The sequence below is a fragment of the Carassius carassius genome, chromosome 35 (genome assembly GCF_963082965.1).
Source record: "Carassius carassius chromosome 35, fCarCar2.1, whole genome shotgun sequence".
Classification (NCBI taxonomy): domain Eukaryota; kingdom Metazoa; phylum Chordata; class Actinopteri; order Cypriniformes; family Cyprinidae; genus Carassius; species Carassius carassius.
Window position 1 is genome coordinate 3,766,750 of NC_081789.1, and position 72,089 is coordinate 3,838,838.

The window sequence follows — 72,089 nt, forward strand, 5'->3', positions numbered from 1 at the left end:
GCTGCATGTAATTGCTTCCACTTTAGGATCTGTCAGCTACACGGAATAATGAGCGACTTCTCGCCGCAGCTCAGTGTTGTAGCATTAACATCAGCATAGCACTGAGAAACATGGAAAACTACTGCTGCATTATCAGAGGCGTAGCTGTAATTGAGTTATGCAATTCAACAAGTTTCCCACGATTTTCACCTTTAGTGAACTAGCATGTTATGAAACTTCTCCCTTAATAAAAAATGTGTCTAGATAGAATGACAGATAGAGTAGAGTCCAAAGTCCACAATAAAAACAGAGATTTAATTTCTCCATTTAAAACTGGAAATAATAATTATAATAAAAATCTAAACATATATTAAGATTCTGCACTATTTCTAGGTCACTGAGCAACTAAATTGGTTTGTCTGAACATGTGAACTCGTGTGAACTTTGCACAGACGGCCATATTTACTACCTGCATCGAAACCAAGATGCTCTTTGGATAAGATCATGCTGGATAACAATTATCAATTTTGGACATATCAAAGTAATGAATATTCATTTATCCATATGAATATTTCAGTTATACTATGTATCAATATTATTTTTGAATTAAAAAAAGCTAAATGTATATATATACAGTACAGACCAAAAGTCTGGACACACCTTCTCATTCAAAGAGTTTTCTTTATTTTCATGACTATGAAAATTGTAGAGTCACACTGAAGGCATCAAGGGCTATTTGACCAAGAAGGAGAGTGATGGGGTGCTGCGCCAGATGACCTGGCCTCCACAGTCACCGGACCTGAACCCAATCGAGATGGTTTAGGGGTGAGCTGGACCGCAGACAGAAGCCAAAGGGCCAACAAGTGCTAAGCATCTCTCGGGGAACTCCTTCAAGACTGTTGGAAGACCATTTCAGGTGACTACCTCTTGAAGCTCATCAAGAGAATGCCAAGAGTGTGCAAAGCAGTAATCAAAGCAAAAGGTGGCAACTTTGAAGAACCTACAATATGACATATTTTCAGTTGTTTCACACTTTTTTGTTATGTATATAATTCCATATATAATTCCACATGTGTTAATTCATTGTTTTAATGCCTTCAGTGTGAATCTACAATTTTCATAGTCATGAAAATAAAGAAAACTCTCTGAATGAGAAGGTGTGTACAAACTTTTGGTCTGTACTGTATATATATATATATATATATATATATATATATTTTTTTTTTTTTTAATAAAAAAATTGATCCATTTAAATCACAGATTATTGATGGAATACATCTTCATGATGCAGAGAAGTAAACAGATGAGTGGCCATTTTTAAAGGTTTAGAAAAGCCAACAAATCTTTGGCAACATATTTCAGCGCTGCACCTGCCAGGAAACAACTCAGGCATGTTTCCCCCTTCAGCAATTCACAAAGGCGGTAATTTGCAATGCTTTTCAGTGGGAACACATTCGTCTAGTTTGACAAGCCTGTGGAACATCCCCTCCAGTGGGTGTTGAGACCAACTTTTGCACAACATATAATGAGAGCGAGAAATGTATGAACATGAGTTTTTCATCACTAATGCATATAATTGTAATTCATCTGCATATCCTCCGCTCTGGTGAGATCTCAGGTAGAGTTTACATAGGATCCATCTTTTGAAAGCACTTTGTTTTTAGATTATATTAAAGACTTCTGGGGAAGTGGTGCTTGTCTGCATGAACATTACTGCCATTATGAAATGGCATAGCTAGGTGGCTGCAAGGTGTTCTGTGTGTTTTAGTGCACTTGCTAAACTGTTCTTAGTGGTTCCTAACTGGTTCAATAAAGTCAGAAGACCTTTATGTCTATTTTGGACACATGGCTCAGGTTCCTTTGTGATTTTCACTCATTTTATTCACCAACTGAATTGCAGGGCTGTTCATAATAGCTCAATTTGACATATCTTGTCTGGGTCCCAAAGTTTAACACTTATAGTAGGTTTAGTAGTTTTGTTCAACTTCGCTAACCACCACTGAAAATATTGTAATATTGACCCATATTTTTACTCTTAAATGCCTAAAATCTAAGACTAGTGAAATAAAGTGAAGCAAAACAACAAATCAAACTTGTCTGATAAGAATTTCTTATTATTCCAATAAAAAATACATTCATACAGAAATATAACAACTTTGCAAAACAATTTCAAATAAAATTCATATAAAGCAAAAAAAAAAAAAAAACTACAACAAAAAGAATATAAAATTAAAATCTTAGAAAAGTTTTTTTATTTTTTCATCCTAACTTTTGTGTTCTTATTCTTTTGTACAAATATTCTTTAGACAAGAGGGATTCATGAGAGAAAAGAGAAGTGATAGAAAGTGTTGGTTGAAGCAAGAAAATGGAAAACTTGATTAAGGCTCCATTACCACTCGACTAATATTGGCCACTGTTGGAAAGACACAATGTTCTTTGCCCAAAAAACCCAGGCTGGTCTGATTTAATGGCAGCACAAGCTGCTTCAAGTTACTTTTCTCTCAATGAAACAATGCGTAGCTGCTCGACATGCAACAGTGTCAAACCTCCATCGCTCAACAAACCAGAGCAATCAAACTCAAATAATTCAAGCATATAACTATGTACAATAAATTTAATCGATCGTTTGGTCCCTGAAAAAATTAGAGTTTAAATTTCAGATCGCAAATGAAACGCACACACCCAGCTGAGAGGCTTCCTCCATGCGGCGTTCGACCCCACGTCAGTAAATTTCCATTGTAAATGTTGAAAAGCGGGGTGATATATCTTTATCTTTCTGGATGGCTGTGCACGGTTTCCACAATACTGCCGCTGGACTAAAACAACGGCATCCAGACAGGTCAATATCGAACTGGCCGAGTCAGCAGTCTGCAGCAGGCAGGGCCTTCAGCAATTCATTACAGAGAGCCAGTACAAGGCAAGGCCTGTCCGACTGCAGCTTGTTAATTACAATAAATCTTTAGGTGTTTTTTCTCCTTTATTCTTGGTTACAGGGGACGGGGGGGTTGGCATTCCACAAACATTCAGCCTTGTGTTATACAACAACCGGTTTTCGCATTTTAAGAGCTTTTTGTCTTGCACACACCTCCACAGACCGAGATCTTGTGTCTAAAGCATATTCAAAACGTTTAGTCGATACCAAACCCATACTTTAAGTGCTTGCAGATCTAGAAACGTGAGGGCAAGTATAATAATGAAATCGCATGCTCAAGAATAACAATACATTATGTATCTACAAGGGCTTGGCTACAGTGGCCTCAGAAATAGGAAAGGTGCATGTTCAGGTGAAACAGAGCCTTAATAAAGCTTTTTCAATCACTTATACAATACATTTTGTGACCCCCCAATGGGAAAGGCCACTTGCATAAGGCACCATTAAGGCCAACAGTGCATTAACAACAGGTAAAATGGAGATAGAAAGAGAGCGTTTAGTCTTCAAGATGACAAAACGAGTCTTGTATGAAATAGTCGATGATCGATAGGATCCTTCCCTCCACCAGAGAGAAAAAAGGGAATTTAGAGTGAAGAATGATCAATGTGTTTATGTACAATATTGTAACATTTAACCCAATTGTATTTAGCTGCGCTTTATTGGAATCTATTTGCAGTCCCAATTACAAAAAAAAATAAAAAATAATAATAATAATAATAATAATAATAATATGTACAAACCCCAATACCATGCAACACCTGTTTATGATAGTGAAGTTATAATTGTGTTACATCTCTAAGCACACAGCTTATACAACGGACTACAAATCAGCTTTTGTAGCCTGTCAAATAACAAGCTACCGAACACATTGCACATTTAGTAGCTGCACCGAACACCAAAAAAGCCACTTTCATTCAGGGCCGAGTTTCCGCCCCCTTTTTGATGGGGGCAGGGGGTGAAACCCTGGCCGCTACGCCCCCTGCAATCTCAGAGCCCGGGGGCGTCAGGCAGGAGCTCTCAGTCTCACGGCTTCACTCACGGTTCTCGCATACCGCATGGAAACAAATACAGAACTTGTTCCCCGACACCATTCAGCCCACAGCGATACACTGGTACCCCCCTCCCACCCTTCTTCACACACGGGACATTCATCTGCTCACTTCAAAAAGGCTTTCTTTAGGATTTGTTTTAAAGTACCAGTGTATAGTCCAGGAGTTGTCCCGAAACATCATGCACCATACAACACACCAATCATTCGCTCTTTTTTTTTTGCTTTTTTTTTTTGTTTGTTTTGTTGTACTTTTTCTTTTTTTTTTTATAAATCATCCTCGGTTCTTCATACGTGATTTGTCCCTTCCTTTTTTTCCGTTTCAACAACCAGTCAGTCCGCCTTTATCCCGGGACTCACGGAGGCACAGGATATGGTGCAAAATGGCATGCTTTGGCTGGAACACACTCCCCCCATTTCTTGCAGGGCCGGGTCAACCAGGAAGCTGGTCAGGACACAACATATCCCCACCGCTCAAAGGTGCCTCTTCATGTGCAGGGCCAGGTGGTCCGACCTGGAGAAACACCTGGAGAAAGAAACAGCGAGAGGAAAGGTGAAAAACAAGGTCAGGCAGGGGCCACTGAAGCCGTAAAGCATGATCAAAGACCGAGATCTGTGCATTGCATCACTGATGAGGCCCCTAGTGGCCCTCGAGGTGAATCTGTCAAACAGAAATAGGTGCTATGAAGGCTAGTGAAAGGAAAGAGAGAATGTGTATTTTCTGTGCAGAATTAGTATAGAACATAAGCAGTTTTATACTTATAATGAGAAATCTGTGAACATATGCAGAAGAGATTTAAACTGGTTGTAAACCGGTGAAATGGGTTTTAAATTTTAGACATAATGCACCAGACACCATGTGCCATCTTTTTTTTTTGAAGTGGACGTTTATAGCAGTCACAGAATTTTGCTTATATATATATATATATATATATATATATATATATATATATATATATATATATATATATATATATATATATATATATATATATATATATATATACACATCAAGCCTGCATTTATTTGATCAAAAATACAGAAAAAAATGTAATATTGTGATATATTATTACAATTTAAAATAATTGTTTTAAAATGTATTATACTTTAAATTATCATTTATTTCTGTGATGCAAAGCTGAATTTTTAGGACATTATCACATGATCCTTTAGAAATTATTCTAATATAATGATTCATTATCAAAGTTGGAAACAGTTCTGCTGCTTAATATTTTTTCAGAACATGTGATATTTTTTTAGGATAAATGGATGAATAAAAAGTTATAAAAAAAAAAAAAAAAAAAAAAAGAAGCTATGTTTTTAAAATATAAATATTTAGTAATAATATACACTACTTGTCAGTAATTTGGGGTCAGTATTTTTTTTTTTCTTTTATATAGAATCAATACTTTTATTCAGCAAGGATGTGTTAAATTGATAAAAAGTGATAGTAAAGAAAATATATTATTAGAATATATATTATTAGAATTTTTTTATTATTTTGAATAAATGCAGTTCTTTTTAACCTTTTATTGATCAAATACGTTAGACAGCAGAACTGTTTCCAACACTCATAATAAATCAGAATATTAGAATGATTTCTAAATGATCATGTGATAGACTGGATGTTACATGTGACTCTGAAGGCTGGAGTAATGATGCTGAAAATTCAGCTTTGCATCACAGGAATAAATTATTTTTTTTTAAGTATATTCAAATAGAAAACTATTATTTTAAGTTGTAATAATATTTCACAATATTACTGTTTTTTCTGTATTTTTGATCAAATAAATGCAGGCTTGATGAGCAGAAGAAACTTCTTTCAAAAACATTAAAAATAGTAATGTTTCCAAAACTTTTGGTCTGTACTGTATATACATATATGGTAATGAATAATAAAGGTTTGTTTTTTTGTTTAGTTTTTAGGAAAATATTATAAAGTTTAACATTTAAATAATAAAATACAACAAAATAAAAACTACATGATCTCAAGGTTATAATAATCTGAGCACCAGCCCCAAACCTTATCGTCAAGTCTCAAGCTGAGAATAGTACACTTTTGTTGCTGTCTGAAAGTATTAAACGCATTAAATTATCCATAAGTTTGCTGAACTTTATGAATGCTTGGTGTTCTGATTCTGCAAAAATAGAACTGCTGGCACAGATTCTGTGTGGGTCTGAATATGAGGAAAGGCTTGATCAAATGTCTTGTTTTAAAGGAGAACTATGAAATGTTTCGCATCCAGTAACCACGGAAACACAACACCAAAAAGGGAAGTTGAGCAAACAATGGTGTTCAAAGCGCAAAGCTCCCAGGGAGGAAATGATTAACAGAGGAAGTGATGACAAACAGGAGAGGCGCGTTTGGTCATAAAACACACAATATCAATAAAGTATTGCGACAGTGAGACTATTGCGCTTTCAAGCATTTAATGCGATTAGGTAATTAAGTGCTAAAATCCAAACATAATGGGGCGACTCCCATCGATGAAACAATAAAATGGAATCGATGCGGAATGCAGAATCCGTCGCGTTTCACTGACGCACGCATCAAAGCATCAGGCACGCGGTGAGAGAGAGAGAGAGAGAGAGAGACAGACGGCCTTTGATGACTGTTACAGGGACAGATAGTGAGACAGAACTAAGCGTACCTGTCACAATGACTGCATTTAAATGGCTTTGCACCGGTGTGCTTCCTGAAGTGTCGGGTTAGCTCGTCACTCCTCGCAAAGCGCCACTCGCAGCCTTCCCATGAACACCTGTAAGGCTTCTCACCTGTAAACAAGAACACAAACACCTTTCAGCCGGCAGGTTTCGGCTGGGAAACATTCACAAATCTGAAAGGAATGTGGAACAGCGAGCTCACTAATGCTCTCAAAAATGCATCTGTAAACAGGATGCATGTTTAGGCATTAGGTCACGCAGTCTACGAGACGAGTCTTAACTTTAATAAGATCCCTCAAGCTCTCAAGGATTACGGGAATGCACGAATTCCAACAGTCTGCCTCTATGCTGTGTGCGCATAAACAGTGCACCGAACAATACGCGTCACACAGAACCTGTTTTGAATGCAAAGGGGCCCTTTAAAAAAAGGGGCCGCTCAGATCCCCATTCAAAAGCCTGGTTCTTTCCCATGACGGAAACCAAAACTGTTTGGAAGAGCAGGTTGTTTTCCCCCTAGCTGGCTTTCGTTCCCTTCTCCCATCCGTTCCCCCCTCCTTCCTGGCCACGGACGCATTCCAAACAGATTAGGTCACCGTTTAGGCGTGCAGTCATGCGAGGCAGATATTCACAGAGTGACATTAGCCTTGCAGCTGAGGACAGCCTGTGTTATTCAATTTCGCAGGAGTCGTGAAACCTCAGTGAAGTGCGCGAGGTTCCGCTTCCTGTTTGCTAGAGACAATGTGTAGCAACATCATAGCTAACATTAAAGGATCTTACCTGTGTGAGTCCGCTGATGTGCTTTTAAGTGAGAACTCTTCGTGTAAACCTTCCGGCAGCCGTTGAAGTGACACCTGTGTACTCTCCTCCTGCCGTCCGGAGAGGCGTCCCCTCCTGCGGAAGCCTTATCCGAGGCCTTCCCCAGTCCGTTTTGCCGGATCTTCACCGGCACGTGCAAGTCAGTCTGCGTGGAGCCCCACACCTGCGGGACGCTGGGCTCCTGGGGCGTCTCTGGCGAGGACGGAGGCGTGCTGATGATGGAGGAACTCAAGTGATGCGCTGACTCCGTCAGAACCGAGCCCAGCGGGTTGGAGGTAAAGATGTGAGTGGGCGAGAGCTCCTCCGAACTGTCAGACGCCTCGCTGCTGGCATCCGAATTCATGCTGTTGGTTTCTAATATTTGGCAGTCCTGATTGTCGTCCTCCTTGACGCTGGGAAGGTTGCCGTTCCCATCTCCCTTATCTCCACAAGCCAAGATGAGCTTGCTCCAAAGATCCTCCTGGCCCTCAAACTTGAGGTCAGACGCAGACACGTACGGCTCGCTCTGCAAATATCTCTCCAGCTCCAAACAGGTCTGAATCAAAACAGAAAACACAATGTCAGAATGCGCATGAACGACTGAATGAGTTTCCTTTTACTTTCACAGCTGACTACCAAGGGTTAGTTTGGGTTAGCCATCTCTGCACTTTTACACATTTCCTACTGAAACATTATGGAGTAAGAGCAATAAAAATCAGTATGTTAGGTATACATATGGCTTTGATGGCTGTATATTGTCTTTCTGTTACTGTTATCCCTTGTGAATCATCCAGACATTTCGGAGTCCTTTTAAGGAAGCCACTGAACTTCCCCGCTCGAGTTTCCTCGTTCACGCAGACTCGCGTCCGCTCAGCGTACATCTGGACGCGTTTAAACTGATTTTAATGCGTACTGAGTGTGAACGTATTACATTTGAGAGCATAAATTCTTACGTGAACACTTCTATCTGTGTTTTTCCGCTCAATGTGAGCATTTAGTTGTGCGGTTTAGCTCTGCACATCCTCGATAACCACGATGATGTTTACCGCGCAGAATATGGCTCGAAGAATCCCATGTTACGGAGTCAACAGACTCTCCATCAGGTAAAATGTTTTTTTTTCCCTGAAAGCGATAGTTCAGACTTCTGTCGTTAAGTCAACATTATTCAATTTCAATGTTAAGCTGACTCACAGTGTAAGTCACCATTCACTTGCGTTGTATGGACAAATATGCAATGCAAGTGAATGGTGACTGAGGCCGTCAGTCGCTAACATCCTGCCTAACATATTTTTATTTTATTTTTTTTCACTAAATAAATGGGTTTGAAACGGCATAATAGCGAGTAAATGGTGACAGATTTTCATTTTGGATGAACTCTCTCTTTAACAGTCTATGCTGGGAATCATTAAGTAACTAGATGCAAACGCATGTTTAAATGCCAAGAGATAAATTCATATGGCACCATGCCAGAATCCCCAAAAGCCTTAGTGAAACTACCTGGATCAATTTCAGCAGAACCATAAAAACTATCGTGCTTAGAGTATGACTGCAACAGTTCAATCACATGAATATCAGTATCAAGCAGCAGAACCTGCTATGACAGTTAATAAGCACCTCCTATAAACCCCGTTATGTGACAGAACATGTGCAGCAGACTGTCAAATCAACCAGTCTATGTTTGAGTAGGAAAAGCACAAGAAAAAAGTGATCCAACCACAAATATTTTCCTCACTATATTGTGCTTTTTACGGTTTGCAACGCAACACAGACCTGGCTCGCCAGTCCTGGCTCTTCAAAAACTAATAAAATACTCTGTATGCCAAAACAAGTTTGTTTTATAATGTAGACACACAAACACATTCTACACACGCTGACTGACAGCATTTACCGCGCGACCATGTAACCGAATCAAATACGTCATTTAGAGTGTTACACTGTTTCATTCAGCGCGTCACGGATTGTAAATAACGCTCCGTTTTCGGTTTAAAGACAGCGAAGTCGAACCACAAGTTCTCCGTTCGCCAATCGAAGCGGAAGTTCTCCATTTTTAAAAATTGTTACCTGTTGCCAGTATTCTTCAAGAGATGGCAATGCAGAGAAATAGCCAGTGTCATGAACGATCTGAAGTTCCTGAAATATGCTGCACATTGGTAGAACATCCATTGCAATCCCAAGTATCAGGCGATAAATGTATATAAATATTTATCTTGATGAATCAAAGATAAGATGTGGCAAGCAAGCGTCCTCTTCGTGCAATAGCAACGCAGTGCAGCCGTCGCTTTGCTCGGAGTCCGCTAGTCCGTCTGTTGAGATCACTCTGTATTTGCAAACACTGAACTCACGCAAAGCGCTGTGCTCTGTCAACTTCCCCTATTCAAACCTTGTAGCCTGCCTACTCCCTCGTGATAGCGTGACGTTCCCTCACAGGGCGTCCAATCAGATGCGCACAGGTTGCGCGGGCGCAAATGATATCACATTAAGCCAATCGCAGCGGCGTGCGGAACTAAGTCCTGCCTCCTGGCGCTATTCAACTGAACGGCCCCTCGCGCTGATTGGACAATATTTTTAGAAGCGTATATAAAGGCCCTGCGCTCAAACCACCTATTTCTGTTTCTTGACGACGGAGTGTCAGACACGTCTCGGTTTGGCCAGAGTGAGCGCTGTGTGCAATCGGTTGCTTCTCCTGGAGAACTTTAGTGTGTTGCAATAAGTCCGTTTTCTGTTTTACTTGCTTTTAGCTCCCTTGTGTAACTCCTACAATCAAAAGCAAGGCTTTGGAGAAGTTCCAAGCATTTTTCGAATGCCACAAATCAAATGTCCCTAATACTTCACAGATAATCAGTGAGGCGAGTATCTCATACTGCAATAAAATTGCCCTGAAGGCCTTGTAAACATTGAAAAAAGAATCTCTGAACAGTACACAACTTTATTAAGCAATCAGAAAATGTAGCCAATAAGATGTCATCATGTTGGCTCACATATTGTTTCTTTGTCTTCTTAAAAGGGAAATTAATATTTATAGCTGTTTGTGTCTTTGGTGATTGATTTGTCAGATGTTTCTGGTGTCATGACAGACAAGTATCATATATATTAAATGTACTCTAATTAGAAATGGTAGAAAATTGAGTTGCCGTGTATTCTTAATCATAAAAATATGTTAATTAATGTCTTTTAAATTGCATATCACATTATGGCCCTCTTCTGAGTGTGCCAGCCAAGCAGCTGCCTTTGAAATTAATAGTAATCCTAACAGATAGCTTTTCCAGACATTATAGACTTCACATTAAGGTTACATTTACTTGCACTCCATTTGAAGTAAGAGAATACTGTACATTCAAAGTCTTCAAAAATCAGAGAAACTAACTTTTTTCTCATAGAAACCACTGTAGCTGCAGATAAAAGAGTGCAATTTGGCCAGAGCACATTGTGCATGACTCAGACATGAAGGATGTGGTCACTCTGGTAAATGAACACAGCCTAGTGAGCACAGCACTGCCAAGTTGACTTGTGTCCACTCTTTAAATAGCCACTTGTTTGGGGCCTGTCTGGACTAAGTAAGAGGTATGATGAACCTATTCTGTCTGTTTGGTTACTCGGGCTGAATTTCAGTTTTAGTAGGACAAATCTGGCAATGGATTCAAGTTTAAATATAGTTAATTGAGATAAACAGTGCTTTGATATTTAGTACAGGATACACTGAATAAAAACTTGAGGGCTACGTTCAATCAATGTATTTCATACTGCACAGTAAAAAAAAAAATACAAATAATAATAAAATAATAATAATAATAATCCACAGTGCCGTATGCTTCATTTTTGTCACATGAACTCATTACCCAATTTTGTATAAAATACATGCCATTACATTCAAATGATGAGTCAAGATGGAGATAAATTGTGACTGATTTGTTTTCTGGTTCATTTATGGAAATAAACGGTGAAGTGAAGAGTATTGTGGGAGCCTTGTGAGATACAATATTCTCTGCAGTGGCCTCAAAAATGCACATTGTGTGAAATACAGTAGGTAATTTGGGTATTTTAAGCATAGAGCTTGTACTGCACACTGAATACTCCTGTAGCAATAAGAGTATTATAGTATGAGACTTTTGTAGGAATCATTAATTTTACCTTGGTTTGAATAAAGAGACTTTTTACAGAGTGAATCATTGGCTTTCAAATATCAATGTGTAGTTCAGTGTAAAGCAAATCAAAAAGAATAACTATCATGCACAGATTTCACTCTAGCATTCTTTATTTAGTGAGATTTTACATTTTTCTTGCTCAAAATGAACTGTGAATAGACAAAAAAAATACATATATTTGAATATAGTATATGTTTAATGGATGATTGATTTGATTTTTAAACAACTGATTTAGCCTGTACTGAGTCTATAGTTTTTTTTTTTAACACTAGTGATTCAAAAAGTAATCACTTAAACTTCTGGAATGGCTCAGAAATTGAGAGATACCGCTTTTATCGCTTGGATAAGACATGCCGGTAAAGTTAATTTACACGCCGATCCGACCTTCTGTCCTCTGAATTCAGAAGAGATGTTACAAACAACATTTCCTGAACAGAGTGCCATTGTCCAGCGCCACAGTATAGTCTGGTGCTAACCTCTAGAGAACTGAGTCCCCATTGTAGCTCTCAGCTGGGGCCATATTTGTAACTCGTAGCATCTGATTCAGTCATATGGTGGTGTGTTTGGAGCTGCAGCGCCTGGCCATGATAGTCATTCGGAGGAATTTTTGAGCTGCTCATCATAGGGGAAGTGGTGCAACTGTTAATCATTGGCAAAGGTCAGACATTCCGGACAATGGCTTTGTCCAGCCTGCTTTTGAACTGAAAGAGTGCCATTGAGGACAGTCTGTCACTCTGGACCTCAACGTCTGTCCTTTTAAACCCATTGAAATTGAACTGCAACAATGAGTTGCAGTTTAACAGTGTGTCTTAATGTCACGCTTTACACCGCGTCGCGTTAAGCTGATCTGAGTGTTCAAGCTGTCATAACTGAGCGAGGGTCATGTGACCCTGTACCCAATGTGGATTGAAAGAGAACACGTGGCAATCGACTAACGAACAAAACGACAGTAAGGTGGCAATGTTGTGCGACAACAAAGCAATCCACAATGGAAAGTTGCCACTTGACGCCCTTTTCATCCCCATTCATATCCCCCGAGTGCATTATCCAGCGGGATGTTTCATTAAGGAAGTGTCCAGAAAATGCTCTGCGGTGGGCCCTGGCAGCCTTTATCTCTTTTAGCAAGGTTCTAAACTCTATCATCATCATGCAACCCTCCCTGCACAGTAGCCACAGGAAAGAGCAATTACGCACAGGGTCCATTTTAATACATCAGTGTCACTACAATCAGTAAGTTGTTGCAGGTTGTTCTTTTTGCCTTCTAAACGATGCACCATATAGAGGGCCATTTATCCCGCGAGTACCCATCCCGTGATGCGTGCAAAAACAATTACTGGCCGTTCTTTTCAGGAAAAGTTGATCCTGCGAGCAGTGCGCACATGGGTCAGTGGGCAGGGAATAGCCGGAAACTAGTCGCTATGCAAATAGACTGAGACACTAATTAGCCTTAATACAGCACAGACATGGAACAGGCCAAGCATTTCCAATTGGATTTGCTGAAGCGAGGAAATGCACACCAATAGCTGTGTTTTATTAAAACTGGAAACTGGAACCCCAAAGTGACAGCAATACCATCAATGCCTGTTTTGTATATGTTTTCAAACAAAAGACATTGCGTGTCTGTGTTTGTTCTCACCTTGGCTGTATGAAAGCTCACTTATATGTAATTCATTTGGTGTTCATGTTCCTCAATTATTAATTTAATGCATTTTGTGTAGCAATTACCAATTTGAGTGTCCAATATATCGGGGAACTTGCGAAAAGCCAACTGTAATTCAGCAAATCATCCCTAAACAATTTGTTTTACCAGGTGCATGTAATTGAGATGCACTGCTTTTCATAAGGACACTGAGCAATTGCTGAGACATTAATAAAATGAGAATAAATTGATTGATTGGGAATCGATGCAGTGACATCAATCTTTGCCGGTAAAAGAGCAGGAGAGAGAGACAAAAGGAGAAATCAATATTCTTTCTAATGCACCATGTCATAAATCAGAATCGTCTTACGGTATGGGGTACCTGGAGATGCAAAAGTGATCATTGGCTTCATTAGTCTTTACACATGGTCTGTCTCTGTTTGCTCAGTCTTGCAGATGTTTCACAGAAATTCAGCCAAGAGTAGCATTAAACGATCGGTGTGTGTCTCTCTTCAGCTCTGTGTGTATTGATGGGCAGACAAGTCGGCCACCTTACAGAGGGCACTGAAGCCTTCTTTTATAAAAAATAAATAAATAAATACATTATATACACACACACACATAGATAATATACACACACACACGCACACACACATTGTGAATATTGTTATGATTTTAATTACATTTTTTTTTTCTAAAGACTTCTTTCTAAATTCCAAATAGTCATGATCCATGAGTATTTTAATAGTATTTCTGATTTAATCCTTATTAATATGCTGCTAGAGTTGAGAGGTTTGATTAATTTCCATAATTCCAGTCTTTCTTTCTTTTTCTATTTCAATAACATGGATTAACAATTTGTTTTCAGTACCCCTTATACAAATGTTTACAGAAATCTCCATATTTTTAGGTTAATCATGACACTCATTTTTACCCTTGTCCAGATCTATTAATGTATTTAAAAGGTACACTATAATGCATACTATTTTAATATTTTCCCGATGTTTTATTATTTATTAATGTTACCCACAATGTCAAAGTCATGTAGTGTTTTCAGTATGTGAAAAACAATGTGAAAGCTGTGTGAAATTATATTAGTATTTATTTATTTATTTTTATCTTTTTATAGCAAGGAAAGATTAGTTTAGATTGCCTAAAGCCATGTAAGTGCAACTCCCCCCAATATTTTCACATTATTAATTTATGATTTTATATATAAAAGATTAATAATTAAAAAAAAATTTTTTTAGGTAAAAATAATTGGGTTACACGGGAAGTTTTATTTGCAACTACATACTGTCCTCATAAATAGAGAACTAAATTTAGTGTTGCACCTTTTCCCTTTAAACCCCATTAACAACAAACAATCCAGTAGTTCTCAGATTCACTTTCTGTTATTTCTGAGATCAGACACTTACTGCACAAGTGTTTGGCATTGCACCATAAATTAAGGAAATAACTGGCATGTAAATACAGGGTATCTAAAAACCGCATCAAATGTGCCCAAGCAGTATATTGATGGGGGTGGCATTCGCGTAATTGAAACTCTGTAGGAAGATCTTAAATGTGCTGGAAAATTTAAAGGCCAGCTGAATGGTCATTGTTTCACAGTGTGAAGCATTCTGTGGTCGAGGGTTGTTTTCCCCTGTGATTTGATACGCTAAAGGCTGCTACCATTAATTATTCCACGACAAGGAATGTTAAGTATTTTAAGTGTTTTTTTTTTTTTTTTTTTTTTACTGGAACTCTGTGGGAAAATTGCCTCTCAGTTTTGTTTTTGTTTTTTTTTTCAGAAGGGGGCTGGGCGTTTATCTGGAAAAAAAAGTGTAAACAGAAGCCCAACCCTCTGATTACAGGCTTGGGTGAATGAATACATGATGCTTTTAGAGAGTTGAGCGTGTAGACCCTCTATCAGGTTACCTTGACCATTAATGACGGATAGACCCTGTGAATCAGTTCTGAACTTTTCACAAGCTCAGTGTGAAAGTGGGAGGCAGAAACCTTTTTTTTTTTTTTTCACACTCGATATTTAACCATGCTAAGCCAGCATTCAGTAGTGTTTGTGCTATGAACGTAAATGATTCCTTATATTATGCACAATTTTCTATGTCATCATGCTTACATTTTCATCTGGTGTACTATAAAATGAACATTAAAATCCCATAACCGTGCATTGAAGGAGCCATATCTACAGAGCAGAATATTATGGAGCTTTTTTATCAGGCAACCAACCAGAAACCCCTATCGACTGCATCTAGAACACCTTATCAACTGCATGAGGAATCCATGGCATCGTAGCATCAAATTTCTTACAGAACTTATATTTTTAAATTCTACTTCACTATTTATCCATAGTTTTTCTATGTAAACACATGCGAGATGGATATTTTTGATTGTTGCGTTTGCATCTTGCATCTTTTGCAACATTACTTTAAAAATCTTCTCAAGAAAACGTAACTATTTTATGAGGAATTTCTCATTAATTCATATGATTTTAATTGTACGAAAATGTACAGTTTTTTAGGTTGTACAGAATCATACTGAGATTATACTATATGGGGAAGTGTGGGGAAGTCTTGGCCTAATGGTTAGAGTGTTGGCCTTGCAATCCAAGGGTTGTGAGTTCGAGTCTCGGCCAGCCAGGAATTGTAGGTGGGGGAAGTGAATGTACAGGGCTCTCTCCACCCTCAATACCATGACTTAGGTGCCCTTGAGCAAGTCACCGAACTCTCAACTGCTCCCTGGGCGCCGCAGCATAAATGGCTGCCCACTGCTCTTTGGATGGGTTAAACGCAGAGCATGAATTCTGAGTATGGGTCAACATACTTGGCTGTATGTCACATCACTTTACCAAACCAACCACATAATGCCAAAAGCAAAGCTTAAAATAGTTATGAACTGCCATGCATTTTTTTCCCCACATTCCACTATTCACATCTTGCGTTATTTACTTTAAAAACGAACTGAAGCTCAAAGAAACTCTGAGCAATTGAGAGACATTTGCTAGGTATCCATGGCTTGACTCACTACATGACTTTAGCTGTGTTCAAGCTGTGTATTCTGTGCACATCAACAGTGGGTCACCCTACTGTCCTACTGACTGGGGCAAATAAATGTACATTTATTTTGTCCTTCTCTAAAATCTGATACTGAGCCAAGCCTCACAAGGTGGAGTGGACGTCAGCCGTCCTCCCCCATCATCTCTTCCAGTCTGTCCAGCCCATCGGGACGCTGATCTCGGGCATACAGGTCAGTGCCCAGGAGGTCCACGTTCCTCTTTCTGCAACACAATGCGTCTTATCTCTTATCTCAGCTCCACAACTAATGTATATCACTGAGTTTCAGTGTAACAGACCCCACACATGCTTGCTGGTAAAAGAAAGACCAGAGAAAAGAAAGAGAAAGCAACTATCATTTTCTTGAAAGATATGCCAAATGGAGCAGGGGTAATTTTATTTTATTTTATTTTATTTTATCAGTAGTTCTCTCTCTGGCCCCACTTCAATCAAGAAATGTTTATTTGTTAATTCTAAGTAAAAGTATTTACATTTGATTTATAATTGTCAAATATAAATAGCAAAATATAATTCTTTCAAAAGAATCATGTGACACTGATTGTTAATGGACGATGAAAATTCAGCTTTGCCATAGCAGGAATAAATCGAATCTTAAAATATATTAGAAAAAGAAAAACAGTTATTTAAATTGTAATTATAATATTTCACACTATTATTACCTTGTTATTTACATTTACTGTTTTTTTCTATATATAAGATGTGAGTTGCCCATGCAACTTGAAAACATTGGAGGTCATTCTTTTTACTATAATTTGTTGTGCTGGAAGTGGCGTAGAAATTAAACATTTCACCTTTATATTGAGTAATTAAATTTTCTTCTGAAACTACAGATCTGTGAATAATGTACCATATTATTGCACACGTGCTCATTATAATGTAGTTCAGGATGTGTGCGCAAAATCCAACAACCCGTGAAGAAACATGTCAGAGAGAAAAGACTAAATAGACTCATAATCTACATTCACACTCTTTTTGCCTCATTAGTAGACCACTTTTTATTAGCACATTATCACATTTCGTAGATGCATCGCAATAACACATATTCATCTTATCTGTTCAATGTACTGCTCATGTGCATTCACTCAGTTTTGGATGGGCGAAAACAGGCAAACTAATAATTCCGTCACCATGGCAACGTGGCTTCCGAATCCACGGAGTGAGGCAGAATTAGGAATAATGACAGGAAACAGAATGAAAATGAGATTTTGGAGCAAGTTGGATTTGTATTAACATGGCCAGTAATTTAACCAATCGTGATAAGACATTCAAAAGGGATTTTGAGGTCCTTTGTCATGGTAACAATCGCAACAGTGAGTACACACAGAGCGGTTGAAAAAGTTAATATTAAGTGACTAACTCCACGCCTGAACTCTCATGAGGCTTTCTAGTAAAGGAAAGTTTCTTTTTTGTTACTGTCAGTATGACTAGCACAGCTTGTCTCGCCCTGTTAGGAGAGTATGACATATCGAACGGTGCTTTCCATTAAAAAATATAAGAATGACATTCAGGCTTCTTCTTGTTTTAGGCTGGATCTGAAAGTATCCACAGCAATCTCACTGGAATAAAAAACATATCAATTACAATGAATGGAACAGAATCTTTAAAACTTAAAAAAAGCACAAAAGCACACTAAATTATTAATAAATATACTTCACCTGTTTTACACTGCATGTCTTTTGAAGTCACCAAATCTGAATCTGAAATTAAAAACTCAAAACCCAGATCAGTCTTATTCATTAGCAAATCTTTCAAATTGGTTTTCTGAACAGAATCAAAACTTATTGATTCTCGTATATGTGTAACCTAAAAGTGTTTCCTATGTAAGTGTGATAAAAAGATGGCACGTTTGGTTTCAGCCAATCATATGAAGCTGCTGACATGAGGTCTGTGGTTGTCATGTACGTCATGATTGAAGGTTACCTCAGATTGTAAGCGTGTGTTTACTGTGTTTTGTATTTGTGTTTGTACATTCAAAACCACACAGATGATATCATCCTCTTATGGACTTTAGACTATGATATCATATGTTTGAGCAGTGTCATCGACAGTTTCCTGCACTGCTCCCATCTTCCCATCACACTGGTTATGTCATTTTCCCATGACTAAGGCATTCTCTGACCGGATTGTTTTACCTTGGCCGGGTCAGCACACTCAGAGACGGATCAGAGTTGTTTTGCAAACACCTGTGCACGATCCTATTGGCTGGGGATTCAGGTGTGACTGTTGACTCACCAGAGACTGCATGAGTTGGTGTCCATTTAATAGAAACATGTTTAACAGTGCGGTTTATAGAGGGTTGGCAAAGACATAGCTAGTAAAATATTATATAGCTTTAGTAGAAACCATGAGGCTATTGCTGCAAGAGTGTGTAAAACAGCAAAAGTAGACTGTATATCATAATTCATTGCTCTAGAATCCCTCAAATGAGGAATTTCATTGTGGTCCCATAATTGTCTTCACAATTGTAACCTAATAAAATTGCATTATTTAAAAGCATTCCACCTCACAAAGTAAAGCACAATTTGTACTAGTATTGTAAAAGTGCTTGTTGTGTTAAACGTTTGGTAAGCCCAGTTAGATTCTCACATTCCCCATTGAAATGTCAGTAGCATTAGATCCCCTCTCTTTCTCTATTTCTCTGTGTAAACACCTGCGAATGACTAACCCATATCTCATGACCGGCCTGCAGTGCTGCGAGCCCTGTGTCCTGCATTCTCCAGGAAATGAGGCATGATGCGTGCCATCACCCAGACACAACCCCTCAGGAACCAGGAGCACAGATATAAAACAGACTGTTAGCTTAACACACAGCATAGCTGGGTCACAAGGAAAGGGTCAGCTTTCATATGATCTTAAGCGAAATTGACTTCATGTTGAGGATCCATCGCTTTGTTGTTCCCCTTGTTTAGTTGAATAGTTAGTTTGTTTACACTTATATAATATGCAATCATTGTTTGCAGTAATGCTTAATAAATATGAGAGTGTGCTCATATGTGGTTGCTAGGGTGTGTGTGTGTGTGTGTGTGTTCTGAGTGAAAAGAGACTACCTCCAAGTATCTGATATTCTGGTGCCTAGAAATTATTTTGTTCCCCTTTAAAGTAAACTATGAAAATTATTACAGTTATTAGCTGTTAGCCACCAGAACAAAATCATAAGCAAGATAACATTTGGGTAGCACAAGCAGAAAAAAAAAAAAAAAAAAAAAAAAAAAAAAATATATATATATATATATATATATATATATATATATATATATATATATATATATATATATACCTAGACACCGAAAGCCTACAGGGCAGTGCATCAACATATAATGCTGTTGTGTTGCGGACGTCCCGAGTTCGAATCCCAGCTTGAAGACATTCATTAAAGAAGCAAAAAGTAAGCTAACATCTAAGGGATGCTACATCGGTACCAATCATAGGGGTCACACGTAAGTTTATGATAAATACATCTTGACGGCACATTGACCGACATTGAGCGTAAAACCTATTTTCATTCTGGAGACACTTTACCAGTCCTCATAGTTCATGGTACTGACAGCTTACTGTGACAGAGCTCTAGCCATGATGAGTGGCAGACATGAGACTGCTGGAGACTATCGCCTATGCCCCAGAGAGCTGCCAGACACGGCTTCCTATCAAGCAGGCCGGAAGGAAGCCGAGTGTGTCAACACAGCACCGCACACCTCACTCATCCAATCGCTAATGGGTGAAGACGCCGCAGCTGTCCTCAGAGAGGGAAAAAGAGGAAAACATAGTGAACATGAAACTCCGTTTCCCAGAAGGCCTAGTTTTTTTCTGCTCCAAAACAACAACAAGTCGACAACAACACAAATCACTACTGACAGACAGATACCCAGGTGAGTTCTAATAGGAATCAATCACTTGTTTTTAACCTCTACAGTCACCTGAAATGACTTTGGGGTGTGGACAACATCTGAAGGATTTTAGGATAGTGTTCCGGTTGAATAGATGCCACAGTTTCCTCAAAGTAGGTAAGTGTTTCTGAGGTGATTCCAGTTAGAGCTTGTGCAACTTTCAATAGTTAACCGATAAGCATTACAGATGCTGAAAATTTTGGCCCTTCTCTCACTTTCCAGATGATGTCATTGCTGAACGGTGCTAGCAATACTTTTAAACATCAGACAGACTACAGAAATGGAAGGATAGAGAATCCAATAATCAAGTGTCAGGGTGATCAGTAAATCAAGCTTTACACCAAAAGAACCAGCATGAAATTTTCTGACAAAGACTTGACGGCTTTGGATTGGCTTCCCTTGTGTGACTTAATTAGCGGCTCAGGCCAAGCTCAATGAAGCAGCTCTCTGGGACTTTCTGAGTGGAGGTGTGAAAATCTGGGTCAGTAGGGCTGAGAGAACATTGAGGTTTCCGTGCCATGGGTCTGAGCTTTCTCTCACACTATCAACCACTGACAAACTCCACGATAAGACAGGGACAAACCTTGGCACTGGTTACAGCAGCTGGCCAGCTCAGCATTCCCATCAATTCCCTCTAATCCTGGTATTTAACTATGTCCCCTGCCCTACCAAACCAGAGACCAGCCACATTCCTCTGCTGGTACACCAGGGCACTATATTTGAAAAGCGAGCAACTCTCACAATGGCTTAGCAACAATTTGCACACTTGCATCGGCACGACCAAAGTTCCATCCTTCTGACAAGGCCATGCAAAGGAATGGCGCTAATTACATATCGTCACTTGTTCTTTTTTGGGCCACCTCTTGTTCATTCCGTCACTCCACCATTCACAGTTTATCTTTACCCTTTTAGTTTTCCACGTAAATTGGGGTTTGCTCAGATTAACTGCCTCCTGCTTCAATTATGCTGCAGCCTTCCCTCAGAAAACCTCATCATGTGTACCACAGGTTACAACCTGAAAGAGATCCATCACCTGCTGATCCGATACGTTTCGGCAGCAAGGGCCATTTCTGACAAGGCAGTTATTAGCGACACAGTCGACGCAAAGTAATTAACCACAATACAGCGTCGAAACATTTGTTCCGAATGGTTCCCCATCACCGGAGAAGCCATTTTCTCTCATTCCCAAGGTCAGATGGATGAGATAGCCCACCGTGCCACTGGAACCTGACAACAGGGTGCTGCAATCACCGCTGTCTTTGATATTTAATGGGGAATGAGTGCAGTAACCTTTAGTGTTTGCCTGTGAGACCTCCCCCTTCTCGCCCGCTTCCCCCTCCTCTGACTCCCTCTCTCCTCCGTGGGGCAGTCAGAAAACAGAAGGAACACTTTGGAAAGACATGTGAAGTGTGTTTGCGTGCCAGGCGGTGCCGTGGGAGCAAGGGTGTGTGTATGCACACACACATACACTCGCAGACACTGCCAAATGGTGGATGCATGTCAGTGCTGTTTGGGTTGACAAGGGAGACCATGGGTTGACTTGTGGGCCAGAGGGCAGAAAGAAGTGCAAAAGTAAAAATAGTCACTCTCCTCTGCTAGCTTTGCACTAGTGATGCAAAGAATTTGACACAATTTTCATCAAATTGTGAAAAGTCTTTAGCTTAACTAGTAAGGTCAGTGTACATCCCAGTGTACTAGAAACTCGAATTGCACCTGAGACAAAGTGCCATAGGGTTACCATGGTCTTGTGGACACTACTACTGGTATTATGAAGATATTATTTAAAGTACCTTACCTTGAAATACAGGGGCATATATTAAACCGTATTAGAACATGAATATTAATTACTGTAGGTGATGTAACAATATGTAACAGCAGTAGTCCTAACTGTTTTGCTGAGGGGCAGGTAAGTGGGTGCTAGCTATAACAGAATTACTATTTACCAATTGCACACTTGCTCAGGGTCTTCTGCTTGGATTTGTCATTTCATATGATTGCATACTATTTAAAATCTAATGTTTCTCTAATGGGTTGCTATAATGCATCATTACACACAGAGTACCATTAGTACTGCAGTTTCTGTAAGGGTAGTTACCTGATTTTGTTTCTACATAAATCACTAATGTTGACTATGATATTGTGTTTCTGTAAGCTAATACATTTAAATTCAAAGAGTTAATTATACAATTTGGGAATCTGACAAGCACATATGCATACAATATAATGCACTTTGTGTTTTTGAAGCTGATTATAACACAGCTAACAGCTAATTAACGTTCATGAACCCAATCAGAAGTGATTGTGTTGCACACTGCCAGTTTTTAGGCAAAGTAATGACAATGACAAATGACAATTTTCTCAACTCCGTAGGTGAAGGAGAAAAACTCCACACCATCTTCAATCTAAACATCTTCAGAGTTTATACTGACGGACAAATGCATGGAAAATCGAAAATCGACTTGTCTGTCGTCACTGCTCTCAGTCAAACGGACACCATGTACAGTAAGAATATTACAGAAAATGTTCTCCATGTAAGTTGCTTTTCTCCTGCGCTGAATTCTAAGTTGGAACCGAGCCACAGTATGCAACTTGTTTGACTGCTTTAAAGATGCATCCCTCATTTTTTTACCTCTCCAGAGTGCTCTGCCAAAGACAGGTAAGAAAAACTCCCTTGACATCCTGCAGAAATGAGAAGTGCCTTATGTAACAATGGCTTACCTTCTCTCATCACCATTTGCTGACAGTGTTTACTTTAGCATGTTTTCTCTGAATCAACAGGCATGAACATATGAAGATAGAGAATGATGATCAATGTTCCCAACATTCCTGGTCATCATTGTCTTCATGCTCCACTGTGAACATACAGCCATGCAATTAATAATGTCAAATATGTATGTCTTTCTCACGCCATGAGTCAGTCAGGTAGTCATCACAAGGAGTAATGTTTTATGATGGGGCCTCTGTTTGATGTAGATCACATGTCCAGGACTGGATGAAATGTGCTTAATAGAAGTTGTGTTGAAGCAAGCCTATGGTCACAAAGTTGTTTTCACACTGCAACCATGTGAATGTGTGTCCCGAAATATCAATAAATAGATAAATAAATAAGCAAACCTATAAGCAAAACCTTAAAAAAAAAAAAAATATGTATGTTTAAAAAAAATGTGGTTTAGACTTTTTTTCTTCGGACCTTTTTCTGCTTGTCTGAACAAAGCCATGTGGATTCTTTAGCAGATAAGGGAATTATATCACACAATTTTGTTAAAAAAAAAATTATAATAAAACATTAATAATCATGTGAAATGGTAAAACCGCATGTGAAGTGAAATGAAATCAGTGACTTCTTATCCATTTTATTATCTCTTGGTATTCTGCTCACTTCTTTTGTTTTGAACACCAGTGCAGAATCTATTGAAAATTACACTGAAATCCTGATTTTGAACAATGATTAAGGCTGACCATATTGTTTATGCTCTATCTACATCTTCAGCCATTGTCCACTGAGGTCTTGGTCCTTGACTGCGACTTCTGATTCTCTGTGATAAACTTTTGACCTCAGCATGTTTTTACTGAAAAGCTGCTTGGCCTCTGAGTGTCTAAGAAACAGAAGATTGAAAGAGGTTTGGCAGCAGAAACATCAGGTGTTGCAATCTGATTTCTGCAAAAACTATCTTAAATAACTGTTATATCTAAATCCGGGATTAGTTTTCAGGACAAATGTCTGTAAAGTAATTGTTACTGTGGACATGTAATGTTTATCATCAGTTTCACCAGATAAGCAATGCCTGTAGAGCACACTGAAATGGATGTCTACTACAATTACACACTGAGGTCACATATATCTGGTCCGTCGCAAAATATGAAATGCAAGGAAATGTGACTGCACAAAAAAATGCTTCATAAATTCATATGCTACAGAAAAGTCCCTCTTTGAAGTGCATCTTTTTTTGTAATTTTCTTTTTTAGTCAGTGTCCACTTGGAGTGCTTGATGTACGCCGGTTACATGTCTACAGTCTTGACGTGGCCACAGAGAGTAGATTCACAAGCTTTTAACAAGATTTGTCAATTTGCACTAGCTTGCCTTATTTCTTCAGAACATGATATTGAATTTAATATTTACTGGCACAGGAAAAAAATACTGACACGGCCAATTTGGTCGGGATTAAAATCACAGAGAAGCTTCAGTAATTATTACATTACCATCATCATATAATAGGATAGAACAGGGCTTAAGAAACTATTTTCGTAGTAAACAACAAAACTGAGGGAACAAATTACTGTAGTATTTTGCAATCAAGACAACTTTGCATCGCTGACTTAGTGAAGGACTATGGAATCAGACACTGGCATTTAGAGGGGAATGTGTAATCTGTCAGTATCCATAAAGGGCTAATGTGTACCATCACTAGGAGAGGGCCGGCTCAGACATGTTTCTAGAATATTGCAACAAACATGTCGCTGCATTCGCAGCAATGTCAGATTGAGTGTCTGCTGGCTGATTTGTAATTCATGGTATCTGGGACCAGAAATACCTCAACTGACACTATTTCCTGACATGCCATCACCCTTTGAAGAAAACACCATTATCCTGAGCTATTTTCAGGAATTTCCATGATGTGTATGTGTCAGGCTCACATCAAGTCCTCTGGAGAGCAGAGAGACTGGTGATATTTTGCACGCAGAGCTTCGTTATCGGCTCATTGGTGATTCTTGCTGCAGGCAGACACCATGCGTGTTCATAAGCGTGGATCTTACTCGGGCTTTGATGAGAGATCATTAGCACCAGGTCATGACTGATGCTTCAACAGTCTCCCTGCTCTCTTGAATATGTTTTTGCTTTATCTGTTTTTCCCTGATAAAAAAGCGGCGTAGTATCACATGAGATAGCAAGAGGTGCACAGAAAAGATGAGGTGATTGCTAGTTGCCAATTCACTCAACAGCTTTTTAATTTTCAGTGTCGCCTGGGGGACAGAAACAGAAAAGAAAACATTGTCTCGCAAATGACTTCGGTGAAGGAGCCGGAAATGCGCAAGTAAAGGAGATTCGCTGACAGATCACCTGTATAGAAGGCATCTTAGTCCCTAATGGAAATCCATATTCATCTTGGTCCTGATTCATCCCACGAGGCCTCAGATCTGGTTCATTCCACATGGTCTTATCAATTTTCCCATCCTCTCTCTCTCTCTCTCATCAGTCGTTCTATTCTGTTTCCTGGCCGCGAGGACGCCGCTGCATCATATTGCATTGCCATGGAGACATCCAGAGCCACGTTATGCGATTATTAATGACAAGACATGAAGTGCCCGTAAGAATATGCAGATAAGCCTGGTGCATATGGTTTTCATATGAACTGGATTGATTCCAATCTCTGACGTCTAGTTTGACTGATGGTGCCGTCAGGCTTATTTAATATGCCTGAAGTCTGTTCCTCTCTGTAATAATGTTTGAGCGCAAACAAAGTCATCTGCTTTGACTCTAATTATTAGTAGGCAATCCATGTTTCTCCAGTGACATTCATTGAAACGACTCCTCTGTATTATAAAAACCCCACCAACAAAACGCCCAGCATGCCCTACTTTCCGCAGCAAGTTTGTGAGTGTTTACTTGGTTCTTCTGTCCTTCTCTAAAGGTCACCTTCACTTGTGATGCAGTGAGAGAACATGGAAACATACACATGCGATGGCGTATGCGATAGGAGAAATGAAATATTACAGTGGGAAAGATCATATTTATTAAATCCCCTTGGCCAGGGCTGGACCCAAGCCAACTGTTGCTGTTCGCTTCCTATCACCCATAACGAGTCTGCGGCGGATGAATGAGTGTGTGAGACGTTTGTAAAGATAAAACCAGATTGCATATTAAGAGAGCATAAAAGACATCATATTAAAAACAGAAGCAATCTCAGTATCATCTAAAACATTGGGAACTTCCCCCACCCTCCTGTCATGGATTTTAGTGTGCGTGCTCGCTTGAACATACTTGAATTGTTCCTTAAGGTCACCTAAAGGGGAATGAAAACTCTTTCTTTGATTACACAACCGAGATTCATAGACTGTTTTCTTTTATTCGGAGCCACAATGCCATTTTGTAGGAGCAACTTAGTAAATGTAACAATGCTGCTACCAACCAACTACATTTTAAAGGTCATTTTTTGACTGTGCTGAAGCATACAAATACTGTATATTAATATTTTTGCAGATATTTAGGAAACATGCTAAATTCACTTACTTGTTTCTCCAAAAAGACAACACTACAGCCAGTTATTGTGTTCAGTCTCAAAATGTTTTTGTTTGGATCTGTTTGACTCCGCCCACTTCCAATTTACCCAATTGTAATTTCAACTCTCTGGGTTGCCAGATGGAAAAACACAGCATATTGCAGACATGGTTCAGAGGTCACAGATGTCCCCCCACCTAACTTGGCATCCATTTATAAAGCTGTGACCAGAGGAATATTTAAACGCCAATAATTCAGCCCAATAACTTACAGTGTAAAGCTTGTCGCATTCCGTTTGCAGTTTCACTTGTTCATTGTTCTTGTGTGGAAGGTGTTGTTTCTTGCATGGTAATAGCTTGCATCTTGTGAGAGATATATATGTGCTAATTTGCAATGAATTTCTCAAAAGCATTTCTTACCAACTAAGATGGGAAGTTCTGCCATTACCATAGGCGTCGATTTCGGGGGGGACGGGGGGGACGTGTCCCCCCCAGATTTCGTCATGAGTCATTTTGTACCCACCACTTTTTTTTTTTTTTTAAACCTCGAGTTCTGCTGCTGCGCTGGCTACACGCTTTTCTGTTCATTAAAACTGCAACAACTGTAACATTGGGATACGTTCTAGGTTGGGGGAGGGGGAGTCATCGTGTCACTGTTATTATTTTCTCTATAGACGGTTTCAACGGCAACAACATAAACAAACGTTACTGCGCATGCGCGCTTTTGCGGACCTAACTTAACTTCCGGTAGACTTCCAAATAGAATCAATAACATCAGCCAAGTCCCTCTAGAGTAGATATTTTTTGATAACAAACAAAATATGTTTGCTGCATAAGCGCGAGACATAAAGCGCGAGAAATGGAGGTTTCCCCAGTAACAGCTGTAAACAAAGTACGCTCACACACGCTGCTTTATCAGGCATATAACATGCAAGTCTTCCTTCAGAAAAACAGCGATATAAAAAACACCTGTGCCTCGTTTTGATATTTAAACATATAAATGTAAGGGATTATTATTATTAAACGTGCAGTACATAACGTTACTCATGTTTATTCAGCGAAGCCTTTTTGAAAATCGATCAGTTTTAAAATTGTGGTGAGTTTCCAAAAATAAATAAATGTATGGGAAACACATGCCGCAGCACAACCACCTGAGCCCTCAGTCTACTCATCGCCTTGACTTTAACCGCGTTTGTAGAAGGCACTGCAGCCAGACCGATATACACAACACAGACCGGAAGTTAACTTAGGTCCAGGCGCGTGTGCCCGATGAAACCGTCTATATGACTATCGCGCTTCTTTTTTTTAAAGAATGTTTTTCAAATGAGTTGACAGTTTGGAATGGACAGTGAACGAGCGGGAACGAGGCTACCTAGTCTTTGCTGGGATTGGCCAGAATTTCTGGCGAATGTATCATAGACGAGCAAGTCATTTAGCCTTCATACAATATCACAAGGTTGCATCCTAGTGCCATGGACTATAACATATCAAAGTGATAACTTGTAGAACAAATGGATGTTGTTGTACACACAGCAAGGGTCTGCAGACCATTGACACAAAGGTAAGACGCGATAACTTATGTTTATTAAGATTTGCTGGTATTATGGCTAGGTCTTGTGCATTTGCACACAAGGGATCGGCTGTTTTAATTCTTCTCTTGCAATTAATGTTACGTTAGACTTCCTTAGCCACCAACTTAATTAGCTAGTTACGGTTTGCGTTCATACAGCAAGTGTTGGGGGAGATGATTGTTGAGTAGTCAGTATCTTGTTTAATTATTGCTTGAATCTATTGCTGAATTCTGAAATAGTTGTGATGATGATGATGATGATGATGAGGAATGGATCAAGTTTTAGTCAAAATGCCTGATGTAGATTGGATGGATGCATGTTGTTGTGAATTGAGAGCAGTCAGATCATGGTGTGATAGTCAATAGTGTTCATGTGCTACACGTATTTTTGCTTTTTCAATCTTGATAAAATTTGTAGTGCTGTTGTGTTGTGTGTAGTGTGTAGATACAAGTTGTGTTGTGTGTAGATATGGTAAATTGTACTGGGAATTAAATCAAATTATTACATGGCTTGGTTGAATTCCACTGTAGAATGAAGTCTGTTATTTCTTGATAATAACACCGTTGCCATGAAAAACAGAGCGTTGGTATGGACGCGGCAGGATTCTAATCGTAGAGACGGATCTATTTTCTTTAGCAGAAGCAATACAATCGTGTTTAAATCAATAAACTCTTTTTTAAATCAATATTTTGTGTCAAATTATTGATTTATTTGGTGGGTAGCCATGTAATAAGCGGGATAATGTAGAGCGAGGCCCGATTTTGGGTTAGATTTTTTTCCCCGTTTTCAGTGGTTATAACAAAGCAACATGAAAGAGAAATTTGGTAATCATTGTTTAGGTACATTAAACCACGTCATGGCCATGTCATATTGTCAACATGGTACTTATATGATGATATGAAGCAGATTAGTGGGTCATATATCATATGTCTAATGCTTTGTACGGCTTTCTTCTTCATAAAACGAGTCGGACTTCATCACATTTTTGTATACATTTTTATTTATTTACATTAATAAGATACAGGACGTCTTTCAAAACATGACCTGCGCGAAAGAGAAAAAAAAATTCATCATTGTACCCACCACTTCTGAAAATGCACTTCTGAATGCGTCTCTGTCCCCACCACATTTCAAACCAAACTGACACCCATGGCCATTACCAACATGATTCTGAGTATCCTGAAACCATAGTTCCAACAAACATTCGGAAACAGCATTGCATACTTGTTTGATTGGAGCTACAGCTCTCGATCAGTGGTAAGTGGTATTTTTGAAAAGTCTGCTTGTGCATAAATGAAAAAGATGCTGACTGAATGAACATATATAACATAACATACACTCCCATATATATGGGAGTGAGTACACATGTAGTACATGTTAACATGATAAATGTTGTTTGTGTAAATGTTAATAACCTGATGTTAATATAATAATCTGACATTAATTGCAACCTTGAAGCGATTCATTAGCAAAAATTATTACTCCACCATCTGCGTGAAATGTCATTAACAATATCTTGTTGAACCAGCGTGGTTCAAATGACAGCCGTGCGACCATGTTACAGCGATTTGGGGAAACAATCTTGACTAGCTAGTTAATTACTCCAGTGATGAATCGTGGTCAGCAGCGAGTTACATCGCAATGCACCCATGAGTGGCGTCCAATTTCCAGGACATTTTAAAATGCTGAAGAAATCCAACTCCTAGATTCAGGAAGTGTATGTATCCTATGCAATTCTAAATGTAAAATTTGTGTCTTCACATTTATATCAGACAAACAGCCTTGTTTACTCCTCTTAAATAGGAAATATTTCATACTGAAACTGAAAAATCCATGGTAAAATAATTGAAATTAATTGGTTACTGAGTGTGGAAACCTTGAATACTGTTTTTTAAAGTGAGGATTTTAATTAATTAATGTAATTTGTAGTTATATACCGCAAAATATGCAGTATCCATTTATATCACTGTCTTTAACAATATCTGACTGTAGCTGAGCTTGTAAATACAGTTTTAAAGTAGCATCTGCAAATTCTTGTTGGATCCACATATGGTATGATTGTCATGGAGTTTTATTAAAGACTTTCCAGACATAGGTGAAGGATTGAACAGAGTCACTGGTATTTCTGTTGTGAGCTGAGGCAGTAATGAGTATCATCTTCATTGCACTCGCCGTGTGGCCTGTGCATCAGCTGAGAGTCATATTTGCTCAGGGTTGTTATCCACTCTGAGAGAACAGCTTTTGGTAAACAAGAGAAAACAGGCCTTCTACACATAAAATGCATTTGAGGGGCTGAGCGACGCTCGCAGCAAGGAGCATCAATTTGCCATCGTCCTTACACGCCTGAGTGCGGTAGACAGCTTTCCCTGAAAATGCTCTCATGAAGTAGGAATCAACGCTGGCTGTAGATCAATGGGAGGCGATCTGCTCACTGAAATGTGTCTTGGTTTGTTTCTTTTCTTCTTTTCTTGTGTGGCTTGTGATATGATAGGATGCACACACAGGGAGGGGGACGTCTAATAAACGCTACACCATTCTTTCGGTTTTCCAAGGAATTTCTGTGGTTAACAGTTGCACATTATTGCAGATTCTCAAGAAGTTGAGCAATGATGGTGAAAAACTCATTGACACATGCCTTGTCCATCTGAATAATACTGTATTTGTAATCCTTGCTTTCACAAGCATTTCAAAAATAAGTTTACTCACCATAGAGTTTAGCTTTTTTGACTTCATTAGAATTTAGATATTTTTTGGTGACAAAACATCCAGCTTGTTGAGATTTGATTTTCCAAACATCACATTTTCACAGGAAACAGCCTGTCACCTTTAACCCTTGTCATTACTCAGTAGAAATGCGAGACACAACTGGGCTGAAATTGGAGAACTTGCGGCTGTGAAAATGAAATATGGACACCTGACAGTCCTTTTGGCCTCTATCTAGAATTCAATTTCACTTCTCCCAACATATGTTGGAGATAACAAAGCATTTCCTCCAGTGAAGCTCATTGGTCTAGCATCATTTTACTATGGCTCATACTCGGCTTCAGTGACTTACAAGCGCCCAACTTTTTAAACCTTAAAGCATTAAACCTAGGCATTTGTTTTGTTGCACTGTTTGTGCCACAAACACGAATGACACTTCAAACCATGCGGCTGGTTGAAAGGTACTGTGCTATTACTTGTCAAAAGATCAGATGTACTTACTTTTGTTTTTGTTTAGTTTTTTGCTTTGTGGGTGTTACAACTGGGGAAAACATTCCATTGACTTTTACTACTATTGAAGTGTAAGGTTTATTTTGTTTTGTGTTGTTTAAGAAATTATTAATTTTATTCAGCAAGGATGCATTAAATGCATTAGAAGTGGAAGTAAGGTAATTTTGTGTTACAAAAAAGTAAATATAAGATAAACACTGGCAACTATGGTTTCTGGCATAACCGTATTATTGAATGACTGCAAATTCTTGTTAATATTTACTGAGTGATATAACAACAAAATCAGCTTTTTAGCTTAAAATGTATTGATAAACAATACCCGTGTGTACCTGTAATTGGTGTACAGGGTCAAACAAACAAAAACAAAACACCATCAGTCTAATACACAATAATAAAAAACAATCTAAATGTAACCGACAACACCATAATGTACATTACTGATAACAAAATGAGAACACACTAAATTATTTATACAACATATAATCATATGTGATGTGTCACAATAAATTGCAAGGTAATTCTTTGTTTTTTTTAACAGCAAAATAACTCACTAATTTGACAACTAATTAATTTTTATTTTTTCAGTAAAATTACATACAATGTGATGTTTAAATTTACTGTGAACTGTTTCCCCCCAGTATTTTTAAATATAATTGTATTCTTAAAAGATACAAACATTTTTCCACAGAAAAGAATTAGGGATGGGCATAAGAAATAACACCCAACAGCTTCGCAACTTCCTAAAGTACACTCATAACAGGGTTACTGCACCCATAATGATCTAACAGTGCATTTTGCACAAGCAAACTGCAGTAATTTTCTTTGGAAAGTGTAAAAAAAATAAATAATAAAAAAAAGTATCTCTGTGTGGTGTGTTTCTGAATATGTGGATCTTTTTTTTTAAACAAAGAGACATTCATATTCCCAGAGACAGATTTGTTTTGCAACAGAAAGCAGATAAAATGGGATATTTATCTTATCCTCATTTAGTCTGATGCATCTCGCCCACTTTTTTAGAGGGGGTCGCACCAGCATGGTGATTATGTTTGGAACAGCTGAGACTGTTCTTCTTTTTTAGGCTAGATGAAGAAGTGTTCCTGCAGTCCATGTGGGGGGTCTCTTATTCTAACAGCCCTTCTCGAGAGACTCACGCTTATAGTCAGTGAGCTAAAACTGCCTACAAAGATCCCTCTCATCTCATCTCAACTCTCTCCCTCTCTCTCTCCTTCACACACAAAAACTTTCACAAGATACTGTCATCTGATGTTTGTCTCCTGCAAGGCTTTGGGGGTTGTTCAAACCTGAGGAAAAATTGGTCTAGAATGATACAGAACCGTATTTAATATATATATATATATATATATATATATATATATATATATATATATATATATATATATAGTCAGTTTGTTTGCTCATCATACCTTTATTTTTATGTTTTTACCATGTTCAGTAGTTTAGTCTACAAAATTGTGCTTCTTTTGATAGTACTCTAAAAGTTAGCTACATTTTGTTGGAAACCTGTAATGTTTCTCACTTTTCAAAGTGTTTGCTTGACTGTGGTTTATTTAGGCCTACTTTACTAAGCTTGGCAAACAACAGTATTAGCTTTCCCACCAATAATAGTAATGTACTTTTACTTGGAGCAAACAATCAACCTGCACCTAGTTTACCATACAGAGATTCCGTGTGTTGTAAAAAATTATACTAGTCAATGCAAATACTTTAACTTGGGTACACCCCAGGGTCAAAACAAACAAAAATGCCCCACAAACTTAAAATAAAAGGGCAGAAATTGTCCCCGTGCAATTAAAGTTTAATCTATTTTGACTGTCAAGATTAAAATTAAATGTGAATGAAAAGTGTCAATTTGCCAAAAGTTTAATTTAGTTTGCTTTTTTCATGTGTTGTTTACAATTTTTGTTTTTGTTATTTATAAAAAATTTTTGCAGCATTGAGCTTTAACCAATCACACCCATTTCTGCTGAGCTTATGAATTCAACGGCCAATCAGAGTCATTTTGATTAGTCAGTGCTGAAAACGCCAGAGTTTGCTGAGTGCGTGCTCAAGTATTTTCTCATCATAAAAAAACAAACAATAAGAGATTTATTTTTCAGCGTCAGTGATTATAACAGAAGTTGTGCAGGACTATGACGTGCCATTTCCCGAAACTTACCAATTCCTTTAGCCTATTTTAATTGTATATTTACATAAATGCATTCTAAATGATTGATGTAGCTGGTTAAATTTAAGTATTTAACACTAAAAGGAACACAGATTAAGTTAATAGGGTAAATAATGCCCTTACAAATGAAAAAAATAAAATAAAATTGTCTATTAATATTGCCACTTAATTGGAAAGTTAATGCCCGACCCTGTTACACAGAAGTATTTATTTTTGAGAAGTAGATGTAGCTAGTTCTTCCAAAGCAGATATTTGACCACCAGTCAAAGGCCTTGTCCATTTTAGTTTATTGTCAATATAAATATTATTATTCCTTCCAAGCATATAGAGAAAGTGCAACACGTCACCCAAAAAAATATTTCATAGAAATATTTCATAATATTTCAATTTTCACAGTGTAGTTGGATTCAAAGAAATGTTCAATGGAAGTTTTGATGTCCTGTGGCGATCACAAGAGATCATTGTTCCAATAACATTAATGTCAAGTCTGTCATTGCTAAACCCAAGATGTGTTTCACCTCCATGCCCGGAGATGCATCATATGATTTATTGTTTGCTCAAGTAAGAAAGGTACACATAATGTCAGCAGACCATCCATCTGTTTTCTCCATTGTTTTTTCTGGAAGAGTGTGCAGTCTTTCTTTACAATACATGACACTTTTCATATTTTGCCATCAGATGCATCAGACATTTTGAAAGTTTAACTGAAATGGTCTAATAGTTTTGAGCCACCGTTTATTTATTCATTTATTTAAACATAATTTGATTAAAAAAATTCCTTAAATTGTTTTCATTTGCACATTATACATAAAAAAGATTAAAAAGAAAAAAGAAAATAACTTGTTATTGGGATTCATATTTTAAATAAATTGAGATTTTGCAAGTGGACTGAGAGAGATAAAGAGTGAACGAGTGGAAGAGGGAGGGGGAGAGAGAGAGAGAGAGAGAGAGAGAGGGCATAATTTAGCTGTGTGTCTGTTCACTGTGCTCAGAGTTTCCTGTTTGCAGTCAATAAACAGGATACTGCTGTGTCATCTTACACATCTCAGATATAGACAGGATACACATGCTAACGTGTTTAGCAAACAGGCAATAATACAAATATCTACAGGAACATCATAAACAAATAAAAATGGAAAAGCCTCTAACTGCTTATTAATTGAATTAGGTCAACAGCATTAAATATGTACATTTTTAACAAACTTGCATATGCAATTGTTTAGAACTAGATTACTATATATATATATATATATATATATATATATATATATATATATATATATATATATATATTGTATATGTTGTTGCCAGAACATTATATGTTTTTCCACATTCATACAAAACACCATCATGGTAAAACACGACACTTAAAATAAACATTAATTTAACAACATTAGATGTAACAATAAACCCTAATATATATATATATATTATATATATATTATATATGTGTGTGTGTGTGTGTGTATACATATACCTACACATATACATATAAATGTATATATACATATACTGTTTAAAGTAATTGCAGTTTAATTGCATTTTTTTGTAGGACAGCATAACATAATATAAATGCTTATTCATAATTTACAAGTGATTTTAGTAAAGGGAAGATGAAAAGCTTCACAGATCCTGTCCTGTCTAAGTGGGTGATTCTTAAACAGAATAAAGTTCGGTGTTGAGCAGACCTGATGCTGTTTGTCAAAGTTCTGTCTAAGCGTCACTAATATTGATTTAATGCTTTAAAAGTTTGAGCATGTCACTAAATGCCCATCATCAATCCATATTTTTCCTTTTTCATTTGCTTTGTGACCCCCCCTCACAACTTTGGCTGATGACTTCACTGTTTCTCTTTTCACATCATCAGTCCCACCATGAGCGAGTGATTCTCCTGTGAACCTCCAGCGCTGGCACTAATGAATGACTCCATCCTCTCCTCTGTTAGAGGTTCAGCCCACATCCTTCCTCCTTTCCTACTATGTTTCCCATCCTCCTCACGTATCCTGTCTCCTGCCTGCCTCTCAACTCTGGAGACAAACTTCCTTAATCTCCCCTCCAGAAGTCCACCAGCCCCCCCGCTGCACACAGCCAGGAAGTTGCACCTGCTTGAAACTGCTTGACTTCCGGCCTACCGCTAAGCTGTGTTAAAAAAAAAAAGTGAAGTGACATTCAGCCAAGTATGGTGACCCATACTCGGAATTTGTGCTCTGCGTTTAACCCATCCAAAGTGCACACACACAGAGCAGTGAACACACACACACACACACACTGTGAGCACACACCCGGAGCAGTGGGCAGCCATTTATGCTGCGGCGCCCGGGGAGCAGTTGGGGGTTCGATGCCTTGCTCAAGGGCACCTAAGTCGTGGTATTGAAAGTGGAGAGAGCACTGTACATGCACTCCCCCCACCCACAATTCCTGCCGGCCCGGGACTCGAACTCACAACCTTTCGATTGGGAGTCCGACTCTCTAACCATTAGGCCATGACTACCCCCTGAACCTTATTGATTCAAATCTCAGCTCCATTGAATTCAAGGCTCCACGGATGATGAAACATTCCCTGAAAATCATGTTTTAAAGAGCGCTATACTCATTTGTCAGATATTTATGGTTTAGAAGGAAGAGTACTTCCTTTGCTTTTGCGTTCTACATTCATTTTTTTTTTTTTTACCATATTTATTCCAATTTAAATAACCCACTTTCTTTCTCTTTCTTTCTTTCTTTCTTTCTTTCTTTCTTTCTTTCTTTCTTTTCCAAAACAATAATAAATTATATAATACATATATAATGTGTAATACATAAAATGCGTACATACATAATACATAAAAATGCATTGAAATCATACATTATATAAAAAAATTCATCCAGAATTCATCCATTCTATTATGAGCATAATCAAATGACCTGATTACAAACAAACACAATATATATATATATATATATATATATATATATATATATATATATTCTCAAAGAAGCTACATGATTTGAGGTATCATTCATGTCTGTAGCCAGTGTAGTAACACTGATGTTTGCCTGAGCAGTATAAGATTATAAATGCCATTCTAATATTTTAAAATATGTAAGGAAATATATCAGCTTTCAGGGTCATACCTCTCATTTTCTGTTTCTCTATGTCCTGCACGAGATCATGCCTTTATTGATAGGCAGGTTCTCCTTTTCTCTTTCTGCGCTGCCTACACATGTAATCTATCATGACCTTTGACCTCCCTCGACCCTAGCGCTGCCACCAAACTTGGATTTTCTGCTGAGCGTGCATGGTGTAAATGATGTTACCATTAAAATTTCTTCTGCACCTCATGACTTTTAAAGACTTCGACATCTGACCCTGTACTCTTCCCATGATGCACACATATACACATGCACATACATTGTGTTGTGTTGTGCGGCTTAACTCTGTCATGAGTTTGGCCTGTTCCTGATCACGCAGAACATACTCCGGTGAACTGCTGATCATCAGTTGAGTCTGACTCATCTGTCTGTATTTCTCTCTCTCTCTCTCTCTCTCTCTCTCTCTCTCTCTCTCTCTCTCTCTCTCTCTCTCTCACTCTCTTCCAACACATCTGACATCAGCCTCTGATCCAAGAGATACAATAGCTCTGTTGACTCTTTCTCAACAAACTCATCAATACACATACAGATCCTAATTCAGCAATCATTCTAGAACAGCAACTATGAGCACAGGCTCATAAAAAAATAAATAAATAAAAAACCCGGAAAACAAATATACACTTTATACACAACAGCATTTACAGGGAGCAAGCTGGTGTTACTTACAGTTAGTGCAGTTGTCATTATTTGCTTACCCCCATGTTGTTCCAAACCCGTAAAAGCTTTGTTCGTCTTCTTAACACAATTTAAGATATTTTGGATAAAAACCGGCAGGCTTGAGTCTGTCCCATAGACTGCCAAATAAATAACAGTGTCAAGGTCCAGTAAAGTATTAAAAGCATCATCAGAATAGTCCATCTGTGAACAGTAATTCAACTGTTACGTTATGAAGTGACAGGAATACTTTTTGTACACGAAGAAAGCAAAAATAACAACTCCAAATCACAGTAGAGCCATTTTGTTAAATCTGAGTTGTACGCAGATGGCATACACTCTTCTGTATCACCCACTCCACAAAAATATGTATTTTACATGCATTTACACTTTGGTTTGAAAATAAACAACACATATAATTTCAACTTTATTTCCATTACCAAAAGTTATTTTTATAATTGTTTTAGCTAACAATATTAAATAATTAATAGGTATATAGATCTACATAGATCCTATAATCTAGAAAGCAGCCCAAAAATTACAAACTGAAATTCAACACTAAAGAGACTTCAAAACAACAAAATAAAAAGACTGAATAAACAAGGATCCCCTGGTGTTGTCATAGTAGCGTTACCAGGATACCAAACAATGCGCTATCGAAACTCCATAACAGGAAATGATTTCACTATCTGTTTCCTTTAATGTGCAACCCGAAGCAACTCAGCAAAAGCACATGCATGATGCATTAATGGAAATCATTGTGTGACGTGCGGATTTGCACAAGCAGAATGAACAGTTTAACGTTAGTACTAATCACACAGAAGAGGTTTCACACACAGCAGGGAAGGCTAAACTTTTTGACAGCAGACCACATACTAGATGAAAAATTGAGTCTTGGAGGAGGCTAGGCTGTTTTGCCAACAAGCAGGCAATCCATCAATTAAAACTCACTGAAGCATCCTCCCTAATTCACTTTTCATCCATGTAGGAACAGTATTTCCCCCTAGGATTTAATTTCACCATTTGCCCTAAATGTATTTGGACAGCAAAGTCATGCTTAAAAAATTATTTAATTGCATTAGATACAAAATATAAAAACTGACATTTTATTTTCAAGAACAATGCATAAGCAGATTTTTTTTAAGCAAAAATAAATTTCTGATAGTCAAATGTTTGTAGAGCAAGTTTGTAGTTAATATGGTGCTTATGAATGTAAGTAGAGATCTGACTTCATACATGCACTGAATATCACCCTGGAACCAATTAGATGTGTAACTACAAAATGTCTCAAAATACACTAGTTCTAAGAAAAGCTTAAGCAGAATTTGCTTACAGATGCCATTTGGTTTGAAATTGTATCCAAAGTCCTGTACATGACATATTTATTTGCATCTACTTAAAAATGCAAGAATTCATTCCCTCATTTCTTCAGAACATTTATTTTTATTTTCAGAATATTCCTAGTTTCTTCGGATTATTCATTTCCTTCAAAAGGATATGCTCCTTAGAAGAAAGAAAGTCATACAGGTTTTAAACGACAGTATTGTTAGGGTTTTACTAACAGCCTAATTCACCAAAAGCAAACCCTCTTTTGGGATTAAAAACCTACTGTCAGGAATTACTTTTTGACATCTGACTGATTTTTAATTTTCAAAAGCGTTCATGAATTACAACCATTTAAGCTTGGATAATACATTTTCATGTCTAAGTAAAGTTATGTTCCAAATTTGAAGTTGATATCACAAAAAAATTAGGTTCCTATGAGTTTTTGTTTAAACGCTATATCAAAAATATAGCCACTGGGTGACTGATTTTTTTTTCTTTTTATTATTTATTTATTGCTTTTTCCAGTCACAAATTTATAAATATCTGTCAAGATATTACTTCTATCACAAAACAGCCACCAAATATGGAACCTTTTGAATCTTATTTTTACAACAAAATGTAATTTGACAAGATAAGGAAAGTTTTGATTGTAAAATAATAGTAGTTGTAAATTTTGTGATTTTAGTGGCACTTGGCACCACCCACTAGGGGGGGGAGCCTGATACACGGTTTTAAAGTACCATTTTCATAGTTTTGATTTCAAAAAGATGGATGGTTTTCACAAGATTAATTTTAAATGTTTGAGCTTTTGATTTATATCTTATTTAGGATGATTACTAAAATATGTGATTTTGGGAAAAGTCCAAAAAAAAAGAATGCTAAACAGTGGGACGCTGACAGTTAACAGGAAAGTAGATTTACCATGGTTACATTATTTACTGTATTATTTAATGTTTTTAAAAAAGCATGTTTTAATCCATTTTATGTTAGACATGGCTGCGATTAGATGCTAATTTGTGCTTTTCTTGGTAGATTGCATTGGTTTTTATGGAAACGATCTCGCTAAATCTGTGTTCTTTAATTTGTTAATTGTCAGTAAATTACCAAAATAATTTTCCACTCCCTTTCGTACTTTTATAGGATTGCGGTCTCACGCTAATTTTTCCTGTTTAGTAAATTTGGCCCTAGTCCTTTTTGGACCACTGGAAGTTCAAGTTATGTTTCTTTGTCTGAAAATGTTAATCAAGCAGTGAAATGGCTGCTATACATCTGGAGGTTGTCACAGAGGATACGTACATAAGGGAGGACAACTAGGATAAGCGTGGACGACAGGGTGTGGATCATGAGTGTAGGGGTCAGACATGGTGACACCTCTGGGAATGTATGCTGATGTATGCCAGGTCAAAGTCAGGAGGGCTCAACATGGAAGATAAGATTTGCAGGCTGAAGCCAACCAAAAGAACCTCAGGCAAATCCCTGATATCTTTCTGACCTCAGGAAAAAAAGGCTATTACACACACACACACACACACACACACAATTTCACAGTCACACAAACACAGGTACACCTCAACAGCCATTAATCATATTCCAAATCAAAAGATGACTTTGTGTGAGGACCAGACTAAAATATATGCCTTGTGTACCTCTGAAATCTTTGTGTATATTTTAATCTGGTACAACAAGAAGTTTTAGTTACAGTCAATAATGTATTTTTGGCCTATTCCACTGATTAATATATCATATAGACTAGTTTTATGGTACTAAGAATTTATTTCCTTATTGTGCTTACATTTTTGCCAAGTTGTTCCCTTATTTCTTCAAAATATATTTTTAGTTTCTTCCAAATTTTCATATTCTTCAAAATATCTTATTTTGTGTTTCACAGAAGAAAGAAAGTCATATAGGTTTGGAATGGCATGAAGGTAAATCAACAATGTTAAAAAATATATTTTTTCCCCCAGAAATAAATGCAAATAGTGACGATGGACAGCCAAATAAAAAAAAAAAAAAAAAAAAAAAAAAAAAAACACATCAAGGGAAGATAAAAGCAGTCCAGATGACCTGTGCACAGTATTCCAAATCAAATGATAACTTTGTTTGAGGAAGATACTGAAATGTGTGTCATTATTCAATGAAAAGACCTGGTGTAGCTCATTTGTGTTCATTTAAAGGTCACGTTTTTCGTGTTTTTTTGAAGCTTTGATTGTGTTTACAGTGTGCAATATAACATGTGTTCATGTTTCGCGTGTAAAAAACAGTATTTTTCACACAATTAACTTATCTTTATACCGCTGTTTTCACTGTCTTAAAAACAGGGCTGATGACTTCATTGTTCTATGAAGTCCCTCCTTCAGAAAAACGTAACGAGTTCTGATTGTGCCAGCGGTTCCTGTGTTGTGATTCGACAGCAGCTTAGTGCACGTTGCCCTCCTGGAAATGCGATTGGGCTAGTTTTGGAGTAGTTTTGAGAAGCAAGTGGGCAGGATTTGTTTTGAAAACCTGGCAATCCTGATCTGAACGCATGTGCTGGAGATGTACTTCTAATCACAGAACGCCTTTACTGACGAGATGCGCATGAAAATCGCATTCGATTTTTTGCACAGCCCTACCATCTAGTTAACAAAGCTAAACAGCCTTTGTGTAATAAGTTACAGAAACTGTTAAACGCACCAACTTAAATAATAAAATAGACTTACCTTTTGTGGTCCATAAACAACGCCTTCTCCAGACAAAGAGGGAACTGCTCCATCTTTCAAGAATAATCTTTGTGTGAATCCGGCATTAAACTGATTGAAATTGAGAAAGCTGTCCTCAGCAAAATGTGCTGCACATAGTTTTACTTGTGGATTATAATTTTCAGGAACCGAGTTAAACATAAATTGTAACCATTAATCTCCAAGTACAGCGTCCCTGGGAAGCCCAAACAAAGGGGATTGGACTCCGAGATGAAAATAACAGCGTTTCGACGACATAGCGACAAACACAAACGCAACTCTTCCTCACCTCCGTCGGAGCGCAACAAGACCACGCCCCACTTTTTGTGTATTCCTGTGGGCGGAGGTTAGTCAAAAAACGGTTCTAGTGGCGTCATTACTGCAGGAAGTAGAGGGATGTAATCCAAACTGGTCGTTCGATGTAGGCGAATTCTGTTGAATAAAATATCTCGCTTGGCATTGAACTTTGAGCTTTACACACTAACTACACACTAACACTAACAACATTACACACTAACTAAATTTAAAAAACTTGGGATCACGAAGAACGGGACCTTTAAATCTGGTACACAAGATCAATTGTGAACATTTTTAAGATTTTAAGTAAATAATGTATTTTTTGGCCTGTTCCACAGGTAAATATATCATATGGACTACTTTTATGAGATATATGTGACCCTGGACCACAAGACCAGTGATTAGTAGCACAGGTTTATTTGGAGCAATTGCCAACAATACATTGTATGGTACAAAATTATTGATTTTTCTTTTATGCCAAAAATCATTAGACTTTTAATTAAAGATCATGTTCCATGAATATATTTTGTAAATTTCCTACCGTAAATATACCAAAACTTAATTTTTGATTAGTTAATGTATTGCTATGGACTTCATTTGGACAACTTTATAGGCGATTTTCTCGATATTTAGATTGTTTTTGCACCCCCAGATTCCAGATTTTCAAAACGTTGTATCTCAGCCAAATATTGTCCTCTCAGAAAAGGTGTTTTTTGTCTCTTCCTCAGATTAATATATCATATAGAATATATTTAGCGTACTAATTAAGAATTTATTCCCTTGTTTTACTTAAATTGACGATAATTTGTAATTAATTGTTCAATCCTCGTTTCTTTGGGATAGTCTTCATAATATTCCTATAGGTCCTTTAGAAATTTCATATATTTCAATATATCTTCTTTTGTGCTCGACAGAAGAAAGAAAATCTTGCAGGTTTGGATGGCATGAAGGTCAGTAAACAGTGACAACAAAAGGAGAAATTGATGACAAGAGTTTGAGACAAGAGTTTGAAGAGTGTTTAAAAGGTTTATTTTATTTTTTAAGGTATTAAAAGCAAACAGTGACTATAAAAAACAGTGTTATCATTAAATAAACAATTCTGGTATAGCTCTAAGATTAAAATGGTCTAAAATTATTCAATTGTGTATATTCAATGCATAGATACAGGACATTTAATACAAATCCCATATACATATCCTATATACATGGATACATTAAATACATGTTCTTTAGATAAATATATCATATAAACTGCTTTTATAGGACTCTCTCTCTCTCTCTCTCTCTCTCTCTCTCTCTCTCTTTCTCTCTCCAGAATCACTTTCATTATATGGTGAACTTCGAGAACATACTTCAAAACAAATGCATGAAACAAGAACAAAAGTTAAGTTTGAACAACATGAGGGAGAGTAAAAGAATGATTTTTAAACAATCCCTTTAAGATGAAAAACAATCTGTCATATTCAGAATATATTTTTCTGCATGTAAACAGCCAGCATAGTCTGTCACATAAAGGCCCAGCTATGAATTAGTGTATCTTCTCCAAAAGCATTTGAAGTTACTACAAAGAGTTCAATCAGTCACTATTAATCTCTCTTATATAATCTTTTCAGTGTGGTTTTATATCAGAGCAATTTTCAAGTCTCCACAAATATTCGCAGGACAGCTACCCCCTCCCTAGTTCTCTCATTCACTCACACTCTGAGTTTTTCCTCTTGTGTAGATAAAGGCCCACTGGAGACTGTCACTTTGGTGTCTGCCTTTTAAATAATTTGTAGCATTTGGCCCTGAAATAGAAGCTCCTGCCCTACCATGGGAGGATTTCAAAAGCAGAGTAATGTTCCCAGAAAACATGGCAGGAATTTGGCTGCAGGGCAGATGGGTATCCTTTTAGAGTGAAGGTGGAATCTGTCTCGTGGGACTCAGCCATGCCAGTTTTATGAAGGCAGAGAGAAAGACAGCAAGAGAAAGCAAAAGAGAAAGACAGAAAAGTGTAAATGTAAACAAATGGTGATAGAATTGTGAGAGGAGCCCTGTGCTGTTTGTTTGCCGATTAAAAGTACAGAGAATCATTTCGCCACTGAGGAATAGAACACGTCTATGTGATGTTTGCCGAACCAAACAAACAAACAACAGGGTTTGTTAGGTTTCTAACAAGTCTACACCTAAAACATATGAATACACTCCCAGAGTTAAGCTTAGAACTTAAAAAGACACAATTCCCCTAAGAAATGCTAGTTTTTACTATACAAAATAAAGTTCTGTCACTTTTTAGTAAAACTAAAGTTGTTCCTGTGACTTTTTCCTCTTCTGTGGAACATTTTGCAGGATGTTTTGTAGAAGATCCAGACAGCTCTTTAGCAGATCAAAGTAGTGGCTGTCAAGCTCACATTAACGAAAAAGCACCATAAAATTGGTCAGTATGAAATCTGGATATTTATCTTATAAAAAAGCATAGATTCGCTACAGGGGGCCTTTATTCACCTCGCAGAGCCATGTGAGGGATGTTTTATTACAGATGCGCACACTTTATTTCACGTCTTTGGAACTGTTGACAACAAACACCCACTTACCTCCATTGAAAGGCTTGGAAGAGAAAGGCCAATTTTTTATATAACTCCGATTGGATTATTCTGAAAGAAGAAAGTCACACACACCTAGGATGCTTCGAGGGTGAGTAGAAGAAGGATGAATTTTCATTCTCTGGTGAACTAATCTTTTAAATACTGTAAAGTTCAGCTAATGCATGTAATACAAATTTAAATTATAAAACACTATCATTGCAATTAACATGCAATAAATGTCTAAAAAGATATCTGTATATATGAATTATTATCGAATTAATACATTTAAGTGTACGTCTATAGGGTATAACATATAATCAACCATGTAAACATTTATTGATACACTTTTGAATATTCTTACAGTGGGAAGTTTAAGGTCTCACCAAGGCCAAAGCTACTAAACAAATATATGTTAATTGCTAACACTGACACATGACCTCTTTCTACTTTAAAAAAAGTTGTGTCTTCAAAAAGACACTTTCTGATAAACACAGTGGACTTTGGATGAAAGACTAATATTAACATAGTCTATTGAGATGTGTATACGACTAACGCCCAGTCGGGGGGCAGTCATCTTTGATAAATCATACAGCTGTGAAAGCGTTTGAGTGTTTTAGCCCATTGCTAGGTGTTAGGGTTTACCCTGATGTGTTGCACCCTTCCACTTGCTATATTATTCTGGTGGCTCTGCTTCATTGTCAAAAATTATACTTTAAAAAAAGTACTTATGGAAATAATGTTTATTAATGAATTTTAAAAGCCATAGTCACTGCCATTGTTAATTTTCCCATAACACCTCAGACAAAGAGATAACTCTGACGCTTCCTGGGAATGGCTGAATACTACAGAAGTTTCTTTCTTTCACTACTTTCTGTAGTGAAACCACTTACCGACAAGCTTTTGATTCTTTAAAAAATGTGTTATGTAACAAACTGTTTTAGCTACTCCTGACTTCTCAAAGACCTTTAAAAATATTGAACAGGCAAACTAAATGTTTACAGATACATACAGTAAAAGAGACCCATAATGTACTACACCGAACCGACCTGGACCTGTCTATTATTTCAAAAGCTTGACTTGGACCCGTGTAGATCCGAGAAATGCCTACCCGGACTCGACCTGGAGCCTTCTATTATTTGAAAGCTGGACCCGAAACCCGCCGGGAAGACACCGACCCGACTGGACCCGATTGTCACATATTCCACCTTAAATTGCTATTACAAGTCAATAAACCTGTTGCAAAAAATACAACTTTTTGTCTTACTTAATTTAAGGAGCCGTAGTCTCTCTTCCTTGTACCTGACTGCCTGTGAAAGTTATCCATGTTATTCCAAGTCCAAGCTTAATCCACTCATTATTTCAGCTTCAAAAGTCCACTTGATGTCACCGTGACATGCACATGTACATTCTGACTCACGTTAACTCGCATAAGAACTTTGACTGTTTGCCATTTTGAACTATAATAACGATTGCTCGTTCAGTGCCATGGCCGTTGACGTTATTCATTTTCTATCATCTCTGTGCTCTCTGCTCTGCGTCGAGTCTGAATCTGACTACTAAAACTTTAAGATTAAACGGTTCATTTATATTATTATAAAAATGGGAGAAAATGTAAAGCACGGTTTGGCAGTCCAAGTCATTGTGCCCCTCACTGGTTGCCATAGAAACATGACACGCGCTTGAGACTGCATGAGTCCCATAACTCAGATCGCACGGGTATTACACACAATGTTAAACAGACCCGGGATACAAAGTAATAGATTCGGACCCAACCCGGACCTGGCTGATCATTTCAAATATAAACCCTAACCCGTACGGGTCCCGGGTCGACGGGTCTCGGGTTCACTGTGAAGACCTCTAATCTAAACTCCAGACTGATTTTTTACACATCTCAGTAGGAATTAATCGCATCTTTATATGTAATTACTTCAATTTCATAAAAAAAACAAAAACAAAACAACAACATAATTTACCTTAATTCTACACTGCTCTGTCCCTTCTCCTATAAACACACTGACGACTTCCTGTTTTTATGAAGCCCGTCCCTCAGAAATTTGTAATGGGCTCGGATTGGTTATAGCTAGCCCAGTGTGTTGTTATTCGCTAAAAACTGCCTAGTGTGTGTCTAGATGTCATTACCCTCACCTCAGTGGCATGTGCTCCAGTTGTATTATAAACAATGGCATCTTCAGAGCATGTGCAGAGCAGGAGGGTATGTGGAACAGGATTAAGAGCTGCTGCTTTAGAACATTGATTTTGAAACTTGTGAATCCATTAGCAACATTAGAAGACAGAATTGTGATTCATATATAAATAGATTTTTTTTGTGCGCCCCTAGTTTTGAGGGAATGGCAACAACTCGTCCTCAGCAGTACAACATGGCCTCGCCCCCTTTGCTGCATGCACCCGGAGGCCGGGTTTATCAGGGTTTGTGATTGTTTGTAGTCCCAACGAGACGTTTTTGTAGGCATTAAACTGCAATAATTTTAAAAGACAGAAAAAAGACAGATATCTACATTTGCACTGAACTTTCGACGTCCTCAAATTGCAGATATAGTGTATGCTCAAACAGCAACACTACACATTAACTAACGTTAAAAAAGTAAAATCACAATCAACCACCTCTTTAAGTATGGTTCAATTGCTGAGTACTGCCAAGTGTACTGACAAGCATTTTTGCTTCAAGTATACCTCAGTCTCATTTCTATTGACACCTGTATGCCACATATTTGTAATTATTTGTAATTGCACATTTGTGATGATAAAGTTGCATTTTGGGACAATTAAAATACATTAAATTTATACAGAATTACAAAAATTTGAATCAAATATTTGACACCCGGTTTGCTACTTTTTGAGGTAGTATCCAGGTCCGTAGCATAAACTCACTGGACGTGTTACATCCCAGAGTTTACTGAAAAAAATAAAAATGCTAACCACAAGTTTAAGCAATAAAAATGTGCCTTAACACGCACAACTAATACTATCTACTGTCTTCTGAACAGACCTCCATGGGGAGTACGTGCAGCATTCAGACTGAATATGGTGTTGGGCTGGTGGACATATTTGTTAAGGGAAATGCGTGGGTTGTTGAACCATTTGTCAGAGGGAGGGGTCTTAAAATGAACTGCATGTTCACACATGTTATCAACTGTATGTTTAGTCACAGCATCAGGTCCTCCTCAATGGAAATCAATGTTCCGCTGGGAACTAATCAGCTCGCCACGGACAAGTCTTATGTTCTTTGATGTAGCACACGGTCTGTTTATTCCCAATTACCAATGTACAGTCAGCCTTAGTGAATGTGTAAAAAGAAAAAGCGAATTCTGCATCAGAGGTGAAAGAGTGAGTGGTTCTGGCCATATACTAGTAAAATGAATAGTTTTAACTTTGCATGACCCAATTACATCAGCACACAGGCTCTCATTTCTGCAGAACTGTCATCATTACTGCATTTTTAGTACTGATAAGAGCATGCGCTTTTTTGTTTGGGAGATCTGTCTCCCATGTGTGTGACGTACACATTGTCGATCTTTCAACAGGTGGTTTCTATTAACACATTCAATCAGAAACACACTTGACCTGACTTACGGCAAGCCTTCCAACATCATTCAGAACACACGCTTGATATCGTGCCCCTGTCCATTCCTGTACTTACCTAAGCCTGAACCTCCCACGGGGCCGGCACTTTTCCATCAGATAACTGGGTTTTCAGTATGCAATGACTTCTCAAGGTTAATCTATCCCAGCATCCCCTTCTTGCCCTGTAAGCTTCACAAAATCTGTCATTCTTCAAGTCATTGTCATAATCGAGCCAGAAAGTGAAGGCAACCCCTGCTCTGCGCTGTATCTTTCTTAATAACTGTAGACCTCCAGGAAATGTTTAAGGCTCTACATGTTGTACCAATTCATCTGGGGTCTCTTCTGATAAATTGGAAGCAGAAAAGGATACTGTTTAAGCTAGTCACCAGCTAAACGCAACATTTTGCAATGACAAAAGTGTCAAAGAGTTACATTTTTAGCGGTAGTCATCATAAACACATTTTTATCCAGTTTTGCAGTAATAATAAAGAAGCAGTAATGTTTATGTACACTGCATTTCTCGGTTTGGATGTGAATGAAAGACCAGAGTAAATGTGTAATAACTACAAGCAGTGCTGGGTAGTAACTGATTACATGTGATCTAGATTATGTTATCAGATATACAAAATACTATAGATTATATTACATTATAAAGTGCTTATAATCAGATTACAGGTACTTTTTTTAGATTCCATGATTGCATATTATTTACACAATACCACTAAATCAACCATCATGCATTGATTCACTCTCATTCTTCTATTTTCCTCTATTAGATGTTCCTTTTCTAAAAAAATAATAATAATAATTTGCTTGTTCTTGCTAAAAAAAATTAGGCATATTATGCCTATTTGGTAAAGTGGTTTGTTATATGCTGTAATGCATGACCTTCCTGTGTAAAACACGTGCATAAGCAATGTTCAAAAACACAGGTGAAGTTCAGGGCAGATCATAAATTCTTCCCCTTATATAACATCCATAAAGTTTAAACATTAGCAGGTGGCCTGCAGGAATATAGATCAAATTTTACATCTTGCCCCAGATATATATGTAAGCTGTTTAATAAAGGCATTTATTTGAATTGACGCTAATCTATTTATACTGCCGCATCCGTAAGCTGGTGATTACATTTACTTAACATTTATTGCAATGATTCTTTTATATAAAATCCTATTTATAAACGTCAAACAATTGCTATGAATTGGGCGTAGATGTATGAGGTGGTCATCAGAGATGGATGCTTTACTAGACTCATAAGCACGGGATAATAGCAGTTTAAGAGCTGGTGTAATTTGTCACCTTTGTTTGTTCTCCTGGTAGTAAAGTACACAAGCAAGGACAAGCAAAGATCCACGGGAACCTCTTGGCGGGTGGCCAAGGCTGGAACGCCAACACAAGGGGTTATAAAATAGGAGGCTGCCTTCCATTATCAATCATTTTTAGGGCTGCCAGGAGGGTTTGTATGTAGTGTGTTACAACATATTCAAGCGGATGGGCTCCTGAACATATATGGCCAAGAACGTCACTATAAATACATCTGCCATGGTTAGTTCCCCAAACTCTCATATGTTTATACAAGCACTGATCGAGCGGGTAATGCATTGGATGACTGACAAAAGAAAGAAAAGTGAAACAGATGTTAAGTTTAATGAAAGGCATTTATGAACTGCTTAGCTTTGCACGTCATGCATGTCAACTGGACAGGGCCTAAGCAGATGCTACGGAGCAGAACGTGACAACCACACCACCTGATCGCTGCAGCGGTGCAAGTGCATTTGAAAAACATTATGCTATTTTCAGCATGTGGTGTAACCATCACAAGTATTATTATTATTATTATTATTTTGTGAGTGTATATCATGTTAATGTCCATTTAATCACTATTTTAAATATATATTTTTAATTTGAATATATAATTTTTAATATTTCTTTTTTCCATTTTTACAAATGTCATGATTTATTATATAATAGATAAGTAATTCAAATTAAGGATAAATAAATAAATGAGAAAACCATGTTCATCATAGGAGATCAAGAAGTGCATCAAGAAGTAGAAGCATAAAACTTTTAATATATATTTGAATAAATAAATACACGGTACATCAAATAAATAAACTGGTTTTATTATTGGATATTGGATCAATTTATTTAATAACTATTAGAAATTGTAAACATGTTAAAGTTTAAATAAAAAAGACAAGTAATAATAATAAATAAATCCCAGATTTATTTGTGTGTGGTCTTTTGCACCTTACAGTTTCATGTTTTTATCCAATTTCGTACTTGGTTTACCATCCCTGTCAAAGAAAAATTACTCTTTAGATTCAAGTGATAGATGTCTTTTCCTCTCCAGTCAATCAAAGCACTGGGTTTTTGTAGGAGATGGACCTTTCCATGATTAAAGGACATGAGATGACCACAAAACTGAGGTGCGGCACGGCCCGCTGATAATGGAGTGTGCGCAAACATCAGCTTGCAAATTAAATGAGTCTCGTAAGAGTTTTTTGTGGCCGATATTTCAGTGCCTGGGACAGCATGACATTATTCAGTACAAATGAAGAAGGCAGGGGGACAACGCTGGTAACATAAAAAATAGCGGCACTCTCCCAGCACTTAATAAATTATGTGCAAGAACAAAGCCTGCCAGTGGCTTCAGAATCTCTTTTTAATACAGCAGGACCTGAGAATGGGTCAAACTGCCTGTATTAAATACAGCTTAACATTTTCAACCAGGAAGCACCATATCCAACCGAGCAGTTAATTTCTCGTTATGTCAGGTGAAAGTGTATTTTTTTTTAGCTTATATGGTTCACTTATTACAGTAAACAGGTATAAGAAACTTTGACTCAACTTTGTTGACTACTCTGTTAAAAAATGATGTAAGGGTAATTTGCATTTATAATGTATACAACTCAGAAAGTATCAAGCATGATAAGGTGATATGTGAAGATATTCAAGGTACAGTTACAGAACAACAATGTACTAAAAATGGAAAAGTTTTCCCTTCACATTTTTGAAGTTTTAGTGTACAGACAACAACATTGTCAAAAAAAATCCCCTTTATCAGCGAAAACAACTAAAAACACTGTTTGATTCATTCCGTGCCAGTAGTTGGCGATGTCACTATGTAAAGAAACACTATGCTCCTGAGAACATACATATTCCAATAAAGTAAACATTTAATAGGCATGCTCATGGCATCACTGTATTTACAAATTAGTATTTCTATTGTTTACACAAAGAAAATGACAGTATTGTAAAAAAAAAAAAAAACAAATTGCATTTACAGGCCCCCAAAACGATATTGTCATGTAAATGAACAAATAAAACACATAAAAAGGTTTCCGGTTTTGGTTGAAGCTGGTGTCATGTTAGTTTCTATTCTGGAAAATGCAACTAGTTGGAGCAGTGGTATAGTGGTTCGCAACGCTTACATTGACACATTGAGCTGATGTGCTCATGTAAACTCTTAGTGTTTGAGTCCTTCTAATATTTGCGATTTCCCATTCCCTTTATGTCCTTTTAAAACTCTCACTGTGAAATAAAAATTATAATGCATAAAAAGACAAACTTTCTGTCATGAATCAGAACTATAAAAATAATAATGTCTGTTTTCAAACAGGCTTTTAAAACACTACACCATCTGCCATTGGTTGAACAAACAGAAGACCCAGCCCCAAACTCACACCATTTAATGTGCCAGTGTTGATATTCTGGGCCAAGCGTGATAGTAACGCAAACAGTCAAATAATCAAATAGCTTACTTTTAGTTATCTCTTCATATTATACTCAGTTTGAAGACCATATTTTAATATCCAAAAACATTACACACATAGATTACAAGTATAGTATGACTAATATAATGAGAGTGTAAAAGCTTAGCAATGCAAACCAATGACATTACATCACCTGGATATCCTGAAACCTTGATGTTCTCATGGTGTAAACCTTTATGTCATCCAGAAATATGTGTCTACAAACATATTAACGTGTACCCTGGCTTGAATAAAACACTTTTTGGCCCTTTGAGGTGTCGCTCATGCTTAACAATGGAGAATGTCAACATTCCCTTGGAATCGCTGTCATAGTTCAACCATTCCCATCACGTGATACTCAAAAACAGGATAACTTTACTTAACTAACAACATCATCAAAGCATTAGAGGACTCGGGTTCACCTCAATAAAAAAAATACTACATTTTCCTATTCCTCTGCTGTGTGACCTTCTAGAGAATAGGTTATGGGACAAACCGTTCTCTGTTGGCGTGGCCCTTTGTTTTGTTTCTGCAGTAACTAAATTCATTCTAAGCCTCCAGGAAAAGTTTTTTTTTTATTTTTTACTTTTTTTATGGTAATGACTGTGGAAAAGTATGCACTCCTCAAAGTAGCCTGACTATCTTCACCTGTTTAATCAGGCCAGATTCTTACTAAGGGCATTCCGATGCATCCAAAATACAGACTACAAATGTTATCCCTTGTTTGAAATTGCAAAGGGCTCCACTTAAAACATTTGCCTTTGCACTATTTTTTTTCGGCAAGCCTGGCCATTAACCTTTGCAACAATCAGGTTTGGATTTGATAAACGGGACAGCATAATGTGGCTCGGCCTCCAAAAGTAGATTAGGTAAGTCAGCCCTTTATCAACAAGGATGGGAATCAAGGATGGAGAATAAACTAGGCAGACAGAATGAGGTAAAAGTATATGGGTCAGGAAGACACGGTTCCTGCTCATTATTTAACATGGTTTCACCGCTGCTCCTCCGGACTCGATCTGCTTGCATCTTATTGACGGCATATATTATAGTTGGAGGCAGTCGTTCTCTCATTACAAGACAGCCTTCCTCCGAGTGGGACTGGCTGTATCGATCCGTCAGATAACTAGCAAGTGAACCACCTTTCTGGTAAACCCAAAAGTGGCTCATTTTCCCAGTGAAGTGTTGTCAGATCGAGGCAGATTCAATTCCTGACGTTGAAACCACAGCGTGGAGCTTCTTTCATAGTCATTATAGTCTGTAGGATGGAAAGTCAGTTTAAGTTCTCCATCAACTGAGTGGAAAGTGGAGGTACATGAATCCAATGAATGGCCAAACCAGGAGTGTTTCTCTCAGGTCTCTTTAGGTGAACAAGATCTCATTGTGATGCACGGGATGCATCGGATGAACTTTTCTCTTCAACTGTGACTTTGTAATTGCACAACCAATTTATCATTCATACGGCAGGCCTTCAAGAAAAAAATAAAAAAAATAAATCAGAAAAATGTGCATTTCTTTTGATTGAAACCCTTTTAAATAGATTTAATGAGCAATGATATGACCATCAGATTCCAGCCAAATGATGGACTCGAAACATTCCTGCCTCGCTTGTCTATGATGCATAAAAATCTATGTAATGCTTAAATATGCTTTAAAAGCGTCTCTTGGAGCGAGTCTCTATTTTGATTGCCGCTATTCACCGCTACCTCAATATGCATGCATGCATAGAGGTTACAGAACGCTATCACTCACAATCATTTTTCCGTGGACTCGTGATGCAATTACCTCTCATACAGCTCTCTGGCAATAAAGCAGAAATATTCATGCAAATCACACAATTCATCTCAGATACATTCAGCCGCTTGAGAGCCGTCAAAAATGCAGCACCGTTTCCCCTTAAAGCGGCCTCTGGTAGCGGAGTCTTTAAAATTGTCACGAATCACCAGCTATCCTCCTCTCTCACTTGACAGAAAGACAATGTATATGGATCACAGGGAGTTGGGTCCACTTAAAAAGCCCTGGTTGCATTGTTGGGAGTGCTGTCATTACTTTACCGAGGCACAGCTTGAGAGAAGAGTAAAAGAAATAGTGTACGAGGGGAGGAAGAGATGAAAGCAGAGAGCTTGTTTCAGGGTCAGCTTTCAAAGAGCATCTCTTCAAATGTTATCCTCGGCCATTTCACCATCATTAACGGCCCTTTAATCAGTGGAAACGGACCAAAAAAGATCCATATATTATGACCTATGAAGTTAGACCTCAACAAAGAACTTGTTCTTTGGAAACATGTGACCTGGATCGCTCACAAAGAACCTTGTGATTTTATGCATTTTGAGTGGAACACAAACTTAACCTTTAAAATTAAATGCATGCAGGGTTATTGTGTTTCCTTTCAAGTGAGATGTGGGATATGTCTATGAACTTTTTGGAATGTCAGTTTTATGACAAATACAGTAGGTGTTGAAAAATCACAGCCACCTTTGTAAAAACATTTTGTTTTCAGGTGTGTAAACTTAAGATTTTTGGTTTTATCATATAATGTAGATACTTTGACACACTTTTTCATTGGACATTTCATCTCTCTATCTGCCACAATGTTCACACGATTGCATCTTGACAAGATAGGAGTAGTCCAAAATCACGTACCGTTCTTTTGGAATTCTACGGCATGAGCTGAAAATTTCCACTTCACAAGTTGAATGGTACATATATTGCTAGTTCCATATTCTGAACCTACACATCCATTATAAAGTCATGTGTTGCACTGGAGATGATTCCAGTCCTGCTGTAACTACTGCATTAACTCATACACCAGGGCAGCAGAATACTGATAAGAACTAAAACAAGTCAGCAAAATCATCTCACCTCATATGCACTGCTTTGCCTCTATTCCTACTAGCTCATTCGCTTACATCAGTTATGTTAGCATTATGAAAAATTACAATTGTTGAGTCGTGTCTGGGGATTGCTGTTTAACTTGGCTTACTGAATACAGTACCGCTAACAACATTGGAATCGCACCAAGATATATTCCATTATCCGTTACACTCCATTATTGTTCAGACAGAGTGTGAGAAGGCAAAAAGCAATGCAATCGTGCCTTGTTTAAAATAGGGAATTTGGCAAAACTGTGTTAAGGGAACATACAGTACATGTGTTTGTTACCTTCATTAAAACATTTGTATTCATTGAAAAGCTCGAAAAACATAATAGCCATTTGTGAAAGTGATCAATATGATGATGTGTATGTTATATTTTAAGTTTTCTAAACTAATAATAGCTGTTTCTAGGAAACAAAATTTCAAGGGAAGAAGATATTTTGAAGTATTTATTTATTTATTTATTTATTTTTTTGTCATTTGCAATTAAAGTGAATGGGGTCCAAATCTGCATCCCAACTTTCTTTAAAATATCATTTTTATGCTATGAAAAGTTTCGTTTTTAAATTACCACAAGTTAAATGTATTCATTCATTAATTTTTGTTTTATGGAAATGTGCTAACATTTTCCAATGCATTTGATTGACATATTTTGGAGTGAACTGTTGCTTTAAAATATCAGGGAAACAACTAAAGTGCCTCTCAGTTGTTTTGGCCACCATGCTAGCACACTTTGATCAATGCTCTTCTAGTGCAGGGCTGGAGTCCAAGCTGAGCATTACAGCGATGAAATGTTACAGCGCATTACAGCGCTGTAACATTGCTGTAACTGTTTTATGTTTTATGCTGTAACAACGCTGTAACTGTTTTATAAAACAGCATGAAACATTTCATCGCTGTAATGCTTACAGCGCTACTAGCCTCTGCTGTTACAGTCCTTGCAGCACCGAGTCCTTAAGCCACCTTGATTTCTGGCTTTAAAGGCTTGTTCGCTTACTCTCAGATGATTTAAAAGAAACCCAAGTGAAATGTGTCCTGGCCACCCAACTGTGCAAGATGCAGTTAAAGTACAGATCTCATGCATTTTGTCACCCTATCCACTAATGTATTCTGTTAGAAAAAAAAAAAAAAAATTCCAAGTATGTGCTGGACTAAAAATCCTCAGTCCCGTTTCATTTTTTTAAGGCTAATGGGTGAAAGGATGGCAGATGGTAGTCCCTGTCATTCTGACATTTATAATCGGGCATGTTATCCCAGACTGCCATTTCACTGCCATAACCATATAAATCACAGGATAAGGATTATTCAACTCCCTCACTTATGTCTCCTTTAGGCTTAAGATATATAGTATTGTCCATTAAGCATGTGGAAGCATGGCATGCATTAAACATAACCTTGGTAAAATTCAATAAATCTAACTCATTTTTTGGAAGGACATTTTTGTATGAAAGTGGTGTGATAAAGGTCACTAAATGAACATCCTGGCCACATACACACCAGAGTTAAATATAGGTGACATTTTTCTTTAAAGTTCCAAATTATGTTCTCTCTAACCCACAGTTTCACAACCACATGTACCTTAAACAAATTGAGGTGGTCTTCAGTGAAATGAGCAACTAGCTGTTAATTCACTGACTAAACTCTGTTTTGGACATTCAATTGTTTATTTTTAGGAAAAATAATAGCAAATCCCAGGAATAGGGTTGTCTTCAGGGGTTTTATACATGTATGTATGTATGTATGTATGTAAGTACAATCACCTAAATGATTATTAGGAACACCTGTTCAATTTCTCATTAATGCAATTATCTAATCAACCAATCACATGGCAGTTGCTTCAATGGATTTAGGGGTGTGGTCATGGTCAAGACAATATCCTGAACTCCAAACTGAATGTCAGAATGGGAAAGAAAGGTGATTTAAGCAATTTTGCGCGTGGCATGGTTGTTGGTGCTAGACGGGTCGGTCTGAGTATTTCACAATCTGCTCAGTTACTGGGATTTTCACGCACAATAATTTCTAGGGTTTACAAAGAATGGTGTGAAAAGGGAAAAACATCCAGTATGTGGCAGTCCTGTGGGAGAAAATGCCTTTTTATGCTAGAGGTCAGAGGAGAATGGGCCGACTGATTCAAGCTGATAGAAGAGCAACTTTGACTGAAATAACCACTCGTTACAACCGAGGTATGCAGCAAAGCATTTGTGTAGCTACAACACGCACAACCTTGAGGCGGATGCACTACAACAGCAGAAGACCCCACCGGGTACCACTCATCTCCACTACAAATAGGAAAAAAAGGCTACAATTTGCACGAGCTCACCAAAATTGGACAGTTGAAGACTGGAAAAATGTTGCCTGGTCTGATGAGTCTCGGTTTCTGTTGAGACATTCAGAAGATGGTAGAGTCAAAATTTGGTGTAAACAGAATGAGAACATGGATCCATCATACCTTGTTACCACTGTGCAGGCTGGTGGAGGAGGTGTAATGGTGTGGATGTTTTTTTGGCACACTTTAGGCCCCTTAGTGCCAATTGGGCATCGTTTAAATGCCACAGCCTACCTGAGCATTGTTTCTGACCATGTCCATCCCTTTATGACCACCATGTACCCATCCTCTGATGGCTACTTCCAGCAGGATAATGCACCATGTCACAAAGCTCGAATCATTTCAAATTGTTTTCTTGAACATGACAATGAGTTCACTGTACTAAAATGGCCCCCACAGTCACCAGATCTCAACCCAATAGAGCATCTTTGGGATGTGGTGGAATGGGAGGTTCGTGCCCTGGATGTGCATCCCACAAATCTCCATCAACTGCAAGATGCTATCCTATCAATATGGGCCAACATTTCTAAAGAATGCTTTCAGCACCTTCAGCAGTTCTGAAGGTGAAAAGGGGTTAAACACAGTATTAGTATGGTGTTCCTAATAATACTTTAGGTGAGTGTAGTATGTATATATATACACTCACTGGCCAGCTTATTACGTACACCTTGCTAGTACCGGGTTGAACCCCCTTTTGCCTTCATAACTGCCTTAATTCTTTGTGGCATAGATTCAACAAGTTATTGGAAACATTTCTCAGGGATTTTTTCCATATTGACATGATGGCATTACACAGTTGCTGCAGATTTGTCGGCCGCACATCCATGATGTGAATCTCCCATTCCTCCACATCCCAAAGCTCCTCTATTGGATTGAGATCTGGTGACTGTGGAGGCCATTTGAGTAAAGTGAACTCATTGTCATGTTCAAGAAACCAGTCTGAGATGATTTGAGCTTTGTGAAATGGTGCACTATCCTGCTGAAAGTATACTGTACTGTATGTATGTGTTGCAAGGGGGGCATGGTTCAGTGAGGCCTGCAGTGGGAGAGAGAGTTGGGAAATGAGCAGTGAGTAAGTGGGTCAAATACAAATGACAAACACCTGTGTCTTGTTCCAGTGACTGGCATGGAGAGACCAGAGAAAAAGGCCGGGAGTGAGCTGGAGAAGACAGAGAGACTGACTGCTGTCTGGTGTGGTGACCTCTGGAGAGCCTTGTGAAATGTTGTGTACAAATTGTGCCATTTTTGAGTGCTGGTAGTTGTGATGTTTTGTTTGTTTTATTTTGAAATAAAAGTCACCAGGAGCAGTCTATCCGACCCTGTCCTCTTCCTTCCTCTCTTCCGATCATTGATGTTGTGACACTGGTGCTGAAACCAAGAAGAAAGGAGGGGCACGCTGCCGAAGATCCCTAGCCACTGTGGTGAATCCGTGGTGCCATCGAGCATGGTGAAGCAGTCTGCCACCGTGGACGCTTGAGGCGGTGGGCTGGAGTGAGTTGCCGTTGGGACGGACGAGCTCGCTACCAGCCGCCCGAGATGTGGAGGGACAGCTGCTGTCGGTGAGGGAGCGGAGGGGTCGCCACCGTTCGCCTGGAGGCTGGAGCCTGCTGCTGTCTGCCATGATGGGGAGAAGCAGGGAATGGGGGACTCCTGCCAGCTGCTCGAATCCAGAGGAGCCGTCGCGGTCCAGTGCCATCGCCAGGCACCGCGGAAGAGTTCGACCAGCTAGTGGAGGACAGTGGCAGTGTGTCTGGGAACTGGAACAAGAATTTATTTATTTTTTCCCGTCTTTTGTCACTCCTCATCCTTCCGTCTCCTTTTCTCTCGCCTCATCTGTGTGTCCATACCTCCAGGTACTCACGGCCACCGAGAACAGTTCCCCGGAGGGGGTGGGGGGGGATTAGAGCGCAGTCTTGTGACTACCCCCCAGGCCTGCGAGGGGCAATGGGGGTACGTGACGAGTGGGGTGGGGCCGAGAGCCATGGAAACAGAGCGAGGCCGATGGAGTAATTGGAAATGAGCGACACCTGCTCCACTCACTGGTCTCGAGTCCCATGGAGGAGCTCCGGAAGGATAAAGGGAGTAGTTACGACAGTGAAGAACTAGACAGATCCAGGCTTTTATTTTATGTTTGTGTTTTGTTTGTGCGCGGCAGTCGTCTGCTAGGGGCTGTTGCACTGTTTTTTGTTTATTTTATTATTAAAGTTTGATTTGAATTTTCGATGGTTCCCGCCTCCTTCTTCCAGACATACAAAAGTTGTAACAGTATGCATTTATGTATTTATTTTTCAGTCCTGTCAGAAATGATGAGATAAGGTAAATTAAAATAAGTTATATAGTTACAGTGCTGGGTAGTAACTGATTATATGTCATTTGGATTACCAGATTAAATGTATTACTTGTAATTTGATTATATTACATTTTAATAATCAGATTACTGTTACTTTTTATGTATTACAAGTCTCCCTGAGATTTAAAGTTATTTCAATAAGTTAACAACACCTTTGCATGTTCTCTGATTAAATAATCCCATTTAAAGTTCCGTAAAAAGTAATACAAAATTTGTCAAAACACATTATCTGAAATGAGTGTTCCAGATTATATTACTGACTACAATTTCTAAATCAAAAACTACAATTAGTAACAGCCTACAATTTTAAGTAATCTTCCCTGCTCGGTACATGTATCATCATTCATGTCAAATTCCTTCATCATTAAACAACACACTTTACTCAGCAGTAGCAGAAAAAAATATATAAATACTGTATATAAAATGTAAAATCTAATGTTTTGCACATGCAAACTAAAAAAACATCTAGCGTGTATTTGGTGGTTGGTGAATACAGAGAAAATCCGAGGAAGGTCATGTCATGGCCAAGGAGAGAGGCCCTCAACAGCTCTTTATTATTTATCAGTTTATTTATTTGGTTTCATTGCTGGGGCTCAAAGACTCTCTCTCTCTCTCTCTCTCTCTTTCTCTCTCTTTCTCTCTCTCTCTCTCTCTCTCTCTCTCTCTCAGGAACATTGCCTGGAACATTGTGTTTAATTTACTATCACCCATCCTCCAGTCACATCATGGAATACTATGCAGTTCTTTAATTCATGATGTGGGGGAAGGAAGGGAGAAGAGTGATGTTATAAATCTTCATTCATGTTTGTCTCAGCCTTTCAACTGACTGTTAATGGGAAAAGACAAAGATTAAAAAAGAGACAATGAGAGCATTGATAGCTTTCAGCCCTGAAGAAACAATAGATCACAACAGCCTTGATAAGTGGCCACATATCTTTTATGTAGAAAATATGAGTCAAAATTTGTGCAAAACTTGCCTTCCTGTTGTTAGAGTTTTGTTGTTGATCTCCAATGAGTTGTTGTGCAATTGCTACTGTAGGGTGTTCAGGGTGGTTTCCATTGAGTTGCTATGCAGTTTATTTGGTGTTCTGGTTGATTTACTAGAGAGTTGCTATATGGTTGCTCAACTATTGTTGTTAGTTACCAGGGAGTTACTGTGTGGTTGCTAGCATATTGTTGTTGGTTGCCAGGGAGTTGCCATGCAATTGCTAGGGTGTTCTAAGTGGTTTTCCAGTTAGTTTGTATGCGGTTGCTAGGGTATACTCAGTAGTTTCTAGAGAGTTATCATGCAGTTTCTAGGATGTTCTGGGTGATTTCCAGGAAGTTTCTATGCAGTTTTTAGTGTGTTCTGTTTGGTTTCTAGGAAGTTGCTATGTTGTTGCTAGGGTGTTCTGTTTGGTTTCCGGTGAGTTGCTATGCAGTTGATATGGTGCTCTTATTGGTTTCCAGGCAGTTGCTATGTGGTTGCTAGCATGTTCTGGGGTGCGTTTCCCAAAAGCATTGTTAGCTAACTATGAATGTCACTGTAATTCCATTGAACTCTAATGGTAATGACAGAACTTGATGAATGGCGACCATAGTTGTTTTTTGGAAACTCACCCTTGGTTGGTTTCTAGAGAGCTGCTATGTGGTTGCCAGAGAGTTCCTACACAGTTGTTTGTGTGTTCTGGTTGGTTTCCAGGGAGATGCAAAGTGGTAGCTAGATTATAGTCGTTAGTTACCAGGGAATTGCTATGGAGATGTTAGATTATTGTTTTTGGTTGCTAGGAAGTTGATATGCAAGCTCTCTCTCTCTCTCTCTCTCTCTCTCTCTTTCTCTTTCTTTCTTCAAGGTGTTGCTATTTAGTTACTAGGGTGTTCTGGGTGGTTTCCATGGAGTTTCACTGGAGTTGCAAAATTATTGTTGTTGGTTGCCAGGGAGTTGCTATACAGTTGCTATTGTGCTCTGGTTGATTTCCATGGTGTTGCTATGCAGTTACTAGGGTGTTCTAGTTGGTTTTTAGGGAGTTGCTATGTGGTTTCTACAGTATTGTTGTTGGTTGGCAAGAGAGTTGCTATGCAGTTGCTAGGGTGTTCTAGGCGGTTTTCCGGGTAATTTGTATGCAATTGTTAGGGTATACTTAGTGGTTTCTAGGAGTTGACATGCATTTGCTAGGGTGTTCTTGGTGGTTTCCAGGGAGTTGCTATAGGGTTGTTAGATTACTGTTGTAGTCACAACTAATAATCTACTTCTAAATATATTGTAGAAACTTAATTTTCTGGAAAGCTGCTTTGCAGTGATTTGTATCATGAGATGTACTATACAAATAAACTTGAATTTAACTTAATTGTTGTTGGTTGCCAGGGAGTTGCTGTGCAATAGCTGCTTTCCATGGAGTTGCTATGTGGTTTTTAAGGGTGTTCCCATTAGTTTACAGTGAGCTGCTATTCAGTTTTTGTTCTGGGTGCCATTTTCTGCCAGTTGGAAATAAGTCTGATATCTTAGAAAAAGTAATGGCACAATCATTCATGTCTGCAGGACGAGTTATGCACCAAATTCAGTGCAAGGCTTGCCTTTGCAGCAGTGCTGAAAGATGTCTTCACTAGCACATGATTGGCGACTCCAGTCATGCTCACTGTCTTATCTCCAGAATTAAGCAATTAACAGCTTTTGCAAGCACTGAGCTTTAGCACACATAGGATAAAATAGGTAATAACAACCATAAATCACCCAGCCCGAGGTGGATTCAGAGTAAATTTGAAAAGGAGTAATCTAAGATTAGCTGGCAAGGGATTGAAGCCAAGAATGGATTCATAGAGTGTTGAGAGGTACTCAAACTTTAGCAGACTGAGCGAAATTGGCTGCGAGCACAATCTTACCTGTAAATCAACATGGGACATCCAAGAATTTACTACATGTTAGTTTGGCAGCATTTCAAACAGGGCATATGAGGACAGGTTAGCTCATGAAAACGGGGTCAGCAAAACATTCACACAACTTTCTATACTGTGACAGTTCACATAGTGACATCCTTGAAAAAATTATATAATTTTTCCCTCATGACTATTTATTTACTTTTATTTTGTTTATTTATTTTTGTAATTTTTGATCAAATTTATTTGGAATAATCTGAGTCTGATTCACATTTAACCCACTGGTGCTGCTTGTGTGGTGGTCGAATATTAATATACCATATTTTACTATATATCTATATTTTTTTTAACTCTCTCTCTCTCTCTCACACACACACACACACACACACACATACACACTGTATATATATATATATTAGGGGTGTAACGGTTCACAAAATTCACGGTTCGGTTCGATACAATACACTGGTGTCACGGTTCGGTTCGGTACGGTTCGGTACGTTTTAGATACAGCAAAAAGAAAAGCAGATATTAGCAGATAAATTTCCTTGATTTTTATAAAAATGTTTTATTTATTAAAACTAACAAAGTATGTTTTTTTTTTTTTTACATTGAACAATGATGGAGCTATTCTTTACCCATCTTCTATGGTGTTTTCTTAGCAGCATACTGTATAAAACAAAAACAGCTCCTTATAAAAAAAAAATGAAAATGTTATATTAGTTATGAACAAATACAAAGATGTAACTTTTTATATGGAACTCTATAACTCTTTATATTGAGTGTGTTTTTACTCAATTGGTTCTCTATAGGGCTTATGTTTTTTGGAACAAAGCAGGAATTACGGTCTGTCTGAAATGAGCTCGTGAAGGAATATTGTAACGGGGCTCAATTACATTAAGCATGTTCTTAAAACCTACGTTTTCCACACAGTTACTCATTGCGCGGCTCGCGAGCCGCATGCGGCTCGTCAAGCTATAACTGGCGGCTCGCATAGTAGCTTACAGTATCACACTGCCACTTGCCTTCAGAGCATGTGAGGCGGGAGCGAGCGGGAAGCGTGCTGGAGGATCTTGGACACAGCGCAAAGCGGCAATTTCAAAAGGACGGTGGACGGAGCGTCGCATTTCCCGCTCCAATTTCGCTCTGCTCACACCACGAGTCTGAAGCATGCTCATTCAAGCCTGACCCTGAATCCATTAGTCTTGCACAGTCATCAACAGTAAACTATTTTCAAGCAAAACTCGGCTCAATAATGGAGTTCAAAAAGTAAAATGAGAATTCATACAGGTGTAGCCTATCAATATAAGTCGCTCCGGAGTAGCCTATAAGGCGAATCAGTCAAAAAATGTGCCATGAAGAAGAAATAACATATAGGCCTAGCCTCGCACTGGACTATAAGTCGCATTTATTTAGAAATGTATAAAAAAAAAAAAAAACCTTATGGACGGGACAGTTCTCCGTTACGGACGTGAGCGCTCTGACAGCGGCACTAAGACTGCTTTAAAACTTTCACTGAGACCTCAAACAGAAAGCACAAAGCCTGTCTTTAAATTTGATTTTGTTTTGTATTAATTGTATCTTAATTTTAATCAAGGTTTCATCAACCAATTGTCTGGATTTAATAAGAAGTAAATAGAAAATAGATAACCACGATACGAAGGAGCCGGTGTGAACCTGGAGTTTGTCTCATGAATGAACCGAAACTCAGCGTATAGCCTACTTGCCTCACAGACCCGACAAATAGGCTATATATAAAGATTGAAATGTCTACTTTTAAACAAAACAATTCAAAACGAAAGAAAACAGACTGCTCTCCCTCCCGTATAAAATGTGCATTTCTCTCAGGCGCGTTCACTACTGCGAAGATCACGAGTCAGCATCTTTCTAGCCAACAGACATAAAAAAAAAAATTAAATGTCTTCTGCTATATTTTACATATTCATAATCATTAATTTTGCCGGTTCGTTGTGATAGCTTTTAGGTGCCCTTAAATGTTACATGAATGCATCAGCACTGAAAACATAGAGATTTTTTTTTCTTTTGGGGGAATTTTGTTTGACATGCATGCCAGCTTTCGCTCATCCCACTATTAAAGTAAATCTGCTCTTAAACGAAAATGTATTGGCCGTGTTATTTTTCTTTTTTGTGGGATGTCCAATTTATATGTAGAAATGCACATATGCAAAGGTGACTTAGTATGTTGTCGTAAAAGTGGCTCGCCTTTTGATTTTGCTCTGCCAATGTGGCTCTTGTGAAAAAAACTCAGTACGCGCTGAAGGCTCGTTGCAAAATGGCTTATGCGTTTAACAGACCAGAAATAGAAGATCCTCCAATAACCAACAGGTCTGGTGTTTGGGTGCACTTTGAATTCCCTGTTAAACGCATTGGCCATTTTGCAACGCGCCTTCAGCCTGTATTGCTGAGTGAGCGAGCGCCTGACTGAGTAGCCATATAAGAGTAGCCATATAATAACATAAACATATAAGTTGGTGCTTTTTTCTTCTTCGGGGGTGTCAGGGGCGTTGCTTGTTACGTTGTTTGGGTTATTGGGCTACCTTGTTGAACGCATATCATTATATTTCACAATTTTTTTTATTTTCCAAATATAATTAATTAGTCCAACGAACCGTTCGATCCATAATGCGTACCGCATACCGAACCGAAAGCCTCGTACCGAACGGTTCAATACGAATACGCGTATCGTTACACCCCTAATATATATATATATATAAGTTGCGCCACCTGCGCATTCGCTTAATTCAAACCACTGCTGGGGAATTCACAGTCTTGCTTTTCACGATGCTGCTTGAGTCCCCACGAGTCCTCAGCTCTCTCTGCCCTCGCTGGTTAGCGGCTGGCTTAAATACCGCTTCCCCACGCCAATCACTGCAATGAGAAGCAGGTGTCACTCGTTTCTCACTTAACCCACTTACCACCGCTCGTCTCTTCACTCTCTCTCCCATCACAGACCTCGCTGAACCACGCCTCCCCTGCCACATACCCCGACCGCCCGACTCAGGCCGGGGAGCCATCAGGCCTGCAGCCATCAGGCCCTTTTTGACCGAGTTATTACAGAAAGTAACTTTAGGGCTCATTTGTATGTAAAACCACAACTCCCACAATGCAACACATTTGCACAGCTCCACAAGCCACTCCCACTAATCCAGAACACCGCTGTTAGGCGATATTGTCTACAAGACATTGAGGACACAGTTAGCGATGTATGGTATTTACGTGCCACAGTAGCAAACAATGCCACAGTAAGCTTTTTGTGCATTAAAAAAGGTACTGCACAAACAGTTTACAGTTGACGTTACGTAACTTATTAACCGGGAATCATTTCGTGATAATAATGCTTGAAGAAATTGTGTACATTTCACGAAATGAATAATAAATAAAATTGAAACACTTATTTTACAGTTAGACGTCCATTTGTGCAGGCTTCGGCTGGCTTTTCCAGTTTACCTTCGGAATTCTGAAATATGTCTCCAGGACGCCTCTGTCCATATGCGGGGCGAAACTAGGATGGTTCACAACGCAAACATCCGTGTCCTTGTCTGCCTCAGACATTTCTTCGAGGAGAAATTGGCATCTTTCAAATTCTTGCAGCAGACGGACTCGAGCTCTGTGTCCGTAGGCGCACAACGAGAGCACAGGCACCACCAGTCCGCGCCAGCTCGAGCACGCCCGGGCTCCTCGGACGCGACATGCAGGTCTCCGGCCTCGGCTGCAGCCGCCGCCTCCTGTTCCTCCATCAGCCTCAGCTGCTCTGCGCTATATTGTGGCTCATATAGATAGCCACGAACATCTATTTCGAGCAACAGAAAATCCTCTTCTTCCGTATCATGAGTTGTTCCTCCAGCCATTCTCGTAAATCTGACTCCATAAGGGCTTGTTAGCTTAGCTACATAGCTTCCAAACAAGATGGCGGATTTTCATTTTGTTTCTGTAAGTTTAGTCCCACCCACTGATCTGTAATAGGCCTGTAGGGTGAGTGGGTCCCACCCCCTGGAATAATAATAAGCTAGTCTCTGTAGTCTCTACACTTTTCAATGAATTTTGACTTCCTGCTTATTATGACGCAAAATGACGATTTTTACGTCATAATAAGCAGGAAGTAAAACACTTAAATCCTTATTTCTCCCATCTCAGGGAAAAATAAAGGGAAAATCCATGATCATTATAATATATGACTGGGTTTCTAATAATACAAAGCTAAATGCAAATGGGTAAAGTGTCCCTTTAACTCGGGTAAAGGCCTGTTGGCACTGCTCCGTCCATTGGACCGTATCTGGTACCTCCTTTTTAGTGAGGTCAGTCAGCGGGCTGGTGAGGTCTGAATAACCAGGAATAAACCTCCTATAATATCCCGCCAGCCCAAGGAACTGCCTCACCTCCTTTTTGGTTTTGGATCTGGGGCAGGTCGCAATCACTGCCGTCTTGTCAATTTGGGGACGCACCTGCCCGTGACCCAAGTGGAAGCCCAGATACCTTACCTCCACCCGCCCAACCGCACACTTCTTCAGGTTGGCCGTTAGCCCCGCCCGTCTCAGCGCCTCGAGGACAGCCCTCACATGCTCCATTTGCCGCTGCCAGTCCCCACTATAGATGATGATATCATCCAGGTAGGCTGCGGCATATGCAGCATGGGGTCGCAGCACTCGATCCATGAGATGCTTGAATGTAGCGGGGGCCCCAAACAAGCCGAACGGAAGCGTCACAAATTGGTGTAATCCAAACGGCGTGGTGAAGGCTGTTTTTTCTTTAGACATGGGACATAAGGGGATCTGCCAATATCCTTTTGTTAAGTCCAATGTAGAGTAAAATCGAGCCGTACCTAACCGATCGAGCAACTCGTCAATCTGCAGCATTGGATAAGCATCAAATTTTGACACTGCATTCACCCTGCGATAGTCCACACAAAACTGCACCGAGCCGTCCATTTTAGGCACCAAAACTATCGGGCTCGCCCAATCACTGTGGGACTCCTCGATTACTCCCAACCCCAGCATCGCTTCTAATTCTGTCTGAACCACTTTTTCTTGTGTTCAGGTAGTCTACATGGCCGGCTGCGAACCACCACGCCCGGCTCCGTCTCAATATGGTGCTGAATCAGATTAGTACGACCAGGTAGAGGCGAAAACACGTCTGCAAATTCGGACTGTAACTGCCCAATGTCAGTGAGCTGCGAGGACGAGAGGTGATCCCCTCCCGGGCCAGGGCGAGGGATTTTTCTTTAATGACCGCCTCTGGCCCGAGATCTTCCTCTCTGCTCACGGCTGTCGCTAGCAACACTGACTCCTCTTTGCTCCATTTTTTTAGGAGGTTGAGGTGGTAAATTTGCTGCGAGTCGCCTCTGTCTGTTCGTACTACTTCATAATTGAGATCTCCTATTCGCTGTGTGACCTCAAAGGGTCCTTGCCACTTTGCTAATAATTTGGAGCTGGAGGTTGGCAGTAAATGAGCACTTTATCTCCCGGTGCAAATTCTCGGAGCTTAGTTCCCCTGTTATACAGCTGGCTTTGTCTGCCCTGGGCCTGAAGCAAATTCTCCATAGAGAGCCGCCCCAGTGTATGGAGTTGTGCTCTCAGGTCCATGACATATTGAATTTCGTTCTTGCTATCCGAACGTCCGTCCTCCCAAGTTTCTTTCAGGACGTCCAGCACCCCGCGGGGCTGGCGTCCGTAAAGAAGCTCGAAGGGGGAAAACCCCGTGGAGGCTTGGGGGGCCTCGCACACAGCGAATAAGAGGGGTTCTAGCCATCTATCCCAATTTTTTGTGTCTTCTTGTACGAATTTGCAGGGCGCAAATTCCCCCGACAGCAGCGGAATCACCCGTACCGGCCAGCTGTCTGTCAGCCAGCCACACGCCTCAGCCGTCTTCTCAAACAGGTCGAGAAATGCTTCTGGATCAAGATCCTGAAACCGATGTTTCACTTGCCTGAAACCGATGTTCGTGGTCGGCCCGCAAGTCCAGCAGGGCTTGATGGTGTTCATGATGCAGGCCCACGAGCGATGTGATGATCTCCGCAAACGGCGTTCCCGATGGTCCTGACGGAGTTTGCATGGCGGTGTCGTTCTCCTTCCTTCCCGGGTTTTGGCACCAGTGTGATAAAGTTCTAATGTCAGAGAAGGAAGGAGACCAGGGTCGGCGTTTCTGAGGCTCGTGGGTTTCTTTATTAATCAACAAAAATGAAACAAAGTCGCGCCACCTGCGCAATCGCTTAATTCAAACCACTGCTGGGCAATTCACAGTCTTGCTTTTCACGATCCTGCTTGAGTCCCCACGAGTCCTCAGCTCTCTCTGCCCTCGCTGGTTAGCGTCTGGCTTAAATACCGCTTCCCAACGCCAATCACTGCAATGAGAAGCAGGTGTCACTCGTTTCTCACTTAACCCACTTACCACCGCTCGTCTCTTCACTCTCTCTCCCGTCACAGACCTCGCTGAACCACGCCTCCCCTGCCACAATAAGCTTACATTTATTATTATGAAAAATACACCAAAATACAATTTTAGACTTGTTTTTATATTTCACAATACAATTTTACAAAACATTTCAATTTTAAAATTGTGTGAAAATCAAAGCCTCAAATCAAAGTTGTTTTGCCAAAGCTAATATCTCAAAGAGAAAAAACAAGTAAAAAAAAATAATAATAAAATGCCAATGTTGTAATTTTTGACAGTATGAGCAAGTATGATTTTTAAATGACCTTTTCAAATCAAGCACTATTCAGTAAAAAAAAAAAATTTGATTAAAATGTTTTGGTCAAAAATAGCACCAGATGAGACAGAGCGCAGTACAACAACAACAATAATAATAATAATAATAATAATAATAATAATAATAATAATAATAATAACAACAAAAATAGTAATAAAGATATATAAAAATGCTATTTTTTATTATGTTTAACCTGAAAGCCACATTATGCTGTTTTATGCTTAAATGTTTCTAAATGTAAATAAATGTTTCTAATATTCTGCAAAAGATGTGAGACACAAGTACATTAGAAAAGTACATGATGTACAAGTACACAGAAAAACAATGGAAATGCAGCACAATAAAATACATAAATATGTTCTTTTTTAACAGCCCTTTATGCTGTTTTTTCACTTTGTCCAACTGCTCTGTACAAACCAGAATTTGATTATATTACCGTATGTTGTAGTTTATTTTATTTTTGTAAGCAAGTAGTTTTTACAAAACTAGCCAAACTTTTACATGAATTTGGTGCTTGATGAGTGTTCATTTTTGGACCCTTTTAAAAGTAAACACACTTACAAGTATTATGATTGGAATACAAATCATTCCTGAATTAATTTTCCTCCATGACCGCAGAAAAATCTAAACTCACCATGTGTTTTTACTCCACTTAAAGGAAAGGAAAAGGAAGGAAAGCAGTTGTTTTGCTCATGAGCATATGATTCCAGAACTGGAAAAATAGCAGAATTTCCAGACATTTTTCGAAGTGCAGATGAATAATGAACATAATGTCAGTTCACAGGAACTACTTGGCTAAATACTGCCTGTGTTGTTGTTTTCATCTGAGCCCGATTACATATTACTCTATAAACTTCTCTATGTACTATTGGCACAATCACTGGAACTGAATTTATTTATTTATATATTTTTTGTGACTATATTTGTTCCTGACTCTTGCATGGTGCTGAATATGTTATGAATAGAAACACAGAGAACGCAAGAAAATATAATCTGTATCATCAATATTTCCTTATTATATTATATTATTTATTCTCTCTCTCTCTCTCTCTCTATATATATATATATATATATATATGTGTGTGTGTGTGTGTGTGTGTAATTAATTGATTAAATATTCAATCTCTTGTCCTTTCTGCATAACTTATCATTGGAGGTGGAGGAGAGTAAAATCCATTAGCTGGGCTCTAATAGCCATATATGTATGTATATATATATATATATATATATATATATATATATATATATATATATATATATATATATATATATATATATATATATATATATACATAGGCTGGCTGAGTATTGCTAAAGGCCCTACTGACATTTTTAATTAAATATGGAAATAATCATATTCCTGTATAAACCATGAATAAATTTAGGTGAATCAGATTATTCAAATAAACTGTCCAAACACAATTTTGATTTAGAATTTTACAACAATATTTAAAAAAAATATTAATTCTGACAAATCTTGTAGATCCCTGCATGGGCTTCAAATTTAGGCCCGAGACGCTCAGGCCTGAGCCTGGCCAAAAACTCTATTATTAAAAATATAATGTGTATAGATGCATTTCTTAAAGGCGCATCTAATGAGGAGATGGCGAGCACTGCACATGACCAATTGGCTCGCTGCATTATATATATAAGAATAAATAATATAATACAGAAATATTGACGGAAATTTCATCAGAGTTTTAGGCATGAAGCACTAAAACATAAACGATGGGACCATAAAAATACATTTTCCTTTACTCCCACTGCACTTTATATCAGTGAATAAGTACCCCTATCCATATATCAAAATAATTTTTTACTTCTGTCTTTCTCTATCTGCTGTCGATTTGGAGATTCACCAGACTGTGAGGTGGCTTTTTGCTCTCTGAGCAGCTTTTTTGAGCAGCTTGTCATATCCTCTCTTCAGTGCCTCTGTTTTTGTTCTCTCTATCTCTCTGAAATAGTGCTGTCTTTCATCCAAAGCTCTTTCTCAGACACATTTAAGCTTGACCCATAATGTGAGCACTTGTACTCTACGATGTAGCAGACTGTGTCTCTTTCATTTGTTTGCCTTGTTCCAGTCCTTAGACAATCACTACAGACGCATGAGGTAGAAGACACAGACGAACCGCCACAGCAGCACACACACACACGCACACACACACGCACACACACACACACACACACACACACAGCATCTCCTCTGACTTGGTGACTGATCATGAAAATGCAGTAGGACATGTTCTGTGTTAGACAACTGAGACCCATCCAACTGAGCGCTAGAATACCTTTGTGTGTGTGTGTGTTTGTGTGTGTGTGTGTGTGTGTGTGAGAATGGATATACTTTTGCCATAAATCAACTGCAGAGAGGTGGAACGATCACTCATACACACTGACAAAAACATGCCTATTTTTTGATAGTTGACACATAACAGGTTTGGTGAGGTTTTTTCTTTTTTTCTTTTTTTATGCGTATTTTAAATTAAAATGTCTGGTAATGTATAATGTAATGTGTAACATTATTGTCCATTTTTGTGCACACTAGAATTTATGCTACAAATACACCTTAATATGGTCAAATGTACAAACAAAAAAGTTGGGACTAAAATTGTGAGTAAAAAAAAGAATGGAATAATTTACAAATCTCATAAACTTATATTTTATTCCCAATAGAATATAGATAACATATCAAATGTTGAAAGTGAGACATTTTGAAATGTCATGCCAAATTTTGGCTCATTTTGGATTTCATGAGAGCTACACTTTTCCAAAAACATTGGGACAGCTAGCAATAAGAGACCGGAAAAGTTAAATGTACATATACTGTAAGGAACAGCTGGAGGACCAATTTGCAACTTATTAGGTCAATTGGCAACATGATTGGGTATAAAAAGAGCCTCTCAGAGTGGCAGTGTGTCTCAGAAGTCAAGAGGGGCAGAGGATCACCAATTCCCCCAATGCTGTGGCGAAAAATAGTGGAGCAATATCAGAAAGGAGTTTCTCAGAGAAAAATTGGTAAGAGTTTGAAGTTATCATCACCTACAGTGCATAATATCATCCAAAGATTCAGAGAATCTGGAACAATCTCTGTGTGTAAGGCTCAAGGCCGGAAAACCATACTGGATGCCTGTGATCTTCAGGCCCTTAGACGGCACTGCATCACATACAGGAATGCTACTGTAATGGAAATCACAACATGGGCTCAGGAATACTTAGAGAAAACATTGTCGGTGAACACAATCCACTGTCCATTCACCGTTGCCGGCTATAGCTCTATAGGTCTATAGGTTCAAGGCTCATTTAAAATGGATTGTGGCAAAGTGGAAAACTGTTCTGTTGTCAGACGAATCAAAATTTGAAGTTATTTTTTGGAAAACTGGGATGCCATGTTATCCGGACTAAAGAGGACAAGGACAACCCAAGTTGTTTTCAGCGCTCAGTTCAGAAGCCTGCATCTCTGATTGTGTGGGGTTGCATGAGTGTGTGTGGCATGGGCAGCTTACACATCTGGAAAGGCACCATCAATGCTGAAAGGTATATCCAAGTTCTAGAACAACATATGCTCCCATCCAGACATCGTCTCTTTCAGG

At 38.5% G+C, this 72,089-nt stretch overlaps 1 protein-coding gene across 1 annotated transcript; it reads right to left on the reverse strand.

The window, feature by feature from the left end:
• Positions 1–2,066: 2,066 nt before the first annotated feature.
• On the reverse strand, positions 2,067–9,798 carry klf6a (Kruppel like factor 6a). The gene is made up of 4 exons (XM_059524293.1): positions 9,480–9,798; positions 7,401–7,974; positions 6,611–6,734; positions 2,067–4,485 (listed from the first exon to the last, which is right to left on the reverse strand). Exons 1-4 carry the CDS (start codon positions 9,579–9,581, stop codon positions 4,434–4,436), a joined length of 852 nt encoding a protein of 283 aa, XP_059380276.1. The 5' UTR covers positions 9,582–9,798; the 3' UTR covers positions 2,067–4,433.
• Positions 9,799–72,089: the final 62,291 nt, after the last annotated feature.

What these genes read in the sequence shown, in the direction of transcription:
- klf6a (XM_059524293.1), bottom strand. Translation starts at nt 9,581, where the DNA reads ATGGATGTTCTACCAATGTGCAGCATATTTCAGGAACTTCAGATCGTT. An exon ending in TTGAAGAATACTGGCAACAG is followed by an intron (nt 7,975 to 9,479) that starts GTAACAATTTTT and finishes GTTTTGATTCAG; the next exon opens with ACCTGTTTGGAGCTGGAGAG. An exon ending in ACATCAGCGGACTCACACAG is followed by an intron (nt 6,735 to 7,400) that starts GTAAGATCCTTT and finishes TCTTGTTTACAG; the next exon opens with GTGAGAAGCCTTACAGGTGT.